The 72,089-nt window shown below is 38.4% G+C and overlaps 1 long non-coding RNA gene across 2 annotated transcripts; it reads left to right on the top strand.

Moving 5' to 3' along the window:
- The first annotated feature begins 11,318 nt into the window (after positions 1-11,318).
- LOC149122272 (uncharacterized) lies at positions 11,319-15,680 on the top strand. 2 transcript variants are annotated; one of them, XR_016220242.1, is made up of 4 exons: positions 11,319-11,470; positions 11,959-12,045; positions 12,822-12,881; positions 15,024-15,678. It is a non-coding gene; the product is annotated as an uncharacterized LOC149122272 (long non-coding RNA). The 2 variants fall into 2 exon arrangements; XR_016220241.1 differs by lacking the exon at positions 11,319-11,470 and having other exon boundaries at positions 11,826-12,045; positions 15,024-15,680.
- The last annotated feature ends 56,409 nt before the right edge of the window (positions 15,681-72,089 follow it).

Here is a 72,089-nt window from a genome sequence, read left to right on the forward strand (position 1 = left end):
AGAGGAGGAAAAACAGAGAGAGAGAGAGTGTTTCCATCTGCTGGTTCACTCCCTAAATGGTCGCATAGCCAAAGCTGAGCCAGTCTGACTCCAGGAGCCAGGAGCTTCTTCCAGGTCTCCCACATAGGTACAGGGGCCCAAGGACTTGGGCCATCCTCCGCTGCTTTCTCAGGCACATTAGTAGGGAGCTGAATCAGAAGTGGGGCAAACAGGTTTTGAACTGGTGCCCATATAAGATACTGGCATCGTAAGACAGAGGCTTAACCTGCTATGTCACAACACTGGCCCCATCAGTAGAATTCTTAAAGGACAATAATTTTAGCTTTTCTTTTCTTCAACTGGTAAACATTTTTAAAGGAATATACTAATTTTTAACATTCACATAAATACCCATATTAAGCTTTTTTGTTCTCCTTGAAACTGGATGTGGAAGCTGGAAATTCTACTGTTTTAGCACTCCAAAGAGGCTGTCGTTATGCTCATGAGAGTATAAGGCTAATGAGTCATTTTCTACATTTCTTTTTTAAAAAGATTTATTTTATTTATTTGAAAGACAGAGTTACAGAGAGAGGTAGAGACAGAGAGAAAAGTCTTCCATCCTTGTTCACTCCCCAGATGGCTGCAATGGCCGGAGCTGCGCCAATCCTAAGCCAGGAGCCAGGAACTTCTTCCAGGTCTCCCACGTGAGTGCAGGGTCCCAAGGATTTGGGCCATCTTCTACTGCTCTCCCAGGCCATAGCAGAGAGCTGGATTGGAAGAGGAGCAGCCAGGACTAGAACTAGTGCCCATATGGGATGCCGGCACTTCAGGCCAGGGCTTTAACCCACTGCACCACAGTGCTGGCCCCACATTTTCTACATTTCTTAAGTTAAAACCTCTTTTATTACATGGTGGATGGTAACATCTGATCTCTGACCTCTGACCTACGAGAAATGCATGTGCGTCACTTACAGCAGATGAAGATGAGAAGTCATGTCTGTTACACTTGGCCCTTTCTTCCAATTTATGGTCAATGCCAGACTTTCAGGAGAAGAACCCACAATGGAGAGTTTGAAAAAAGAAATTTTTGCTGGTTTTGCAAACTACAATACAAAATGCATTCTCAAATTAGAATAAGTTGGGTCAAAGTTCACTTACTTTTTTTTTTTTTTTTTTTTTTCTGACAGGCAGAGTGGACAGTGAGAGAGACAGAGAGAAAGGTCTTCCTTTGCCGTTGGTTCACCCTCCAATGGCTGCTGTGGCCTGCACAGCGTGCTGATCCGAAGCCAGGAGCCAGGTGATTCTCCTGGTCTCCCATACGGGTGCAGGGCCCAAGCCCTTGGGCCATCCTCCACTGCAATCCCGGGCCACAGCAGAGAGTGGCCTGGAAGAGGAGCAACCGCACTGCCCCGACCGGGACTAGAACCTGGTGTGCCGGCGCCACAGGTAGAGGATTAGCTTACTGAGCCACGGCGCTGGCCTCACTTACCTTTTTTTTTTTTTTTTTACAGGCAGAGTGGACAGTGAGAGAGAGAGACAGAGAGACAGAGAGAAAGGTCTTCCTTTTTCCATTGGTTCACCCTCCAACTGATTTGATGGCAGGAGCCAGGTACTTATCCTGGTCTTTCATGGGGTGCAGGGCCCAAGCACCTGGGCCATCCTCCACTGCACTCCCTGGCCACAGCAGAGAGCTGGCCTGGAAGAGGGGCAACAGGGACAGAATCCGGCGCCCCGACCAGGACTAGAACCTGGTGTGCCGGCGCTGCAAGGCGGAGGATTAGCCTATTGAGCCGCGGCGCCGGCCCTCTCACTTACCTTTTAAATAAACTTATTTTTGCTCACCATACTACCTTGATAGTTTTCAAAAATATTTTGTGTTTAGGCATTAAAATCTATAATAAGATAAAATCATTGCCGTAAGATTGATATGTGGATTTCATCTGGCTTCAAATGTGTGGGAAATTGTGCTATGCAAATCATTGAGATATAAAGTTTTGAAAATTAGCTTTTATCATAAGATTCAAATTATAGTAGTTTCCTCTCATTAAATATTTCTCCCTTATGTGATTAAAATCTATACTTCTATTTTTGGTGTCTCCAGATACATCACTACATATTTTCTTTTCTTCTTGCCTTTAATCTACCAATAGTTCTCACCAGTTCTTCATCAAATATAGATGCTAAATTATCCATCCTCTATCTATGTCACTAATTTAAGCTACAATCCCTTCATAGTCACATTTAGGATGACATCCTCCATTCAAATTCAATGGGTGTAATATTTTATGTAACAGAGATTGATTGCATTATTTTTCATCTTATCAGTGTTCCGGAATGACCAAATATTTTTGACATTAATTGTGAAATGTAAAAGGTTTGTACGCTTAAGCCACTCTATACAAATGTCATAAAGTTCTCTATTGATATTTAACTGCCTGCAAAGAGTCAAAATTTCCTAATGCCTGATAATAAGAATTATTTACACACTTTTTCCTAAACTATACCCTTAGGCCTCCTGTAGAACTGTACCTATGATTTTACTCCTAAAATTTCTAAGTATGCCTTTCATATTACTAAGCAGAGTGTAGTCACTAACAATTTACTGTCTTCCTCTTCACATGGATTTCTCCCTGTGTGCATACACTCTCAGCATCTCAATCCCCTCTCCATCACCTTCTTTTTAAGATTTATTTACTTATTTTGAAAGTCAGGGTTACACAGTGAAAGACACAGAGAGACAGAGAGAAACCTTCAATGTTAGTTTACTCCCTAGATGGCACAACAGCTGGGGCTGAGCCCAGGAGAAGTCATAAGCCAGGAGTCAGGTGCTTCCCAGGTCTCCTATGTGGTTGGTAGCACTCGGGCCATTCTCCACTGCTTTTCCCAGGGCATTAGAAGGGACTTGGATGGAAACTGGAGCAGTCAGGATACTGACAGGTGCCCATATAGGGTGCTGGCCTTGCAGTCAGCAGCTTTACCTCCTAGGCTACAGCTTGCCCTGTCCCCACACTGGGCTAATTTTAAGTCTAATAATCATATAGGATCAGAGACCACAGATAATGACCTCATTACAGCAGAATAGCATCTAGAAAGACCTTACTCCCAAATAAAACCACATCTGAGGTACTGGGCATTGGTACTTGGATAATGTCCTTTCTGGGAGATGTAATTGAATAAACAGCTTTTTGGTAGGATTCATTGAAGAGTTTGCTGGTTAATTTCATACACAAATGGATTGGTAAACATTGTCAGTGGTGCACAACAAACACTTATGAATGGACTGGAGATCAGCATTGCTTGCAGGGGCAGGTGTTTGGCAGAACAGTTAAGACGCCACTGGGATGCCTCGTTCCACATCAGAGTGCCCGGGTTTGTATATTGGCTCCAGTTCTGATTCCAGTTTCCTGTAATGCACATCAGGTGAAACAGCAGTGATGGCTCAAGGACTTGGGTCCCTGCACCCTCATGGGAGACCTGGATTGAATTCCAGGCTCTGGCTTCAGCGTGGCCCGCCTCTAGCTGTTGCAAGCACTTTAGAGTGAACCAGGCTGGCGCTGCAGCTCACTTGACTAATCCTCTGCCTTGGTTCTAGTCCAAGTCAGGGCACCGGATTCTGTCCCAGTTGCCCCTCTTCCAGGCCAGCTCTCTGCTGTGGCCAGGGAGTGCAGTGGAGGATGGCCCAAGTGCTTGGGCCCTGCACCCCATGGGAGACCAGGATAAGTACCTGGCTCCTGCCATCAAATCAGTGTGGTGAGCCGGCCGCGGCAGCCATTGGAGGGTGAACCAATGGAAAAAGGAAGACCTTTCTCTCTGTCTCTCTCTCTCACTGTCCACTCTGCCTGTCAAAAAAATAAATAAATAAAAAAGAGTGAACCAACAGATGGAAGATTTCTGTCTCTGCCTTTCTCTGTCTTGTTGCTTCTGGCTCAGTCTCTGTCTCCTCTCTGTCTTTTTACCTTCTGAATAAACAAAAATAAATTAGCAAATAATTTAAAACTCGTAGATTACAGATGCTAGTTTAGCATTAGCTTAACAATCTAAACTTATTATATAATCAAACATTTGTTGACATAATTCCAGGGGTTATTAATAAGGATACCACTAAAAATAAGTTTCAGAATTCACAATATCTGTATTTATTAATTTAGAACATTTACTATGCTAAGATGCATTATGGTATTCCACAGCAATTTTCTATGTAGCATTTCAGTTCTGTTTGTTTCTGGATCACTTTATTTTGCTTATTGTGTTTAATTTTTCATTGCAGAAGTTAACTTAAATTCTTTTTTTTTCTTTTTTTTTTTTTTTTTTTTTGACAGGCAGTGTGGGGAGCAACCGAGACTAGACTAAATTACTGGAACTGCTAGGACTAATTCTGTGCATCTGATCTCCCACCATATGGCACTGAGAGGGAATAAACAATTTCCACACAGCTGCCTCACCAATTCGACTAACAAGCTGCAGGAGTTGATCCTACCCCTGATTGGAGGAGAGCAGCATGCTCAGCGCGTGGGGAGAGAACGCCAGGAGAGTTGGGATTGGTGGAAGAGGACTATAAAGGAGGAGAGAGGCAACATGCAGCAGGAACATCTGAGGAACCCCTGAGAGCCGGCCTGTGGTGTGCCGCTCCTCCGCGGAAGTGGGGGAAGCAGTGGGGGTGCCGCCCCTACGTGGAGGCGGGGGGGAGGGGGGGAATGGCAGCAAACCCGGGAAGGGCTGGGCAAAGAGAACAGCGCAGGGTCCGGTGTCGTTCCTCTGTGAGTGGGGGAGCGACAGGCAGAGTTATACAGTGAGAGAGAGAGACAGAGAGAAAAGACTTCCTTCCATTGTTTCACCCCCACAACGCAGCAGAATATGAAACTGAGATGCTTGTACAAATGAGATGCACTAAATGTAATTACCAATATGAAATGGGTAAATTTGATCAAAATATATAACTTGCTGTGGTCCTAGATCAATTAGCAATATTTAGATAAATAGGTATGAAAAGTTTAAGTATCATCTCTCCTTTCCTAAGTGCATTTTAGTCACCCCAATCTAGTTTGGTAACAATTTTGCAAAGTATTCTACAAACTACTATGAAAACTACTGTTTATTATTATTATTATAAATTTTTAACCATTAGGTAGCATTAGCTCCTTTCTCTTTATATTAGTTTTCACAAAGTTTCACATGTATCTGTTGACCGTAACTGGCCAAATGAATGATGTAAATGCAATATATTTATTTGGTGGACAGCAGATCATGATCAAAAACAAAAACAGGGATAAATAAAAGACAGCAAAATCTAGTTTTTACTCCATGATAGATAGATAGATAGATAGATAGATAGATAGATAGATAGATTTGAAAGATAGAGTTACAGAGAGGCAGAGGCAAAGAGAGAGAGAGAAAGAGGCCTTCCATCTACTGGTTCACTCCCCAGATGGCTGCAACAGCTGGAGCTGAGATAACCTGAAGCCAAGAGCCAGAAGCTTCTTCAGGGTTTCACACAAAGAGCAAGGACCAAAAGACTTGGGCTATCTTCTACTGCTTTCCCATGCCACAGCACAGCAGAGAGCTCAATTAGAAATGGAGCAGCTGGGACTCAAATTGGCACCCATACAGGATGTCAGCATTGCAGGTGGTGGCTTTACCCATTATGCCACAGTGCTGGCTCTAGGTCTTATATATTTTTAAATGAATTTAATCTAGAGAACATATCAGAATCTATACTCCTAACAATGCTTCAAAATACATTTATGCTTATTTGGTAAGTTAGAATGTGAGAAATGTATTTTATAATCAAAATCACAATTAAATTTTAATAAAAATGTTTAGAGCCAGGTATCACTGAATTTATTATTGCATATCAAAAATTCTGCATTATTGATAAGTTGATCAACCAATCATGAGCAGATAAAACAACATAAAGGAGAGCACACAATTTATTTCTTACTAGTTATTCAAAATGAATATTTTTGTTGTAAATGTTTATATGTATTTATGAAAATAATTTCTTCCTTGGACAAAGTTTGGATAACAGGGAATATTACAAAATAGAAAGTCATTACAGGGGCCAGTGCTGTGACATAGCAGGTAAAGCTACCACCTGCAGTGCTGGCATCCCACATGGGCGCCTATTTGAGTCCCAGCTGTCCCACTTATAATCCAGCTCTCTGTCTGGGAAAGCTACTACCTGGGAAAGCAGTAGAAGATGAGCCAAGTCCTTGGGACCCTGCACCCGCGAGGGAGACCTGGAAGAAGCTTCTGCCTCCTGGCTTCGGATTGGCGCAGCTCCGGCCATTGCGGCCAACTGGGGAGTGAACCAGTGGAGGGAAGACCTCTATCCCTTTCTCTCTCTGCCTTTCCTTCTTTGTGTAACTCTGACTTTCAAAATAATAAATCTAGAAAAAAAGGGGGACAAGCTATTGGTAGATGAATGAGATGGATAAATCTCAAAAAAAAAAAAAAAATGGAAAGGGAAAAGAAGAATGTCATTACAGGGGCCAGCACTGTGCATAGTAAGTAAAGCTGCCTCTTTCAGTGCTTGCTTCTCATATGGGTGCTGGTACGAGTCCCAGCTGCTCCTCTTCCAATCCAGCTCTCTGCTATGGCCTGGGAAAGCAGTGGAAGATGGCTCAAGTGCTTGAGTCCCCGCACCTACATGGGAGATCGGAAAGAAGCTCCAGCAGTTGTAGCTCTTTGGGGAGTGAACCAGTGGATGGAAGACCTCTCTCTCTCTCTCTCTCTCTGCTTCTACCTCTCTGCCTTTAGAAGGAAGGAAGGAAGGAAGGAAGGAAGGAAGGAAGGAAGGAAGGAAGGAAGGAAGGAAGGAAGGAAGGAAGGAAGGAAGGAAGGAGAAAGAAAGAAAGAAAGAAAGAAAGAAAGAAAGAAAGAAAGAAAGAAAGAAAGAAAGAGCAGAAAAGAAGAACTGTAATGTAATTTGCCTTGTAATTGTTCCCTTTCCACATAATTTTCCCAAAAATGACATTGTAATAAACATGAGTGGAATTGTGCCGTATTGAAAGTTCATAATATACAATGTGCTTCTACTATCTGGATTTAAAATAATGTATGTTGAGATGTGATCATGTGAGTATAATAATAATTTCCCTTCAGTTTTTATCAAACCATCAGTAAAATTCGAATTATAGGAAACTACATGGCAAATAAGAAATGTAATGTGCTATGTAGGGAATCAGAAGGATCAGTTTCTGGGCAAGCACAGTCAACGACTTTGAGTATATCATAAATGTTTTTAAGATCAAAATATGTAAATCAAACTTATGTACGTTAAACTTGATGATCTAAAAGCACGATGTACATCTAAATTTTGTGTCAGACTAGCTTAGGAACTCAATCAGTGCTAGAAAAATGGCGCTTGTCAAAAATGGCATTGTGTTTTGTTAACACTTTTGTTGATAGTATTTAATAATTTCCTAACCATTTAATAGCAGTAAAATACAATAACATCCCCTATTTCCTGTAAAAGAGTGAAGGCAATCCCATTTTTACTCCTCTGTAGGGGAGGACTGTACTGGCTGGTTGATTTTAAAGGAATTTAAGTAACATCAGATGGTCTCATGAACAATTTATTGGTGGGAAATGGATATGCAAGAGAACAAATAAACTGAGAAAATGTGTCCTGTTCAGTGCATTCTCCTTCAGCCCTGAGAGAATAGAAATAGAATTCCATTCATTAAATTACAATGCCATGCCTCTAAAAGAGAAATTGAAAAAGTAAATTTTGTGATGTAAGAGCCAACGATTGTTTAGCTATCTTCCAAAGAAGATGAAATGAAATGTTTTCTCACACATTGTAAGTTAAAATAACTTTACATAATATAATTTTACTACTTTATAAACACTGACTTTCCAAATAAAATTATGATATACTCCTTTAAATACATGTTGTAAAATTTATTTAACAGTGATTTGGCACTTATAAATACATACACACATATGTATTTGTGGAAAGTGGATATTATAAAAAATAATGCATAAATTTCAAAATTTTTTGCACCAAATAAATATATTTTATCTCCTTTTCCATAGTTTTTTAAGGTATGCATACATTTATCTATCATCTCTTTATCCATGTATCTATCATATATCCATGGATAGTTCTATATCCACAGATAGCTATCACCTTCATGTAAAGTAAGTAAAATGATTTTATAAATTTCACTGTGACTTGAACAAGTGTCAAACATGCCTTTTTAGGGGCAGACACTACGGATTTTGCCTTATCAGAGTTCCCAGTTCGAGTCCAGGCTCTTACACTCTTCTGACCCAGTTTCTCGCTAATGCAGGGCATCAGATGATGTCCCAGGGTCATGGTTCCATGCACCCATTTGAGGGACTTAGATGTAATTCCTGGCTCCTGGTTTAGTCTTGGCCCAGCCCTGGTTGTTGGCATTTGAGAAACAAGCTAGTGGATAGAAGATCTCTCTCTCTCTCTCTCTCTCTCTCACTCCTTCAAATAAATAACTTTTTAAAATTCCAAATTAATCATATTTATTGGCATTGAAATATGACAATGGAGATAAGCACATAATACACTTTATGTGATGATTATTTATGATAAAGAAAAATGTCATAACATGAAAGTGAATTTTTTCAATCCATATATGTATTCATGGCTAGACATTACTTATTTTTAGAATGGGAAGGGATGTGTTAGTTGGGATTCAACTTGATAAACAGATAAAACAGGGGCTGGCATTGTGGTGCAGCAGGTTAAACCTCTACCTGTGTTACTGTCATCCCACGTGGGCATTGGTTTGAGTCCTGGCTACTCCACTTCCCATCCAGCTCTCTGTAAATGCACCTGGGTCAGCAACAGAGGATGGTCCAAGTACTTGGGCCCTGACATCCACATGGGATACCCGGAAGAAACTCTTTTTTTTTTTTAACTTTTATTTAACGAATATAAATTTCCAAAGTACAGCTTATGGATTACAATGGCTCCCCCCCCATAACTTCCCTCCCACCCACAACCCTCCCCTTTCCCTCTCCCTCCTCCCTTCCATTCATGTCAAGATTCATTTTCAATTCTCTTTATATACAGAAGATCAGTTTAGCATATATTAAGTAAAGATTTCAATAGTTTGCACCCACATAGAAACACAAAGTGAAATATACTGTTTGAGTACTAGTTATAGCATTAAATCTCAATGTACAGCACATTAAGGACAGAGATCCTACATGAGGAGTAAGTGCACAGTGACTCCTGTTAATGACTTAACAAATTGACACTCTTGTTTATGGCATCAGTAATCACCCTAGGCTCATGTCATGAGTTTCCAAGGCTATGGAAGCCTTTTGAGTTTACCAACTCTGATTATATTTAGACAAGGTCGTAGTCAAAGTGGAAGTTCTCTCCTTCCTTCAGAGAAAGGTACCTCCTTCTTTGATGACCTGTTCTTTTCACTGGGATCTCACTCGTGGAGATCTTTCATTTAGGTTTTTTTTTTTTTTTTTTTTTTTTTTTTTTGTCAAAGTGTTTTGGCTTTCCATGCCTGTAATACTCTAATGGGCTTGCAGCCAGATCTGCGTGCCTTAAGGGCTGATTCTGAGGCCAGAGTGCTGTTTAGGACATCTGCCATTCTATGGGTCTGCTGTGTATCTCACTTCCCATGTTGGATTGTTCTCTCCCTTTTTGATTCTATCAGCTAGTATTTGCAGACACTATTCTTGTTTATGTGATCCCTTTGGTTCTTAGTCCTATCATTATGATCATTTGTGAACAGAAATTAATCACCGGGACTAGTGAGATGGCATTGGTACATGCCACCTTGATGGGATTGAATTGGAATCCCCTGGTATGTTTCTAACTCTACCGTTTGAGGTAAGTCAGCTTGAGCATGTCCTGGATGGTACATCTCTTCCCTCTCTTATTCCCACTCTTATATTTAACAGGGATCACTTTTCAGTTAAGTTTCAACACTTGAAAATAACTGTGTATTAATTACGGTATTCAACCAAAAGTATTAAGTAGAACAAACAAAAAAATACTAAGAGGGATAATGCATTAAGTTGTTCATCAACAGTCAGGGCAAGGGCTGATCAAGTCACCGTTTCTCATAGTGTTCATTTCACTTTAACAGGTTTCCTTTTTGGTGCTCAGCTAGTTGTCACTGATCAGGGAGAACATATGATATTTGTCCCTTTGGGTGGCTTAATTTACTCAGCATGATGTTTTCCAAATTTCTCCATGTTGTTGCAAATGACCGGGTTTCATTGTTTCTTACTGCTGTATAGTATTCTATAGAGTACATGCCCCATAATTTCTTTATCCAGTCTACTGTTGATGGGCATTTGGGTTGGTTCCAGGTCTTAGCTATTGTGAATTGAGCTGCAATAAACATTAATGTGCAGACAGCTTGTTTGTTTGTCAATTTAATTTCCTTTGGGTAAATTCCAAGGAGTGGGATGGCTGGGTTGAATGGTAGGGTTATATTCAGGTTTCTGAGGAATCTCCAGACTGACTTCCATAGTGGCTTGACCAGTTTGCATTCCCACCAACAGTGGGCTAGTATCCCTTTTTACCCACATCCTCGCCAGCATCTATTGTTGGTAGATTTCTGAATGTGAGCCATTCTAACTGGGGTGAGGTGAAACCTCATTGTGGTTTTGATTTGCATTTCCCTGATTGCTAGTGATCTTTTCTTTGGTTTGATTGTATATTTTCCTGTGCTCTGTCTTCTAAGTCTGATATTCTCTCTTCTGCTTCACGCATTCTGTTTTTAAGGCTCTCTAATGTGTTTGTCATTTGATCTATTGAATTCTTCATTTCATTATGATTTCTCGTCACTATCACAGTTTCATGTTCTACTGGTTGTTTCATTTCATTTTGATTCCTCCTTAATATTTCATTTTCACGAGAGAGATTTTCTATCTTGTCCATTAAGGAATTCTGTAGTTCGAGAATTTGTTTTTGAGAACTTCTTAATGTTCTTATCAATTATTTGAGATCTGCTTCTTGCATTTCTTCTATTTCATCATCTTCATAATCTTGAATTGGGGTGTCTATTTCATTTGGGGGCATCATAATGTCTTCCTTGTTCTTGTTATCTTGCGTTTGTTTGGATTATTGGAGATATTCTTTGTTTTTTTCTCGTTATACTGTGACTCTAGATTAAGAGGACTGTCTGCTTTTGGTGGATCCTTAGAGGCTGTGATGGGTGTGGCCAGAGAGCTCTGGTTCTACAGGGTTAAGGGTGTGCCAAAGGTGATTCACCGTGATTGTTCTCTTGCTCGCTCTCTCTCTCTCTTTTTTTTTTTTTTTTTTTTTTTTGACTCAGTTGGGAAGTAATTCCACACAGCTGAGTGGAATTGAGAGTAGTTGATGTATGAAATCTGGCCCCTGTGGGTATTCATTTGCTTACCAGAGTCAGGTTTTTCTGCTTGGCTAATGAGGGGCACCTGCTTTACATATGCAAAATGGCGCACACCATTTTACTTACTTAAAATGGTGCCTGTCCTTTGTCTTGCTTGGCTTTGTAAGGTGAGTGGAGAGAGAGGCTAAATGTCCGTGCTGGTTCCCCTTATTTATTCGATTTTTTTCTCTCCTCCAGCCAGCCTGGTGAACTTTCCCCAATGGGGTTTCAGGCCTCAATCTCTGCAGGCTCAGAAGAAACTCTTGGCTCCTGGCTTCAACACGGCCCAGCTCTGGCCATTGTAGCCATTAGGAAGTAAATCAGTGGATAGAACTTTCTCTCTCTCTCTCTCTCTCTCTCTGTAACTCTGCATTTCAAATTAAAAAAAAAAAAGTAACAGATAAATATGTTAGAAGATTAACTGCAAAGAATTTATTAATTTATTACGTGATTGTGGGAGCTGGCTGGGCAAATATGGATTCCTCAGAGAAGGTTCTCAGGAAGGCAGCCTGGAGGCGGAGGGTTGATCAGGAAGCTATCATCCAGGGACAAACGTTCTTCAAGAAGCCTCAGCTCTTTCTATAGGCCTCGTAACTAATCACATCAAATTCACTAGGTTACCAGGAGTAAGAATCCCTACTTAAAGTCAACTGCGTGGGGACTTCCGTCACATCTACATAGTATCTTCCCCGCAACCTTGAAGGTAATGTTTGAAGAAATGAGAACTCTACCTAAGTTGACACATAAAGCTGACGGGCAATCAGGGTTTGTTGTCAGCCTTTAGAAATGCAGTTTTTGGGCCGGCGCCGCGGCTCACTAGGCTAATCCTCCGCCTAGCGGCGCCGGCACACCGGGTTCTAGTCCCGGTCGGGGCGCCGGATTCTGTCCCGGTTGCCCCTCTTCCAGGCCAGCTCTCTGCTGTGGCCAGGGAGTGCAGTGGAGGATGGCCCAGGTGCTTGGGCCCTGCACCCCATGGGAGACCAGGAAAAGCACCTGGCTCCTGGCTCCTGCCATCGGATCAGCGCGGTGCGCCGGCCGCAGCACGCCAGCCGCGGCGGCCATTGGAGGGTGAACCAACGGCAAAGGAAGACCTTTCTCTCTGTCTCTCTCTCTCACTGTCCACTCCGCCTGTCAAAAAAAAAAAAAAAAAAAAAAAGAAATGCAGTTTTTGATCCTCAGCTTTGCGTGTGATACATTTGAATATTGAGCATTGTTGATCACGGGATTAACAGATGAGAATTGAAGCTCTGTGTGCATGTGTGTGTACTTGTTTAAAGCTTGACATTAAATTTTTTAAATCACTCTATGATACAGGTTAAAATACACAAAGGGACTTATGTGACCGAAAAATAGATTCAAATCAGCTGAAAACTCAGTTAGATAATCCTTCAATTCTGTTAAAATTCAACAACTGCAATTCAGCAGTCTTCAGAATAATTTATTGTTTAATCATTGGACTCATTCATTTTTTGTTTATAGGAAGTGAACAAAAGAGCTTTTAAAAATGTGTGAACTTTCCTACTACTCCTCCACTTAGAGGTAAATATAAATATAAAATTTCTAAGTATACATTGATATATTTAATGTATGTGTTCACATATATACATATATATAATTAGACAAGTGTTGTATGTGTATATATATATATATTTAAAAAAAGCAAAATAAATTTGTATATATCATTTACTTGAAAACCTTCTCTGAACTTTTCTTGTAAAACACTTCCGTGAGAATGAAATATTTAAATTAAATCAATTAAAAGGCTGGATAATGGCTCAAGTACTAGAGTTCCTGCCACAGAACTGGGAGGCTCTTGGTGTCAGCCTGGCCCAGGTGTTGCCCATCTGGGTGTGAACCAGGAGATGGAAGATCTCTCTCCCTGCCTCTCCTCACCAGTCTTTCAAATAGATAAACCTTTTTTTTTTTTTTCTTAAATAAAAGGCTATGGTTTATCTGCCTTTTTGAGCTATCTTTAAAATTTCTTTCATAACAAAATAGAATAATACAATAACAATTTTTTTTCACTCCCTCAGTACATTAATACACTTTTATCTTCTGAATTGTATTCTACCTAACAGAAAAGATGTAGTCAAGGGGCTGGCCCTGTGGTGTAGCACATAAAGCTGCTGCCTGCAGTGCCGGCATCCCATATGGGAACTGGTTTGAGTCTTGGCTGCTCCAATTCCAATCCAGCTCTCTGCTATGGCCTGGGAAAGTAGAGTAGAAGATGGCCCAAGTACTTGGGCCCCTGTACCCATGTGGGAGACCCTGAGGAAGCTCCTGGCTCCTAGCTCCTGGCTTCAGATGGGCACAGCTCCAGCAGTGTGGCCAATTGGGGTCAGCAGATGAAAGACCTCTCTCTATATATATCTGCCTCTCCTTCTCTCTCTTTGTAACTCTGACATTCAAAAGTTTTTGATTTTCAGTAATTTGATTTTTTGTGTATTTGTGTAGTTTGTCTTTGTTTATTCTACTTGGGCTTTGTTTATAATCCTGAAATTGTGGTATTACTTTTTTATTAAATTCAGAAAATATTATGGTATTATTTTCCCAGATAATGTATTCAACCACTTTCTTCTCTGCATCACCATGTGATTGGGTTGTTACCCACCTATTGGAGACTTTTTTTCATTGTTAACATTGTTTTGCTCTTTTCTCTCTGATTTTTCAATATACTCTACACAGCCATGTCTTTGGTGCTCTCATTTTTCTTAGTTTCAAAATCTAATCGCATGTTAATTTCATTCTAACACTTTCCCTTTTATGTATTTCTCATTTCTAGAAAATTCTATGATTCTGTGAATTTTTTTTCTTTTTTTAATTTTTATTTTGATAGGTAGAGTTATAAACAGTGAGAGAGACAGAGAGAAAGGTCTTCCTTCTGTTGGTTCACTCCCCAAATGGCCGCTACAGCCGGTGCTGTGCCGATCCAAAGCCAGGAGCCACTTTCTTCTGGTCTCCCACGCAGGTGCAGGGGCCCAGGCACTTGGGCCATCCTCCCCTGCCCTCCCAGGCCACAGCAGAGAGCTGGACTGGAAGAACTGGAAGAGGAGAAGCCAGGATTAGAATCCAGTGCCCATATGGGATGCCGGTGCCCCAGGCGGAGGATTAACCAAGTGAGCCACGGCACCGGCCCCCAAATTTTTTCTTTTTATATTTTTCATTTCCCAATATATTTTAATTTTATCATGAAATATAGTGAGTCACTTTATTTTGTACCTTCATATAATTCTTTAACATAGGAATTTTGCCTTTTAATTGCACATTTGATCTCTGATTCTAACTTTCCAACTGTTATTGTATAGATTTCGAAGATATTTATAATTCTTTGTTTAGATGCTTGCTGTTGACTTATTTGCAAATCAGTTTTCCTCTCTGTTTAACTTCTTATACTTTCTTCCCTGTGACTCATGAGAATGTCTCAGGTTTATTCTCTAAATTATGATTATAGTATCCTGAGTGTCAGTATTATTCTTTTTATCCTTTCATTTAGCTTTGTTACTGAAACTTTTCCTGATTTTTAAAAAAAGTTTATCAGACCTTTTCTGTTGTGATTGTCTTAGTTTAGCAGACACTAAACTTTGCCAGTAGCAATTTCAAGTTTCAGCCCTTTTAGGCTTTACATGCTATTACTATAGGATCTGGATCCATTGAAACAGGTTTCATCTGTTTTCCTTGCAGCTAGGCATGAACATATGGTTCATTGTCAACCAATGATGTGACAGAAGACGTCTACTATTGCTTTTAAATGTGCAAAGAAAAATCACCCTATTTCAGGAGGATTTACACAATGTATTTTAATAGATATATCAAAGAACTTAATTAACTAGTTATAGTTGTTAAACTGGTCGCCAAAAACAAGCAAAACAACAACAATGGAAAAGTTAAGCATTCTCATGGAGATATCAACCTACAGTGAATAACTATCCTTTCTGTTTGAAATAATGAACATTTAAAACTTAGAAGAGCACTCTTGAAGTAATATTCTGAATTCCAGGTTTTCATTAGACAATGCTGCTTGGTTCATTCTGAACTGTTCAGTGCCTCCTTCCACTGCTATGGGTTAAATACAATGAAAACAAAAATAAAGGCTGAGAATGAGCAAAAATGAGTCTTTAATGCCCTGTCTGATAGAATATACTAGGGAGCCAGTCAACAAATTAGAAATATGGTGTGCAGTGTTGTGTCCCAGCATCACACAGCTGACTGAGAAGTATGAAGCTATGAGAAAATAGGTTAACTTGCATATTGTTACTAAAAATATTGAAAACGGAAATATGAGATTGTGAAATACAATATGTAAATGTGCACCTGTATGTACACATCTATGTATCTACTAAAAACTAAATTTGTAAGGAAAAAATATATACCCTTATACATTTATTTAAAGGGAAAATAAAACATTTTCTCCTAAAGCTTCAGAATGAGTCGATTGATCAATATGCAAATATTTATTGACTCAATTAAATTATATAGCAAATGTTTTTTAAAAATAATGAGGCCCTCACAGAACCTGAGCCCATTGTGGGAACCTGTTGCTGTGGATTCATTCTGAGAGGAGGAGTGCGGTGGGGGCAAGAGACACAGAGTCACCACACAGACACCAGGAAAGCAGGCCAGAGGTGAGCAGCCAGCAGACTTGTTTATTTCAGTTGGTACAGCAGCTTATATAGCCAAGGCAGCCAATCCGGTCAAGGGGTAATTTATGCCCTAACCAATCACTGCCTGTTGCCAGGCAGGCTCTGTTGCCAGGTGGTTTTCAAAGTCATTCCTGAGTAACTGACGCTTGTTTGCCAGCAGCCATCTTGCTATGACATTCTCATTCCACCACAGGGACCTGCAGGAATATCACACTGCTACAAGGCCTTAGAGAAAGATCCTAGCTTACATTTTGCCCTCTTCACCCCAGGCTCTTGGTGCACAAGAACTTGTTGGGAGCCTTTCACCTGGCGTCCTCCCAAGAGTCCAGCTGACCCAGCCCTGTAAACCAGTCTGGTAGCCCCACTCACCCTCACATTGCCCTGAAAAAAACCTAAGATGCATATCCTGAGTAGCTTGGCTTATAGAGGCCTTCAGAAAGTAGTCAGGTGACTCTGCCCATCTGCCTGCCAACCTAAAAGCAGCCAGGTGACACTGCTCTTCAATTTTGTCCCCAATAATCAATCGAGCCACCAGCTTCAGTGACCCAGCCTAAGACAGAAAATTGGTAGCCCAGCCTTACCACTCATGAGTGTGGGAAGTAGCCAAGCAGCCTTTCCTGAGTGGCTCAGCTCACCCCAGGCTGTCCAGTAGTCTATTCTCAAGTTTGACCCACTGAGACCCCACAAAGGAAGGGGAGGCTTAGCTCCACCTACCTTCCTGTGCCCCACGAAGTAGCTAGACACACCTTTCTGAGCAGTTCAGTGCCTGGAAACCCTGAGCAGTTCCCATGCAGTACTTGGACACTGACAGATGACTTAGCTGGGCACTATGGTGCAGCTCAGTCACTATGTGGCCCTTAGGCACAAACAAGATACAGGGAGACCCACAGTAGTCCACAGGGGTGGCTCCTTCCTCACGTGATTCATGGGAGCTGAGAGGCACCTCACATCTGCAGTAAGGTCTACCATTCCCAGAGCTACCAGAGAATGTCTTTTAATGAAATATCAGAAAACACCAAAAAGTTCATGCAAAATGCCTATAATTTAAAAAATGCATGGATTTAAAAAATTACACCAACATAAACTTGTGATTTAATTTAATTTTCCATGAACTTTTTAAAATTCCCTCATGCATGACAATACAGATAATTAAGCAAAATTAGAAAGACAATTCATGATCTTAATAACAAAGTCAACAGTGATAGAGAGATCATGCAAAAGAATTAATAAAACGTTTTGAAGCTAGTGTACTAGTAAATTAAGAATTCAACTTGGAGTTTCAACTGCAGAATTGGTCAGGCAGAAGAAAGAATTTCTGAGCTTGAATAAAGTTCTTTTCAAAACATCCATTCAGACCAAAAATAAAGAAATATTTAAAAGAATGAGGAAAAGTCCCTAAGACTTATGGGATACCATTGAGCAAAGATTTGCATTATAAATGCTCCAGAAGGAGAAGAGAAAGGGAACAATTAGAAAATCTATTCAATGAGATAACTGCTGAAAAGTTTCCAAATCCTCTCAAAGATAGAGTTCTAAAAACCAAAGGAACACTAATCAATTTGAGCAACAAACATCCTCTTTGATGCGTATTATAATCAAACTGTCAAACATACTAGACAAAAAGATGATTGTAAACACCCCCAAAAAAGTGTTAAGGCATTTGTATAGGCGTCTCCTTGAAATTAATGGCACTCTTAGCAAAATCCTTATAGGCCAGCAGAAAATGGAAGAACATAGTCAGAACCCAGAGAAAAATTGTCAGCCAAATATTCTGTACCCATTAAATCTATCCTTCATAAATGAAGGATAAATTAAGAGTTCCCATTAATATGAGAGACAAGGAACTCCCTTACGCTGTTCATGGAAATGTAGTACAGCCATTGTAGAAAATAGTACAAGATTTCTAAACTACTGTAGTTCATCCAGGAATCCCAGGAAGTTGAAGAGACATCTATACTCTTATGCTTATTGTAGCACTATCCACAAGAACCAAGATATGCAGTTAGCTTAAGTGTTCACTGTTGAATGAACAGATACAGAAAACGTAATACACACACACACAGTAGAACATTGTTCAGCCATAAGAAAAGAAAAACTCTGCTATTTGTAGCAACACAAACAGGAACTGTAACATATTGTTAAGAGAAATATGTCAGAAAGATAAATACTACGCTTTCTCATTTATAATTGGAGGCTGAAATTGATCTCAAGGAAGTAGAGAATACAATTGTGGTTACAGGAGCCTGGAAAGGGTGTGAGAGGGAGGGAGGGTTGCCCTAAGCACGGCTAATGACATAGAGGGGCAGTGGCATAGGAGGATAGATTAGAATGGTCTATAGAACAGTGGGATAGCTGCGGGTGACAACAATTAAGTGAATATTTTCAAATGGCTGTTGGGATTTTCAATGTTCCCAACACAAGGAAATGATCCATGTCTGAGGTGATAGATTATCAATTACTCTGATATAATTTTTACCAACTGTACACATACTGAAATGCCACATTGTACTCAGCAAATGCGTACAATTATTGTATATATATTATATACATAGACACATATAAAATAAAAAAAAATATAAACCACACAAGAAAAAAACAACTTTTAATAAGAAATGTGCAAACCCAAGTTTGGGGAAATGTTAAAACTTTAAAGCACTTATAAATACAAAATAAAAAAAAAACACTTGGATAAATGAAAAGACATTTGCTGTTCTTAGAATGATTCAAAAAGATATGAGTTCTCCCTAAGTTAATTTATAAATTCAATGTTATCTTAATAAAAGCTGTTATACAGAATCAGAAAGTTGACTCCAAAGTTCATGTGGCAGACAAACATGTGAGAATGTCCAGGGAATCACTGGAAGAGGAAGAGGGAAAAAAATTATAGAGACTAGGCCTGCCAGAGTTTAAAACATATTTAGCTTCTAAATTAAAACGATGTAGTATTGGCACATGAATAGATCAGAGGCCAGTGGGAATAAAACAGATAACCAAAATATTCTCAAGTATATCACATCAAGAAATATAGAAATAAAAAGGTGATTAAGAGATACCTTTAAATTTACTTTGAAATATTTGTCTTGGGCCGGCTTTGTGGCATAGTGAATAAAGCCATTGCCAGCGATGCTGCCATCTTACATGGGTGCCTGTAAAAGTCTCATCTACTCCACCTCCAATCTAGCTCCCTGCAAATGCTCCTGGGAAAGGAAGACGGCCCATGTGCTTGGGCCCCTGCACCAATATGGGAGACCCAGAAGAAGCTCCTGGATTCTGGCTTCAAATCAGCCTGGCTCCAGTCATTGCAGCTATTTGAGGAGTGAACGAGCGAATAGAAAATCTCTCTCTCTCTCTCTCTCTCTCTCTCTCTTACTCTGCCTTTCAAATAAATTTAAAAAAGTAAATAAAATATCTGTTCCTAGAGAAGTAGTTGAAAAGTAAAAGAATAGAATAAAAAATGCTATGCAGTTACTAACAAAGAATGCTAGAGTGATTTTTTAACTCAAGACTACATACATGCCAATTAAGCAAACATTATCAAATGTGAACAAGGAATTTTATAGAAACAATTATTTCAATTCATCAAGATGACATAATAATTTTAAATATTTGGTGAAAGTTGATAGTTTCAAAATGCATAAAGCAAATGTGACAGAGATAAAGGGGAAACATATATATGGAGTTACAATTGAGCTTCGCTACACTCCAAACTCAGTCATTATAAAAAGAGAAAAATCAGTCAGACAGAGCATTGTCAAATAACTTTAACATATTAATAGAACACTCATGAAAATTCAGAAAATAGATTGATTTCAAGGAGACATTATTGAGACAGATACTATTTTATGTCATTAAAATCACAGTAAATATAAAAGAACTGTGGGAATAAAACCTTTTATTCTCTGACCACCAAAGAAGTAAACTGAAAATCAGTATCAGGAATATACTTGAGGGAGTGCCAGTGCTGTGGCATAGTAGGCTAAGCATCTCATACGGGCACTGTTCCTGTCCCAGGTGCTCCATTTCCAATTCTGCTCTCTACTATGGCCTGGGACAGTAGTAGAAGATAGTCCAAGTGCTTGGACCCCTGCACTTGTGTGGGACACTGGAAAAAGGTCATGGCTCCTGGCTTCGTATTGGCCCAGCTCCAGCCACTACAGGCATTTGGGGAGTGAAACAGTGGATGGAAGACTTCCTTCCCTGTCTCTCCTTCTCTCTGTCTGTAACTGTGCCTCTCGAATATAAATAAATACTTTTTTTTTTTTTTTTTAAGAAAGATACCTGAAGGAGTAGGAGCTGTGGTTCAACGGGTTAAGCCACTGCTTGCAATGGGGATTCTACATATCCATGCCAGTTAAGAGTTCCAGCTGTTCCACTTCTGATCCAGCTCCCTGCTAAGGTGTCTGGGAGGGTAGCCCAGGATGACTCAAGTGCTTGGGCCCCTGCCATCCCTATGGGAGACCAGGATGGAGTTTCAAGCTGCTGACTTAGAGCTGGTTCACCCCTGGCTGTTGTGGCCATTTATAGAGCGAACCAGCTGATGGGAGATCTCCCTTTGTCTCTTCCTCTCTCTCTCTCACTCTGCCTTTCAAATAAGTAACTATGTTATTTTTAAATAATAAAAGAAGGATATCTGAAAATTATCTATGCATTTATAAATAAGCTAACCATTTTTATAGTCCATGAGTCAAAAGAAATCACAAGAGTAAATCTGAAAGAATTGAACTAAAAATGAAAATGTGTCTCAGATTTTGAAAAATGCCATTAAAGCCATACTTGGAGAAAAATTAGAACAAAAATGCTCATGTTGGGAAAAAAATATCTCCAATCAATGCTGTACTTTGAATGTAAAGAAGGATAAAGAAAAATATTCAACTCAAATGAGGGGGAAAAACAATAAAATACAAAGTAATTTATTTCAACATACAAGTATAATTTGTAAATTTATCTTGAGAACTGGTCATGAGAAGACCAAATTTATCAAATAGCAAACAGCAGTGAGAGGAAATCCAAAGTCTATAGACAACAGAATAAAAAGGCAATATGATGGACAATTATTTCTAATACATTTGGCATCTTAGAGGAAAAACATGAACTGCCAAATTTCATTAAAGAAGTAATAGACAATCTGAATAGGCTTGCATCTATTAACCATATTGTTGAAAGCTTTCCCATAAAAGAAAATCTGTCTCTGTGTCAAATTACCTTCAAAGTAGAAATAGATCAAGCATTTAAGAAAGAAGCCATGCCAATTCTATGAACTCTATGAACAACAGAATAAAAGAAAATAACAGTTTCCCAAAACATTACAAAGAGCTGTAACTATAGACCAATATGCTCCAGGAACTTACATCCAATTGTCCTTATCAAAATTTTACAAAATAGAGTTCAATAATGCATTAAGAAGCTAATACCCCCTTATAAAATGATGTTTTTCTTGGTAATGGAAAGTCAGTTTAACATTGGAAAACAATAGAATCAACATTTAAATGGATTAAATGAGAAATCCGTAGGATAATTTTTAATGTCATAAAAAAAACATTGAGCAAAATTCAGTTACCATTTGTGATTTTTTGTAATTCAGAAATCTTTAACTAGACAAAGGCATCTTTATGAAACCAACATAAGGCTTTGTAGTTTACAGGGAAAGACCACATGGCTTCCCGTAAGAGTGGAAACAATGCCAGAAACCTTGTCTCTCCACTTCTTTTTGCCTTGAAATAAAGGTACTAACTAGTGCAGTGGATGAAAAATGAAAAGCATACAAACTGTGTAGAAGAAATGGAAATTGTTGATAAGTAGAAAGTTCTAAAGAACCTTATAAAGTATGATTAAATAAATTAACACAATTTTGCAGATTTTGTGGTCAAGATGCAAACAGTAATTGCATTTCTATTTCTGGAAACAACTGCTTGAATATGGAAAGAGAAGATCATAGCAGGTGTCTTTTCTTAGTTCCTTCATAGTCTTAACAGTTTTCCTAATTGGCCAGTTTTTTGTTTTTCCTCTAAAATTTCACAGTAATAAAACATTTACTTTAAAAAAAAAAGTACCTTTTGAAAAGTTGTCTACAGGGTAAATTATAATTCTTGCTATCCCCCAGTAAAAAAAGAAAAAAAGAAAAGAAAAAAAAGGTTTTCTCTATACTAGCTTCAAAAACACAAAGTACATAGAGTTGAATTTAATTAAAAAAAATGACTTCTACACTAAGGACTAAGTACTATTGGAATTTAAGAGTTACAATAGAGTTACAGTGATTTAGAGTATCTTACTGTGTTAGGATAGACACATAAGTCATTAAACTATATTAAAGAATGCAGAAATACCCTTACATATATATGGTTAATTGATTTTTCAAAAACAATCAAAGTAATTCAATAGGTAGGGATGGCCATCAAAAAAATGCACTAGAAAAATTAGATATCCTTATACGAACAAGCACCCAATGTGGGCCTACACCCTTCTTATTGAAATGAAAAGCTAACTTGAACTCATATAGTAGCACAATAAGTGGATCTGAAAATAAATTATGAGAAATTCTTTCAGATTTTGAATTATTCATTGATTTCTGAAAGTAGTGACAATAAACCTACACCCTAAAGTGATAAATTTTGTTCCATTAAGACTAAAACTATATTTTCAATAAGAAAAAAAATATCTGCAGCATGTATCTGATAAAGGACATGCAGCCGGCATTAACTCACAGTCTGGAGGAAAGGTCAGAGTTGAAGTTCACTCACTCAGCAAGTCAAACTGAGGTTTCAACTTGGAAACAACTGGTCAGTTACCTCAGCTGGCTGCTCCACCAGTCTGAGATTGGTCACAGGTTTTAGGCTTTTCATACAAGTTAAGTACATGCATTGAATTGTGTCTGACCAATACAGACTTGTATGATTCTCAAACATCTCTTTGAACAGAGAATTACCTCATTGAAAATCGAAGATCACCTGGTCATAGCTAAGAGACTTGGTTATTGATTGAGGAGGTGCATTACATTATCGCACTCATTGCCATTCGGGATGTGATCTATATATAGGGAAAGGCAAACGATGGGCTCATTAATTACTCTTCCTGCAAGGTCCCTCAGAAGTCAAGGTCACTCCCGGTGGGACAGAATATTTGCCATTAGCTGATGTTTCCCTGTCCACGTTGAGGTTTCTTAAAAGGTCCTGACGACTGGGAGCCAGCTCCATGCCATCTACACAGCACAGACAGCATCCCAGCTGACACAGGCTTGGCCAGTCACCATTTATGTCCAAACCAGGGCGTATAAAACATAACAGTAAGAGCAAACGGTAAGACATGAGAAAAGTGTGAAGAAAGGTGTCATCAAATAAAACATAGGTACAGGGATGACAAATAAGCCCACTAAAGTCCTAGGGAAAGGTAGAGGTGGTAGAGACACAGCTGCCAGCATTTCCCATGGAATGTCACCAGCCTCCAAAGCACGAAAGCCATGCTATAGGAGAGGGATAAGTTGGGACTTCACTTACTTTAATAAAAAACTGAGACCTAACAATGGTGGAAGAGAAGATAAATGAAATTTCTAAAGCTCCATTTTTTATAATACATTGTATTCAGATAATCTCATTTCTATGCTTTAACCAATAAATTACAATAACTAAATTTAAAAGTGTACAGTTCTCTTTATATTTTTCTGGTTTCTGGTTTGCTCAGTCTGAAGAAAATATTGGGACAGGAGCTATCACATCTTAGATCAACATTGTAAGCTTTGGCTTCATTAATACCTTCGTTGCACACCGCGATGGATCTTCAAAGAATTCCTGTAGATGTATGATGATAAGTGTTCATTCTTGTTTTATAGTGTTATGCATTATTATTGAATGCTCTTTAGGAAACAGAATAAATATACATTTGTATTTTAAACCTGCCTTGTGCTTGGGAAACTTTCCCAAAAGAATAAAAAATTCAGTGGGCTCTCTTTCCAGTGCTTACTGTTCAGATGTGGTGCTCCTTTCTCTCTGTCTCTCTCTCTCACTGTCCACTCTGCCTGTCAAAAACAAAAACAAAAACAAAACAAAACAACAACAACAACAAAACAAAAAAGCTCTCTGCTGTGGCCCGGGAGTGCAGTGGAAGATGGCCCAAGTCCTAGGGCCCTGCACTCACATGGGAGACCAGGAGAAGCACCTGGCTCCTGCCTTTGGATCAGCACGGTGCACCAGCCGCAGCGCGCCGGCTGCGGCGGCCGTTGGAGGGTGAACCAACGGCAAAGGAAGACCTTTCTCTCTGTCTCTCTCTTTCTCACTGTCCACTCTGCCTGTCAAAAAACAAAAAACAACAACAACAACAAAACAAAACAGATGTGGTGCTATGTCGTTTCTCCTGAGTTTCATGATTAAAAATGCAGTTATGGAGATTCAACATATAAGCTCCATATTTCATAGTTCTTTCAATATTCAAGGTCTTCATAATATAAACTATGTAATGTAAAAAACTTTCTATTTTAAGGAACAATAATTTAGTTAAAACTGCACTATTTGTTAAATATTTTTGAAATAAAAATAGTTTATTTTCTGGTAAATTTTTACTGATATGCACTAATTATACATATTTATGGGATACAATGTGATAATTTGATAATTTGATAACTGGAATGATCAAATTAGGGTAATTCACATTCCCATCTTCTTAAAAATGTATCATCTCTTTGCATTGGGATTCTTCAGAAACCTCTCTTCTAGTTGTTTTTAAAACACAGCAAATTGATGGGAATTGTACTCACCGTACTGTGCAATAAAACCTTGGCACTTATTCCTTCTGTGTCACTTATGTCACTGTGTCTGTTCAGTACCAGTCTACAGCACCCCGCCCTTCATAATCTTTAGTGACCATTACTCTACATTAATGAAATCAAATTTTTTAGCTCCCACATAATAACAAGACCAATTGGCATTTGTCTTTCTGTGCCTACAGCTTACTTCACTTAACATAATTCCTGAAAGTTCCATCCTTTTTGCCTCAAATATGATAGGATTTCCTTGCATAAATGATTTCTACTATGTAGAATTTTCGTTATCTACTCATACATCGATCGACACATTAAAAGATTTCAGACTTTTAGGAATAGTGCTGCAATAAATGTGAGAACGCAGATGTTTCTCTGACAGATTTTTTTCATTTCCTTCGGGTATATCCAATAGTAGGATTGCTAGATCATATGGCAGTTCTATTTCCAGTTTTTTCCATAATGACTGTACTAATGTACATTCGCAACACAGGGTCCCCTTTCCTTACACCCTCAGCATTTTTTTTTCTTTTTATGATAGCGATTCTGACTGGAGTGAGATGGTATCTCCTTGTGAGTGAAATGGTATCTTATTGTGGTTTTTATTTGTGTTTCCTTGATTGCTAGTGATATTGAGCTTCTCTTCATGTATTTGCTGGTGTTTTGTAATTTTTAAATGAAATGTCTATTCACATTAATTTTGCTAGTTTTAAAAATCCAATTGCTGTTGTTATTGAGTTTTTTGAGATCCTTATATATGAATCCCTTATCAGATATATAGTTTACGAACTTTTTTTTTTTTATTCTGTAGGTTGTCATTTTGCTCTGTAATATATTCTTTGCTGTACACAGGCTTTTTAGTTTTAAATGATCCTGTTTATCAATCTGCTTTTGTTGTCTGCTTTGGTGGGGTCTTATTAAAAATTCATTGTTTGTACCAATGTCTTGAAGTGTTCTTAAAACTTCATGGTTTCTGGCCTTATATTAAAACCTTCTATCCCAGTTTGAGTTGATTTTTAATATGGTAAGAAATCAGATCCAGCGCTGTGGCATAGTAGGTTAAGCCTCCACCTGTGGTGCCGGCATCCCATATGGGCACCCATTCATGTTTGGGCTGTTCATTTTCTGAACCATCTCTCTGCTTATCGCCTTGGAAAACAATGGAAGTTGGCTAAAGTGCTTGGGTCCCTGTACCCACCTGGGAGACCCAGAAGAAGCTCCTGGCTACTCGCCCCTGGCTTCCAATTGGCCCAGCTCTGGCCACTGCGGCCAACAGGGGAGTGAACCAGTGGATGGAAGACCTCTCCCTGTCTCTCTCTCTCTCTCTTTTTCTCTCCCTCCCTTTCTCTGTCTGTAACTCTGCCTCTCAAATAAATAAATCTTTAAAAAACAGTGAGAAATAGAAGTCTAGTTTCATTCTTTAGCATATATGTAAATACCTATTTTCTCAGAACCATTTATTTTGAAGAAATTGTCCTTTCTTCAATGTACAGTTTTGACACCTTAGTTGAAAACCAGTTGGATAAAGATGTGTGGATTTATTTCTGAGTTTTCTTTTCTTTCCCATTGATGTTTGCATTAGTTTTATACGATAGTTATTTCATGATTTCTAAGGTGACTTGAAAAAATTAAGATATTTTTTTACTGTTTTTCTGGAAAAACAGACCACAAAGATGGACTGATGCTTACATATGTCTGTGAGGTTTTATGCATTGTACCAAATCTCTTCTATTTCTTACAAAGGATGACCTGTGTTTATTTGTGTAACTCTCAGTAATTTAATATGAATTACCAAAAATATGTAATATTTAAAAGGAGCGAATTGTATCAGTAAAGCACATTCATAAGCCCTAACAGACATATAACATTATTATCCTAATATTATAATAATTTCTAAAATTTTGAACGTAAAATGCTTTAATTGGTTCATAAATCTAGTGCACACATATGTATGTAACAATATTCTTTTTTAGGCATCCATTTTAAAAATGGTAAAAAGAGTATATAAAGATAAACATTTCCTTAAATGTTTTGTATAGTACAGTAGTTACAGAATACTTCTTTGCACTTTTTTAACACAGGAATAACAAGGTAATGAGAAGGTCTTTATTGGAGCCAGTTTCAATTAGGTGCCTTAACTGCTTAGAATCTGGTGTTAATGAGGTCACAGCCAAGGGTCTATTCCCCAAATAGACCAATTAGCATTTTTCTGCTTCCTGATCTCAGACTATGTATCTTATAAAGTGACCCACTTACAAAAGAGGAAGCCAAGTGATAAGACATTGACTGATCAGTGAAATCCAGAAAATCTCGGTGGGCCAACATCAGACAAGATCACTGTCCCACGGCAGCATATCTGTGTTCCAGCTAAGCAGTCTCTCTTGATCCCAAACTCAGACTCATTGATTTTCTACCTTTGTGCACTTTGTTTTGGATATTTGGTCTTCTCTTTGTTTCTTAGTTTTAGGAGCTAAAATTCTTATCTCTCAAATTCTATAATATTTTCCCCTCACACAAATAATCACCACTTTTTCTCCCATATTAGAAGAATCTTTTTATACCAGTCATGTGATATTGGTCTTACATTTTGTATATGTTTATGGCACATATTCACTGGGGAAATAAGTCCCTGAGTTATATGTACTGTGCTTCTAATTATCATTGCAGTTATGCCGGAGCTGTGGCTCACTAGGCTAATCCTCCGCCTTGCGGCGCTGGCACACCGGGTTCTAGTCCTGGTTAGGGCGCCGGATTCTGTCCTGGTTGCCCCTCTTCCAGGCCAGCTCTCTGCTGTGGCCAGGGAGTGCAGTGGAGGATGGCCCAAGTACTTGGGCCCTGCACCCCATGGAAGACCAGGATAAGTACCTGGCTCCTGCCATCGGATCAGCGCGGTGCGCCGGCCGCAGCGCGCCCGCCACGGCGGCCATTGGAGGGTGAACCAACGGCAAAGGAAGACCTTTCTCTCTGTCTCTCTCTCTCTCATTGTCCATTCTGCCTGTCAAAAAAATAAAATAAGGCCAGCGCCGTGGCTCAATAGGCTAATCCTCCACCTTGCGGCGCCGGCACACCGGGTTCTAGTCCCGGTCGGGGCGCCGGATTCTATCCCGGTTGCCCCTCTTCCAGGCCAGCTCTCTGCTATGGCCAGGGAGTGCAGTGGAGGATGGCCCAGGTGCTTAGGCCCTGCACCCCATGGGAGACCAGGAAAAGCACCTGGCTCCTGGCTCCTGCCATAGGATCAGCGCGGTGCGCCGGCTGCAGTGGCAGCCATTGGAGGGTGAACCAACGGCAAAGGAAGACCTTTCTCTCTCTATCTCGCTCTCTCACTGTCCACTCTGCCTGTCAAAATAAATAAATAAATAAATAAAATAAAATAAAATAAAAATAAAAAAATAAAAAAAAATTATCATTGTAGTTCAACATCCTCGAACACCATCTATTTTCATAAATATTTGGTGAAAGGATGAGTCAATGCAAAAAATAATGTGAGAGTGAAATAATGAGTTGCAGTAATTACAAGGATGCTAATCCAGAGCAGGTACTGCTCTTTATCTTTTTCTGACTAAAAAAAGTTTCTATTCTCATTTGCTTTTCTTTGTATCTCGAATATTTTAAATAACATTTAAGTTTTGATCATGGTTATTTTTTCGCCTTTATCCAAAATGTTTATTGCATATTGATTGGGAATGGTTCATCTTAGAAATAGTTTCTGACTTTGTTTTTCTCCAAAAGAACAATTAGAAAATTATTTGGAAAAATTAGGCTCAGAGAAGCAATAGGAAGGGTGAATCCAATTTTAGAAAACAGTTAAAGAGTTCACACAAGCAAATAATTGAAAGCCACAGATCATCTTTTATTTTGAACAGTCTAGCCGGAAAGCCAGCATATAGCAAGAATCACTACAGCTTGGGTTAACACAACCTAGAAGAAACTCTCCTCTGTGTGACCCACTCCAGAGTCAATGCCCTGAGTAGGAGGGTTCTGTTGAAGAGACCTTAGCAGGCAGGAGTTGGAAGATGAAAAAAAAAAAAAAAAATCACAGGTTTGTAGTTTCAATATGGTAACCACTAACAAAAAATATCTATTCAGCCCTTGAAATGAAGCTGGTCCTAACTGAAATGGATTGTTAGCATAAAATACAGTGAGTTTTGAAGAATTGGTAAAAATTAAAAGTGAAACATTGCAGTATTTTACATTGTTTTGTTATATTTTTTAAAGATTTATTTATATTTGAAAGTCAGAGTTACAGAGAGGCAGAGACAGAGAGAAATAGAGAGGTCTTCCATCAGCTGGTTCACTCCCCAAACGGCCACAGTGGCTGGAACTGAGCTGATCTGAAGCCAGGAGCCTGGAGCTTCCACTCAGTCTCCCATGCAGGTGCAGGGGCTCAAGACTTGGCCATCTTCCACTGCTTTCCCAGGCCATAGAAGAGGGCTGGAGCAGAAGTGGAACATCTGGGACATGAACCAGCGCACATATGGGATACCAGCAATGCACATGGTGACTTTTACCATCTATACCACAGCGCCAGTCCCCGTTTATACATTGCTTGCAGGTTGAAATTAGTTACATGAATGCATTATTTAAATAATGTCAACTGGGGACTTTCAAAAAATTCATTGTGGCTGCTAGAACACTTACAAATATGCTTATGGCTCATTTTAGATTTCTCATTTTTATCAACCAGCACTGCTGATCCAGATCTTTTTGTTGTTGTTATTGTTAAAAGACTTATTTATTTGAAAGGTGAGTCACAAAGAAGGCAAAACAAAGAGAGGGAGGAAGGGAGAAAGAGAGAGAGAGAGAGAAAGAGAGAGAGAGAGAGAGAGAGAGTCTTCCATCTGCAATTTTACTCCCCAGGTGGCCACAACAGCAAGCATTGGGCTAGGCAAAGTTGAGGTCACAAGCCAGGAGTTTCATCCATGTCTCCCACATTGGTGCAGGGGCCCAAACACTTGGATTCTCTTCCACTGCTTTTCTCAACATATTAGCAGGGATCTGAATTGAAATTGGAGCAGCTGGGACTTGAACCAATGCCCATATGGGATGCTGGCATCACAGGCAGCAGCTTAACCTGCTACACCACAGAGCCAGCCCTAACCTAGATCTTTTAAACATGCTTCCTGAGACGTGGAGTAATGCTGATAACTCCCCCATCACCTGCCTATGCCCACCCCTCCCCCAGTCCTATACTGATTGGTAGATGGGGCAGATTTGGGTCACTCCTAGTTTGTGAAATACCATGACACTGTAGGTCACTGGCCATCAAATAGAGAAGCTTTGATATCACAGAATCCATCATGGAAGAGGCACCACACTTCACACAGAGCTTTACATGCTGCCATTTCCATTTTTCAAGTGAAGCAATACATTGCAGTAACAGACACGTTGCTAAGAAGAAATATGAGGATGTTCACTATCCTTTTTGTTTTTCTCATCATATTTTGGGGCCTATTTTTAAAATTCTGGTGAATATGAAATATATACTATATCATATTTGTGTACCTAAAGTGTTAACTTCCTCAGGATATTTAATTTTCTCAAGATATGTATTTACAGTAAAATAAAACCTAAAATTGTTAGAGTTTCATGTGAAAAAGCCATCTATACTGTGAAAGCTCCATTTCTCAGATGAACATCAGATGAATTCAAGTCATTTCTTTAGTTTTTGTTTTGAGAGTAAGGGTAAGATCAGGTTGTGGAACTCAAATGCACACACATGCACAAGGGAAGGAATTATTTACATAAACTGTGTGAGACCCAAGGTTTAAGGGAAGGGCAGAATTTTGGAGGTCACCTGGAATTCTTACTCTCACCATCTGAATTCAAACAACTATTTCCTTTTTGTGGATTAAACAAAGGTGGGGGAAAATGAGTGGTTCTGATGTCTACTCTCAGCTCCATAACAAATTTGTAACGTGTTATGCTTATTTTTCTAAAAGGATTTTATTATACATTTTTTAAAATATTGATTGACTTATTTGAAAGGCAGAGTTTTAGAGAGAGAGGGAGAGACAGTGGAGGGAGGGAGAGGTGGAGGGAGGGGGATAAGTAGAGAGAGGGATGGAGGGAGAGAGAGAGAAAGAGAAAGAGAGAGAGAGAGACATCCTATCTCTGGTTCATTTCTGAAGTGACTGGCCAGTACTGACAAGACAGAAGCCAGGAGCCAGAAGCTTCATCTGAGCCTTTCACCTGGGTGGGCAGACACCCAAGCACTTGGGCCATCTTCTGCTGCTTTCCCAGGTACCCTTATGGGATGTCGGCATTTCAGGCAGCAGCTTAACCTGCTACACCACAATGCCAGCCCATAATATGGTGTTGAAGCGGGTCACTATGTATAATTTTTCTGTGCCATACCAATTAAACTCTTTACTAGACACTGCTGTGGAAGAATGTACTAGTTTAAAATACAACATTTGTATTCAACACTTCAAAATTTCTCCTTAGAAATAGGAAAATGCTAGATCTGTTTGAAAATCTCCAGGGATGATAATGAAGGGCTGAAGAAAATGTAAAATGCGGAAGTGAAAAGAAATTCCTTCTAAGATTAAATGAAGCTAATCAGAAGACATTTACATCTGAGTTTGGCCCTGATCAAATGTCAACGAAAGAATGTGATACTGTGTGCAGGCAAGGTAAGTGTTTTCAGCAAATGGAGATAAAACAAAGCCCATTAGGGAAATGAATCTGCATTATTTTAGTGCAATCCAATAGGAAAAAAGGAATTGTAACCATACGTTACTATTCAGAAAAGCAAAACAGCTCAATTGATCGGCTTGCAGACAAAGATGCTTCCTATCCAGAAGTCACTGCATGATGTGGAGCCATCTACATATTCTTGCCTAACTGTGGAGCTGCTAGCTTCAGCACTTGTGTGGGCTTCCATGGTTTCATGGACAAAGAAAAGAACCAAGTTTAGCCATGACTGAAGATTTGGTAATGCAGCAAAAATTATTTGGTTAACCCTGAAGAATTACTATTTCTCTCTCTTTATGTGTATAACCATAATTAATTAAAGAACTTGAAGCTTGTAAAGAAATTGCAATCACAAAATAAATTGCATAATAGTAACATTTTAGAAAGAGAGATAGAATAAAAACAGGACAACCATGTAAAGTTGAAATATCAAAACACACATGTACAGGTGATAAACACTTCAGTTACAAGTTCAAAACACGGTTCTTAGTGTCTGAAATCCAGAGGAAAATGGATTTTACTGCCTCAGATTGGATATGATAATGATGATGGGAATTTTCAGTAGAAAGAGAAACTTTCCCAAAGAAATGTAGTGAAGTTTTTGAGGCTATTATCAGTGCCCTTAAAAATCCTCATAGGCTTATGTTAAAACCAGGTGAAACTTAAGAGATGTTATTATGGTGATGGAACAGAAAATAATCTAGATTATTGTGGACACTACTTTTATGTCTTGAATGCACAAACTCAAGTCAACCAAAGAAAGCAAATTCTACAACCCTATCCAGAGAGGAATATGACTTGGCTGAGAAATTTTCATGTCTAAACAGGTGACATCAGCTAGGAGGCTCTCACAATTCAAAACAGATGTGAGTAAGTGGAAAACATTGACAGTGTATTAGACTTGGCAACAAAGCATGCTGTCGAAAGCCTGAGTAAAGGTAAAGCATTAGTGTTGAGCCACTTCCTCTCTCATGCGCCCTGAACCCTTCTTCTAGTCCACCCTGACCTCCCAGGTTTTAGGGAGAGTAACATAAACTGAAGTGCTGCTGAGATCAACTCATTACAATGACCTACTACAGAATCCAGGGAAGGGGAGGGACTGCTGACCTAGTATATGTGTGGAAGTTATCCCGTATCTGATCTCCTTGGGCAAGGAGGACTTAATGATAGACTTGGGGCAAATTTCCTAGTATGGGAAGTAAACTAATTAGTGGATGGGGTCTTCCAGGATGACTCAAGGTACTGTTGTGAATTATACTGCTCTATGGTTAATTGTGATTGATGTTGCCATGTGCTTGCAATATGAATTTTCATAATGCCCCTAGAGAATTCACCTGATTGGAAAGTGTCTCATGTACAGAAATGCAACTGGGATGAGTGCGTCACTTCCAGACTATCTCCCTGTCCCACTCCAATGGTCTGGCAGAAGCAATACAGAATCCTAGGAAGAGTAAGGGAAATATAGCCTTAAGGACTTAAGGCAGAAGGAATTATAAAGGATGAAATATATCAGTACAACAGACAAGTATGCCAGTAAAATTAAAAAAAAAAAAAAAACTCACAGGATCTGGATTCTGACAGTGGACTGTTACCAACCACATTTATTTGTTCCCATAGCTCTGACCGTTCCAGACAGACATTATGACTGAAACTGAATTTATTGCTCAAACGGATGGCACTGGGCATGCTGTCTCAGACATTGCTAGCAACTTCTTTTATATCCTTTTGGCACCTGAGCACCAAGACTCATCTGGATTCATGGGGCAAAGTCCTCCGATATATGTTTGCAGTCATTTTTGAGGAATACATAAACCCCTTTGCTTTTTCCAGCAGCAGTTAGATTACGGTTTAATGTGTGCACCCTACTCCCTGAGGTGCAAAGCTTTCATTGTATAGATGACATCCTATTGGCTTGGTAGGTCAGATTCAACACACTGAGTGCAGTGCTCTCATGTCTGTGACAATGGCTACAACTTTATTCAGGGGCCTGCTTGCCAAGAAAAGTTTTTTTGGACTTTGTGTGGAGATTCACAGCACTCAATCCTTTCAATAGTCAAGGAAAAAACTTGACTCTTTTCTCTTTGAACCTTGACTGTTATCTGTTATCTCTTTCAACCTTTGAATCTTGACTCTCATCTCTTTGGGTATTGGAGATCAAATGTGGCTCACTTGGTCCTGAAAGTTGATCCTTTCTATTAGATAGTTCACAGATCAGCATACTTTGGGGTCCAAAGTAGCAGACTGTGCTGGAAGACGTTTAGCAATCTGTGGAATGCTCTGTACTTTAAAACAAATAATCCCATGATCCTTTGAGCTACCCACATCTATAACTGATGATTTTGCAAAGGGAGGCACACCTTGATATTTGCAATTCATCATTTCCCTATAATGGAGATATGTCAACTTTGAAAAACAGTTATTAGTTTGCAGTTGGGCTGTTGACGACACTGAATATCTACATGATGGAAGCTTCTTCACTTATCAGTCATATTTTACCATTTGGAATTGAGTCAGTTTGACTACAGTGACTAAAGGGCAGGAAAGACCTAATAAGAACTGCCTTTCAAAAAGCCATGATGTATTTACAAATCAGGACCTCAGGAGAATCTGAGCTTTACCAGACACAGACGCCGATACCCTTCTGGGGAAACATCCTCACTTTGTCATCTGAATCAAAGCTTTGGCTTAAAGGCAACCATAGCTTATGGATTTAGGGAAACTTCATTGAGACATCACCTGTCCTCAGATTAAATTGAAAGAACCCTCAATTCCCTGGGGGAGCTTCTGGTAAGAATAAGAAAGTCTATTTATGTGTTATCAGTGGACAGTTATTCCTATAACTGGAATCATCCAATTTAAAAAGTTGGTGTAAAATTTGGTCTGGAATTTTGACAAAATGATCAATGGCACCACTTAATCCCTGAAAGGCATTTAGATGAGTTACAATTCACCTACTAGAGTAGTTATGATTGACAGATCTGTCCTAGATCTCCTTGCAATTCGAGATATACTCTCTGCAATCAGTAATAATCTCCCCCTGCCTTGATTAAGGCTTTGATCCAAGTAATATAAAACACACACTCTCTCTCTCTCTCTCTCTCTCTCTTTACAGAAACTTGAGAAGACAGTCATTTGGCTTACTAAAGTCTAAAGTTTGTGGAATCATTCACCTGGCTGAATCCAAATCCCCAGTGACATGGTTGATTCCAATACTGAAGGCTGGCTTCGAATGCTGCTGGGAGTTTTGTTTACAGCAGCTTTAATTAAGTTTTGAAGGAGCCAAATTTAATGGATTTGGTTCTAGCCTTCATCTAAGACACCATAAATAATATTAAGAAAACAACCCCCATTCTGGGTGAAGTAGCTGAAACATATACACCTAACCAGGACTTAGTAATTTAAAAAAGAACATGCAAGAATCATAAACACAAAAAAAATTGAACATAAGGAATTGCTAAGATTCAGATGGACATGTGAAAATGCAAGTAACACAACAGGAAATAAAAATGGGCAATAAATATATTAAAGATATTTAATTCACTAATATTTAGGAAAGTACAGAGTAAAGGCATAGTAGCTATTTTACGCTTGTCAATAATATATGACCATAAAATATCAATAAAATTCATTTTATTCTGTTGGATTACAAAATCAAACACTTCACTTTGGAAATAAAACATAATCTGCAAATAAATAAATAAATAAATAAAACATAATATGCAAACAAAACATTCTCAGTAATTACTCTCCTATTTTCACAACTTCAAGGAAACTAAGGTACCTATATATGATCCGACATGAATATATTTGCGACTTTGGTGCTGAATCAGGGAGAAGCATAGGATGCCCATATCCCATAGAGAGAGGCTGCATTTGAGTTCCAGTTTTCTTCCCCATTTCAGTTTTGTGTGATAATACACACTTTTGGAGGCAGTAAGTGATGGCTCAAATAGGTGGGTTCCTGCTGTCCACAACAGAGACCCAGATTGAGTTCCTGCATCCTAGCTTGAGACCCCAAATATTGCAAGCAAAGTAAGTACATTAGCAAATTCAAACTTGCTTTGCTTATGATATCCACAAATGTGGGACAGGAGACAGTAAAGTGAATATTAACAAAAAAGGAGAAATGGAATAATGTGTAGCAATGAAAATGACTGACTGAGAGACATAGACTTCAACAAGGATAAATCCCAGAATGGTGATAATTGAACTGAAAATGCAATGTCAAAAGAATATAATGTTGTGTCATTTAAATATAGTTTAAATGAAAAGTCGTATCTTATCATTTAAGGACAGATCTACACAGAATTGAATTTGGGATGCATTCAAATAAAAATCACCAAGTTGTAATTATAAATGCCTATCAAGCAGCAGGAAGATAAAATCAGTGAAATCTCAACTATTCTTCAACTGTAGTAATTTGTTTTTGGCAGGCAATGGGAAGGCATGAGTGTTTGTTGAGTCATTTTTATGTTTTTTTTTTTTTTTTTTTGATACAGAATAGCAAGAATCGGAGAATGTTTAAATGAGATGAAAATGGAAGTGATTAAACTAAGGGTTTTTCATTGAAGGGCTGTTAAGTGATTGAAATGAGAATGACCTTTCCAGTGTGTGATTTTTCTGCCATCTAATGATGCTACCATGGAACAGCTAAATCCACCTGGAGAATCCTAGTTACTCAACATTCCATATTTTGGGGAACAATAGTGTGGAAAGACTCAGCATAGGTCCTCTGCTCAGTTCTGCCACTTACTTTGTGCTCTGAATCATAGTTTCTGTTATAAAATGAACTCTTAGGGGCCATCACTGTGGCATAGCGGGTTGGGTCTCTGCCTGCGGGCAGCACCCATATGGGAGATGCTGCTCCACTTCCAATACAGCTCTCTGCTGGTGGCCTGGGAAAAAGGTGGAGGATTGCCCAAGTGCTTGGACCACCGGGCCCATTGTGCGAGACCTGGAAGAAGCCCCTGACTTTGGATCAGCACAGCTTTAGCCATTGTTGTCATTTGGGGAGTGAACCAACGGATGGAGGACCTCTCTCTCTGTCTCCCTCCCTCTGTCTATAAATCTGCTTCTCAAATAAAGTAAATAAATCTTAAAAAAATGGATTCTTAAAGGCATTGAATAAGCTACAAAATACAATTTTCTAATTAAATTGAAGTCATTTTTCACTTTTAGGAAGTTACACTTTCACAAAGTTCCTTTTCATGAGAAAAACATAGACATTTGGAGAGGGAATCACAGATCCAGAGTGTGGGTTCTTGGCATTTTGTCCCCTTCTCTGAAAATCACTCTGGTCCTCTTGTACAGAACACGAGTGTGGCAGAAGTCCTGGAATCAGCAAAGCTGGGTGTGGTCCCTGGATCACTAATAATTGGATGGTCTCATGCAAGCTACTCAATCCTCAAAGCATCTGATTGCTACTCAATCACTAGGTATCCCAATACTTACAGTTCAAGAGTTTTATGGAGATTAAGTGAAATTTCTTGAAGTAAGCATGATTGAAGAAGGCATGTTCGGTTCTCGGGAGCAGGGATAGGGATATATATTGGGACGCTCAAAATGTAAGCTTTTGATCTCTTTTGTACTCTAAAGTCCAGAAATTTGATTCTCTCACCTTTTTCCATCAGCACTAGGCTTAGAGCAAATATTGAAGAAGCCATTGCTTCATTGTTTTTATTAACAGAGAAATAGAAAAATGATACCAATGAATAAAATTGAGTAAGGTAAATCCAAGAGCATGGCTATTTGTATGTGGAAGAAAATGTTAAGCAAAATGAGGCTCTTAAGTTTATACCAAAAGATGACAATGACAAACAAGGGGAATAGTCTAGTCTGAGATTTAACATTAATGTTATAATATTGAGAGATATAACTGAGAGTGAGTCTATTAACCTCATGTGTTATTTTTGAAAGTGATAGTAGCTGATTCACTACTATTGTGAAGCTAGCATTGGAAAAAGGCTTGACATCCAAGACAGCTGAGATGTTAAGAGAGAATGCATACTCTGTATAAGCAGGTTATACATGTATATATGTGTGTATATATATGTATGTGTGTGTATATATATATATATAATGTATTACTTTAAGAAATTAAGAATAATGAGCTCTAAAACATGATAAAGAATACTGTGCAATTCTTTACATAAACCAGATAGTATTCATGGGGTTTTTAATACAGTCTTAGCATTTATGTTAGCTTTAATAACAAGAGAAAATCTGGACTATCTCCACCAGTTTCAGAAATCACAAATGACCTATCTTTAAAATTAGGGTAACTGCAAAACCCATTTATGAACTATTAGTTCAAATGAATGATAGATATTGGGGTTCAGGATAGCACTGACATAGTAACAACTCAGTATTATTTATTGATACTTTAAGCATGACTTGCAAATCATCATCTCCAATTTCTTAGGAGTCTGCAGAGTATGTATGCTATTTTATATCTGACCATTAGCTAACATTGTTCATTTTGAGGGAAAATGATACATTTCTTAAATGTATGCCAATAAAACTGATGCTAATATTGATTACTAATAATAGAAATGTTTAAGTGAATGATGGCTTGTGAATTGTTTATATAATTGGTGCTCTAAAGTTGTGCAGCTATCAATTTCTTCATATATTTGGTGGTCATTAAGCTACAGATGGTACAACACAGTCACTTTTGGGAGCAGAGAGTAGTAGTTACAGGGACACCTCTGCAGTCAGACTCTGTGAGTTCAAGCCCTTGTTCCCCTGTTTCCTCAACACATCCACTTTGTTGAAAAGTAAACTGGTAAACCCTCAGTTTCATTGCTTGTACTATGAAAATAAGTAAATAACTGCTGATTTTTTAGTGAGATTTAGAATAAGATAGGTACTAGTTGTATTTTTTTTCAGAACTGCTACAAAATATTTTAATAAAGTCCCTCTAGATTTCTGTGAAAGAGTGATGAAGTTCTCATTTTTTAAATTTTAGTATCCCTAAATCTAGCCTTTTGCTTCCACTTAAATGCACAATACCCTGAGGTAAGTGGCTAATTTTCCTTCTCATATCTTTATATCCCTTTTTGGGATATATTTATATATATATATATATATATATAAATATAAATACACACATATATAGATAAATATATATGTTTATATATAAAACAGATCTTTATATATACAAATATACATATATATACATATATATATATAAAAAACAGGTCTTTCAAAACTTAGTTTAAACAAGAATGGTAAGAAAATGTGATAGGACAACTATGGTGTTGAAGATGAATTTCATTGCTTTCATTTCAATTCTCTCTTAAAATTAAAATTAGATCAAAACTTAAGTTATTTTATGAGATCACAGAACTTCAAGGTTCTAAATATCATTCAGTAACTTGACTTTATGAAATCCAAATATGATTCTATATGACTTAAATCTGATAATGTTTCACCCAGCACAATGCTGGAAAATCTTAGCTTTGAATAAAGGGGCAATAGCTGAGTCTCATGTTGCTGAGGCCATGACTGGGCTCCAGCTAAAAACAGTTTCTAAGAGGGAAGATGATAATATCCACTATCATCTAACCTAGATGATTGAAAGACTGGGAAAGTCGCATAAGGACCAGCAGGGCTCTCTTAGGAAAACTATGGTGTGTGTTAATCCTCCTTCTGTGCCCTCAACAAACAATACCAACAACAGAGATGAGAAGTTTATGATATAATTGTATAAGAAGTTCAGACGAAGATTCTGCTTTCAGTTTTATCCATACAACTGTGATAACCTTTCAAAAAGAAAACTTTTCTATTTTCCTTACTACTATATTTACCTATTGGCAACCTGCTGAGTATCTAAATCAAGAACTTTCTCTCAAAAGCAAATCAAAATTGCTACATGTGAATTTTTAATTTTCCAGTTCCAAAGCTTAGAAGGAGCAATAAGCATGCAATCAATTTTAATTTAAATTGAAACCCACAGCTGTATTTACTGTAGATGGTCTTTCAGGGAACTGCGTCTAATAGAATTCTTCACTTCTCTAATCACATTGAAGGAATATTTTCAGCCAACCTGTTACACAAAGAATCTATAATGGAATAGGAAGAGATGATGTTATGCTTTATGATGTTTTTTATTGTCCTGTTACCTTTGGGTGCAAGAAGTGGTGAGTCATTCAGATTAGACATGTCAGAGTGTGTAATAGCTCCTAATAACAGTACAAGTAGCAACCTGAAATTGTGGCTTTGAATGGAGACACAAGAATCAGAGAAGGACCATTACATAGACTTCTGTGTGCAGTGCATTGCTTAATTCGTGATTGCATCCTCATAAATCATATGGTAAAGTGTCCCTTGGAGTTAGGATACTCACTCTCTCTATATCCAGGATTTAATAAAGTGTTCTAATGGGACACCAGAAAAAGATGGTATTCTTTTATACATTTAGATTTATTGTTGTCCTGGAGTCTTTGAGAAATAAACTTTTATACTTAGAGAACATAGGGAATTGATCTCTAAACATCTGAAGCTCTGAAACCTTTCTAATGGAATGAATAAGCAAACTGTTATTTAGACAAAAATATAGAGATGCCAGAAAGATGATAGTTAGTCAGATTGGTAGGTAGATTAATAGAGATAGAGAGAAAGAGAGAGGGATAGGCAAAAGGACCAGATAAACCAGCATACAGATAATGGTTTTAAGCGACCACCATCAGTGATCACTAGACCTGTGGTAGGATTGAGAGAGTGTTCTCAGAAAGCTAAGTATAAAATTGCAAAGTTATAATTCTATTCCTTCCTTGACTTGATGTGTAACTGGCCACAAATAACTGGCAAAATTGGTTGTTTTCTCTCTGAAGCTAACTGATCGTGTGTGTGTGTGTGTGTATATATATATATATATATATATATATATAATGACTTTCTAAAAATAAAATCATATTTATAAATTATTTCAAACATTCATTTGAACATTTGTACTATTTGTGCACAACCCATTTTTTCATTTCTGCTTTATAAAGGCAAAATTATCTGTAAACATTTAACTGTGTTGAAAAATTAACCTTTCTTTAATTAAAAAAAAAAAGGATATTAGGGAGCAGGTGTAGTGGTTAAGATTCTGTATTTCAGTGGTTGGGCTCAAGTGCCAGCTCTGTTCCCTATCCAGCTTCCTGCTACTGCACACCTAGGGAGGCAGCAGGTAATGGCTCCTGTCTTGGATCTGCCAACCACTTGGGAGACCAGGGTTGAGTTTAAGGCTCTGCCCTGGCTGTTGCAGGCATTTGGGGACTGAACTAGTGATGAGTATGCTTATCAAATTGATTATTTTGCCATTTGTACAGGTCTAAACACACTTCATCAATTAGTGAACTTCAAATATAGGTACTTTTTTGTACTTTAATTTTATCTCAATTAAATTATCAAAAATAATGAATACGTAAGAAAAGACTGAAAGCAATTAAAATATATCTAGAAAGAGTTGTAATAAATAGTTTGTATGCCTGACTTCTGAGATGTATATAGCTTCTTAAAAACCAAAAATCTGTATTAGTTAAACATTGTTTCAAGGTATTTCATTCCATTTTATTAACAACTGCAAGATATGAAAGATTATTTAAGTGTAAAATGATATATAAAATAATATTATGAATATATTATAACCATGTTTTTAAAAAGTCTATGTTCTATGCTAACATTTTAAAAATATCTGTTTATTTATTTATGCTCTCTAGTTGACAGGCAGAGACAGAGAGAGAGGGAGATTATCTCTGTTGTTTCACTTCCCAAATACTTGAACTGGCAGGCTGGGTCAGGCTGAAGCCAGCAGCCTGGAACTCAATCAAAATTTCCCTCATGAGTGGCAGGGACCCAGGTATCTGAGTGAACAGGTGTTTCCTTCCAAGATACGCATTAGCAAGAAAGTGGAATAGGAAGCAAATCAGCAATCTTATATGGAATGTGGGCATTCTAAGCAGTGTCTTAAGCACTAACACAAATTAATTCCTGTCCCTCCTATTAACATTTTAATGATTGGTTTACATCAGTTTGAATTTCTTACCTATAATGTACAGTTGTGTATTATTTAGTAAGTTGCCTTTACTTCCGTAACTTATTAGCTTCTGAAAATGTGCTCACCTTGAAACCTTACATTTTCTTACCCTTTTAGGTGAGAATTTGCTCTGTATGACTTTCCCTAACCAAACCTGAAAAATATTTATTCCTATGCTATCAGTCAATTTTTGATAACATGAAAAGCAAAAGTGACTTTGACTAGCAAGTCAAACCTCCTTCTGTGTCACTTCAAATCAGGTTTTGTGTTTCCTGTCATTACTGTGCATTTGCTTTCTTTTGAATGACTTTTGAAATAGCATTTTAGAATATTGAAAGTAGATTTCCTTCATCTCAATGTGTCTATGTCATAGTTAAAATTAGCAACTCATTAAATAAATAATCAACAATAAAATACAAAAAATTATTATAGAAGTGTGTATGTGCATATGTGATTTAAATTTGAAGATTTGGGTATTTTGGATTCACGCGTAATAATGACTTGTGCGATTCATGGTTGCCATCATGCCTAAAGGAACATTCAAATAATATCTTATATAAACTATGAGAAATATTGATTTAAAAGGATATGCCCCATTAATTTAAGACACCTCTTTGCTTAGAGGAGTACAGCATGCTGACAAAATTCAGAATTACTTAAAGACTTAGAAAAGCAGTTTCTTGGACCCCATCTGAAATCTAGTGATTCAAAATTTCCGTGTTTCGACCAGCTACCCTGCTGATTCTTTTTCATAATATTTGAGAAACATTCTACCAAGAGCACCTACATCAGCATTAGAACATTTTTAAAGGAAATGTAAGAAAATTGTACCACTTGTGACAAGAGTTAAAGACGTTAATCTCAACAGAGAATGCAAGAGCCAGATGCATAACCCTTCACAGACCTTCACAATTACTAAGAAGAAAATAAGAGTATTTTTAAAGTTAGTTGACACTAGCAGGGCCAATTAGTTTCTCATCCAGGATTTGAACTTAATTGTTTTTGCCTTTGACATTTTAATGGATTAGACTTGAATCAGAATCCCTATCCAGTAATTCACAGGGCTTAACCTAAAACTAGCTTCCATCTAACAGACATGTAGCTGAGCAATACAAAGTTTGTCTCAGGTAAAATACACAAAAAAGAAATTTCTCCCTTCTCAAGTTTCGACAATTCTTTCTCAACAAAGCATGGTAAAAATGCAGAACACGGAAGTGAAGCCATTGGAGCTCATATCAGAATAGATCAGTGTGTTGCAGAGACTGAGAAAATGCTACAAGCTCCCAGCTGGGAAAACTTGTAATTGCAACCAGCCAGAACATTGATATAGAGATAGCAAAATTACTAACAAGGGAAACAGAAAATTTAGGAGACAAATGGAGGAAGCGTTTTCCTATGTATGACAAGAACTCTAGTAAATATGACAAAGTGCTCGTCAAGAGCAGAATGTTGAACTGGCGTGAAGAAAATATAAAATTGATTACTACAATGACAAGGCACATAAAATGCCATAATAACAGCACAGGAACTCATTTCAGATAAAAGTGAAATAAAAACACTCTTCCAAATTAAGAGGGAAAATGTGAACAAAACTAAACTTCTTGCTTTGGGCAATTCTATAACCAGAAACTATCCTCAAAAGCAATCAAGACTAATGGTAGCATTATCATAACAGAAGAATACATATGGCTCAAGGGATTCCTTCAAAATATGCAACTATAGCCTCAGCTCCTGTAACATCAGAGAAGCAGCAATCTAGGAGCTAATACCCCATTACAGTAGAATTCAAACAAAGCTGTGCCATAAATTCATTGCTAAGCCAAGATGTATCTCTTCCTTGATTTGGGCATAACAAAAATACAAGGAGGCGCAAATACACTTCAGTTACCTATTCAGGATTGCAACTCTATACATGTCAATGTCAACTCAAAAATGTACCATTATAGATGCTTATTATTAATGAAATCTTGTTCCAAAATCAGAAAACCAAAAAGATGAGGAAGACTTTAAATCTCATTCACAATAGTTATCCCCCAAAAGTTGTTCAACTACCACTGAATAGCAACTACTATTTAACTGATTGCTAAATAACTAAATAAATGACTGGTATGTTGCCTCTCTGTGGAATACTTGTCTAACATAATCTTATCCCTTACCAGTGAGATTCTGTTGGACAAGACTTCCCATGTTACATGGTAACATGGTATAGAGATACACAAATCTTTTCCAAAGATGCTAATACAAGATGCATTGAACAATATTCAGTTTTCTCAGGTAAGATAGTTCCAGTCCGTGTAGACACAACTATGTTTCAACGTTCCCCAGAATCATAAGGCCAACAAATTTGGCAGCGTTCTGGGAATCAGGAATTGGAACCCTCAGGAGCTCTGTGGGAGAGGCCTCTGTGAGTCACAATGCTCCCTTCTTATTTATAGTTTCTCAGGCTAACACTTACCCATCTTATCATCTGTTCAGTGATTTTTAAAGCTTGTTTTGTTGTAGTGACACTAGTTTGTCTACCTGCTGTAAGTGTCATGAAGTGTTCCGCCACAAGAATAATTTGTTGATATTTAAAGAGAAAATTCCAGGTGCTGGCGCGTGGCTCACTTGGTTAATCCTCCCTCTGCGGTGCTAGCATGCCATATGGGCGCAGGGTTCTAGTCCCGGTTGCTCCTCTTCCAGTCCAGCTCCCTGCTGTGGCCCGGGAGGGCAGTGGAGGATGGCCCAAGTGCTTGGGTCCCTGCACCTGCATGGGAGACCAGGAGGAAGCACCTGGCTCCTGGCTTCAGATCGGCACAGCACCGGCCATAAGCGGCCATTTGGGGAGTGAACCAACGGAAGGAAGAACTTTCTCTTTGTCTCTCTCTCTCTCACTGTCTATAACTCTACCTGTCAAAAAAAAAAAAAAAATTTAAAAAGAGAAAATTTCAACTACTTATTTCTCTAGAGGAAGTTGTTTATTATGAGGATTAAAAATGTCTTAATATTACCGTCTGTGTATCATTTTCTAAAATTTAATTTTGTTTTATCATGTTCATGCGTTCACTGTTCAAATAAATTATTTTTAAAAACAATTATTTGAGAGAGAAACAGAAAGAGAGAAAGAGAGAGTGTGTTCTCATTTACTGGTCCATTCCCAAATATCTGCAATGTTCTGGGCGGAAGCTGGAAGCTGGCAACTCAGTGTAGGTCTCCCACATGTGTGTCAGGGACCCAACCATGTAAGTCACCACCACTGCCTCCCAGGATCCACATTAGCAGGAAGAGGAAGCTGGAATAAGAAGCTGGAGGCGGGAACTGAACTTCGGCAATCTGATGAGGGTTGCAAGCATCTTAACCAGCACCTTAACCATTAGGGCAAACAGCTACTCCTAAATAAATGATTATGAGGTCACACGCAAGCATTCAAAATTTCTTCACTGCATGAATCCATGTGATTTGTAAATTTCCGAGGTAGATAAACTTGAACTCTTAAACCTCAAACTCTTGATAAAGAGTTCTGTATCATTAAATGAATTTCCATTTCTTTCTGCTATTTAATTTTGATTATTTATCAGATCTCTAAAATGACAATATTTAGGTATTTGTGGAAGATAATGTTGGGTCTCAGAGAATGATACCCAAAATATATGGAACTCTTTGGTATGCTGAGCAATTTGATCAAAGGGAATTATGGATGCTAATGACATATTTTTTATCATTGTTCAGCGTCTTCCTGGTTTTTTTTTTTTTCTGTGTTGTCATCTAGCACTTTGCTTCTTCTACAGTTTGAATGTGTCCCTCAAACTTCTTGTATTAGACAGTTTACAGCGCAGTGCAGAGGGGGAAGTGGGACCTTGAAGAGGTGATTTAGCCATGTAAGGAATTTAAATATTTATCATGACACTGGGTTCATTATAGTAAAATCAGGTTTGACACAAAAGCAAGTCCCATCCCCTCATGAGCTGTTGCTTTTCCAACATCGCCATGCATTACAGTGGTCCTCACAAGTCCTCACAAGCTCTCAGTGTTGGACTTTCTAGCCTATTAGAAATAAGCATTTAATTTTTTCTGCATTTATCCAATCTCAGTTTTTCTGTTACAGCAGCAGAAGATACATTCAGACAACATCCCTATGCTCACATTTTCCCTAGCACACAGCAAGTTAGGCCATGAATGGAACACCAGGGATCTGCACTGTCCTGTTGGTTGCCACTTCACGCCTTCATAAGACCTCACTTCTTTTCTGCTTGGCACTCACATGGATGTGGTGTCAGTGCTCTGTAGTTTCATGTGTCTGAAGGTTTTCCTGGCAAAAGAATATCTTCCTCCTTCCCCTATATTGCTCAACTCCTATAAAAGGAAGATGCTCCAACATAGTAGTGTTAGCAGACCTTTGGAGTGATCTAGTCCTAACCATATAAAACATGCACAGTGTTCACTTTAGAAAGTCTGTGTTCCCCAGCCATAGACTAGAGCTGATAAAAGGATTTTTGAGAATTAGTAATGCTTCATTTTATGTAGAGAAAAGAAGCAGATCATTTTAAAGTGCTTGAAGAATGCTACCAAAATTTACTGTGGACTAAGTGTCATGGTACTTCAATACATTAAAAATGAACACTACTCACAGATATTATCTGATCACATTGTATTTGTTTTAACACTAATGTAAAAGCATAAATACACCATGAAAAACCTTTGAAACCATCCTGAATAACTGGCTGGTTCATGGAAGAAATTAAAATGATTGTGAAAAACTTCATACAATGATGAAAATAAGAATATGATGTATAAAAATTAATGAAGTAAGGTAAATGTATAACTTCAGCAGCAGAAGTCCATGACTAAGGCACTTCTGTGAACAAGTCAAATTTAAAAATAATGTAATCTCCTGCCTAAATTGAAGTAAATAGTCAGAGTTTAATATTTGCTATATCGGGAAACAATAGCTAAGTGTATTTACAATTTGCAGTAGACAAATGGTTTGTAAGAGAGTTCATCTGTCACTTACAGACACTAACAGAGTATATACTTTTAAACATTACCATCTGGGGTACAACATTCTCTCTTAAGGCCTAGATATATAAAAAAGGACAATATATTTGGGTCAAGTACACCTCATTGGGTTGAGAGTAGGTACCATGAGAGAAGACTTTAAGTAATAGTGCATCCATTAGTGAACAACACTCTGATCCACTGCCTTCGTGCTCTTGGGGTAAGTGGCCTGATCCAGGAACATCACTGAGGTCACCTATGAGAAACCAGAACAAAAATTACCCCTGAAGTATCTCTAAGAGGATGCCAGCAAGCCCCACCAGTAAGACAGAGAGTTTATCCTACAAAATGCACAGCTTATGCATTAAAAATTGTACTTAAAGGTTTTTTTGGCATGCTTACATAAAAAGATACATATCCACAAAAATAAGGAATTGGAAAGCATAGGTCCAAAAACACAAGGAAAATGTATTTTTCCCAACTATTTTTAAAAAAGTATAGAAATTTGATTGTATTGAAATCATACATTTGAGCCAGAAGACAGCATGCAGAACAGAAAATAATGCATACAGTTCAGTTAACACATGCTTATTCACATCCCTACTCCAAATTTAGGAATGTTGTCCATGAAATAATTGTGAGAATGAGCAAAGATATATCAGAACCATAATGTCGCATACAATAGAAAGAACGTACATTACAGTTTTAAAGCACACACACACAAACACACATGTTGTATGAAATCAGTGTACAAAGCAGGAAACTCAATCTTATTGTCCTGTCCAAGGACAGAAGAAACGCCCTGTTCTTCAGGGTGTCCTGTTGCAGCCAGCACCTTCTTTCAGATTCTTTCAAGATGCATGGGCACAGTGCTGGGTTCTTGAGGATAATAAAAAGTGGTTCATCTACGTTGAAATATTCTCCAGTCTGGGATGTTTCTGTCAGCCCATGGCCTCCAGTGAGCGGTAAAGAAGCCAATACATCCTGAGTGTTCATGCAAGGGCAGTACTTCCTGGTGCTCTCGCCGTTAAGAACCAGAGGTTTCAGGCCTACATAAGGTACATATGCATACACACTCAAAGGATAATTTCTAGAGATTTTTATAAGTGATGAAGAATTTGTACAACAAAATCACTCGTAGATATAAATTTTGCCTTACAAAGCATTCTATTGATTAAAATATGCAGTGAAAATCAAGACACATTATATCAACTCGCATACGTCTAAAGACAGAGCATTCTTGTTCATACTTTTGCAAGTTGCAGCAGTGAGCTCTGAGCACACTCACCTTCCAAACAGCGCCTCTCCATTATGTGAAGAATTTGTCGATGAGTCCCTAATTTTATTGTAGTCAGATTTTTGACTAGTGGTAATTTTTACTAGTATCATTTTACTTTTCACCTTATTCCCAGGAAGCATGATAAAGATTAAATGTTAAACTTTGTGATTCTATTCTTATAAAATAATACATTTTCTTTCATTAATGAAGGATGAGTATTTTGGCAAGAAGAAATTGTACCACTGACACTTCACACGTCACATGTACAGCTTTCACTCACCTGACCAGACAGGTTGTTTCTTAGGAAAAACTTCTGCAGTTCTTATCATTTACTACATTTTCTTTGGCCACTAATAAATACTTCTCTAAATTTTAAAAGTTTTCTAAAAGAAGTTTTCTTCATGGAATAAATGGAAGTTAAAGAGAACTTTTTGATAGAGCTCACAAAGCACTATTAATCCAGAATTATATCAGATACCAACTAGGTTAAGATACGTGGGTTTCATATTATGATTGATACAGCTTGACCTATAGCCATGAAGAGCTTAGAGCCTAAAAAATTGTGGAGAGGTGCAAATACGTCTAAAAGACAAAGCAGAGTAAACCAAGCATTTTGAGAGCTTTACATCATACACTGCGCCCTTTGTGAATTACTTTACCCAGGAGGATTAGGGATTACTAGAAGGAAAAAGGAGTACTAAGGCTTGCAATTTGAGCATGCTTTCACCAAGTGACAATAAAAGTATTTTACCCTTGGGCGGAGGAAAACCACTAAGTCAAAGTTTATAGAGCAAAAATTATTTCTATATGTTTAAAAAGAAAGGAATACAAGAATATCTGGCAGTGTTGAAAATGTAAACTGAGACATGGTATAAAGGAAATGATCACATTTAGTTGTGCAAAATTGTTTCTTTCTTTTATTTCTTTATTGAAGATTCATTTTTTTATTTGAAAGGCAAAGTTACAGAGCAGGACAGACAGATACAGAGATTTCTTTGCTTTCTTTTTCTTTTAAAGTATTTTTTTTCCATTTGAAAAGCAGGGTTATACACACACAGAGAGAGAGAGAGAGAGAGAGAGGTATTCTATATGCTGGCTCACTCCCCAGATGGCCTCAATAGCTAGGGCTGGGCCAGGTGTAAGCCGCGAACCAGGAGATTCTTCTGGGTCCCCCACATGGGTGGCAGAAACCCAAGCAATTGGGCCATCTTCATCTGCTTTCCCAGGTGCATTAGCAGGGAGGTGGATCAAAAGTGGAATAGCCAGGACACAAATCATACGGGATGGGGTCAGTGCTGTGGTGTCATAAGATAAACCTCCACCAGAGGCTCCAGCATCACATGTGGGTGATGGTTCCTGTCCTGGCTGCTCCTCTTCTGCTCCAGCTCTCTGCTTATGGCCTAGGAAGGCAGTGGAAAATGATCCAAGTGCTGGAGCCCCTGCACCCATATGACAGACTTGGAAGAATCTTCTGGCTCCCAGCTTTGGATCAGCTCAGCTCTTACTGTTGCAATCATTTGGGGAGCAGACCAGTGGATGGAAGACCTTTCTCTCTGTCTCTTCCTCTCCCTGTCTGTAACTCTGCCTCTCAATAAATAAAATATTAAAAAAAGAAAACCTATGGGAGGCCAGCATCCCAGGTGGCAGCTTAGCCTACTTTGCCACAGCGCCGGCCCCTCTTTCTCTTCTACTACTTGTGGTGATTTACATTTTGGGAAAAATTTCCAGGAATAAGGTTCACTGATATCTTTAAGGGCTACTTTGTCTTAATTACCTATTGAGTAATATATCCTAATTAAGAATATTAAAACAAGATTCTTAAATACAGTAATACCCAATGCTGTAGCTAATTTGAAAAAATTATTTCTTCCTTGCAAACTTTAGATTGTCTCCAGTGAACGTTTTCTTTGTATTTTTTTTTTTTTTTGTATGAACTTTGGGACTTGATGTCAAATGGTATTTCGTTTACAAATTCCTTTTCTGAAAAGAAACTTGATGAACCAAAACACTGGTTGTTGCAGCACTATCATTACTTGAGGTGTTTTGTATTATTTCTTAAATACATGGCCTGCTTCTAGGTTTTCCAAATCACAAAGACTGAGATTTGCAACTTAGTAACTCTGCAGTAATTCTTCTCATCCAACTGAAGTTTATTCTATTTTCTTTTAAAAGTATTGGAAATGCTTCAGGTCTCATTATCTCCTCAGCTGTCCTCCTAACCCCATAAAATCCTGAAAAGCAAAACGGCCTTCCATAGGCCTTGCTTGTAATTGATTCTCCAGGGTATCTTGGCGCTGCCCCATTAAAATGGTGTTGTTGCTATGATGATATTTCTCAGCAGGAGTGTTCTAAACAACTGATTAATATGCAAAGCAGTAAAAATGTAACTTTTGCTGGTAAATTGGCCAATGCCTAAATCTCCAGGTTGCTAAAAGAAAACAAAGCAAAATAAAATCCTTAAGCTCTTCCTCTGACAAAGTTAACTTAAATGCTTACAAGCCAGGTAGCTGAAATTCATTCATCATATGTGTGGTATAATCTATCAATGCACTTAACACTTTTTCATTCTTAGTGTCACTTTAATTTTTGTTGATAGTACAACATCATGCTTTAGAATTTGAGGCAAACTCCTGATTATCTTATTACTTCTTCTATAAAGTCAGGGTTGAAACATTTCTATAATACATCTTATTTCATGGTTTTATTCATAGAACCTTTTTATTATCTTCCTGGACATATTGCACAATATTATTTTCTTTTCAAATTTCTTCTTAAGGTCCTATTTACAGTGCAAAAAAAAGTAAAGAAAAATAGAGACCAGATGGTTTTGTTATTGTTCTGATTTGCAAAACACAATCCAAGAAAACTATTGAGACACACAGAATTAAAGAAGAAGCACAAACTATCAGCCTTCCCAACCCATATGCTCCACACACCCTGGTTTTGCCAGAGGTTTTGAGCGCCATGGCAAATCCTGGAACACTGCTTTCAGGAGGGAAGCCAGCAGATGCCCCATTGGCTGCAGCCCACAGACACGAGCCCTTTGGTGAATTCTTCACATATGCTTCCCGGCTTGCTCAGTGAACAAGCACCAAGCCACGAGAGATTTTATGCCCAGTGACTTCTCACCAGGCTGAGTCTTATTTGGCAAAGATTCCAGGGTCCTCCTGGTGAGAAAGCTGCTTCTGGCAGCAGCTCCCGTGTGATGGAGGGAGGCGTTTCCGCCCAGGGCTCTGTTCTCCGCAAACCAGGCCCGAGATCACATCTGTTCCTGGGGCGACAAGCCCAAGAGACCTGTGAGGGAAGAGTCACTGCAGAGAGCGCCACATGCTTTGGTTAAATGCCATCCCTTCCCCTGTGTCAGAATGAATGCTTCCTATTGCCAAACGACCCTGACAACTTTTTTTTTTCTAACATGAAACTTTACCTGAAATCTATCAAGCCACACTGTGTAAAAGAATATGGTGTCATTTAACTTAGCCACTTCATGCCATGCAGAAGGACTGTAGTTTATGGAAGCAGGCTTACAGTAACATGACTACAAATCAGCAACTGAATGCACTATCTACAAAATAAAAGACAATCTGGACAAAAAAAAAATTAAGAATAAAGTAAAAAGTGGCTACCTTGTTTGTGGGTTAAAAAAAGGTAGCAAAACATATTTGTTTCCATCATACTGTTGTATTGTAACAATAAAAATATTATTGAGTAAACCCTGAGACTCAGAACACACGCCATTATTTCTCGTTTTTTTTTTTTTTAAGTTTATTTTATTTATGTGAAAGGCAAAGTGAAAGAGAGAGAGAGGGGGGAAGACAGATAGAAAGAGATCTTCTATTCACTGTCTCACTCCCCAAATGGCCACAATGGCTAGGGTTGGGTCGGCCACAGGCAGGAGCCTGGAACTCCATCCAGACCTCCCATAGGGACAGCAGAGGCTCAAGTACTTAAGTCATCTTCCACTGCCTTCCCCTGTGCATTAACAGGGAGCTGCATCTTAAGCAGAGTAACTAGGAACCTATCCTTCCTTGCCATATGGAATGCCAGTGGTAATATAAGCAGCTTCTAAAGCCACTGTGGCACAACAAAAACCCCTAAGTGTTGTTAATTCTCACAAGTGCTGTATATTTCTCTGTGTATGTTGAACACACAATACAAATGTCCAGTATATTTGAATGAAATGATTTAGAATGTAACATCTAATAGTGCCTTTGGTGCAGATGCTAGCTGCTCTCAGGCTTCAGGCCCCCGCATTCTCCCAATCTCCCTCACTTAGCTCTAAGTTTTTTGCTTGCACATCAGTCTCTTCCTAAGTTAACTCATTAAACCCAGGGACTGTGCATCCCCCACCCCCAAAGTTCCAGATCACAAGACTCATGGGGTTATTTTTCTCCGTTATAGGCAGCATCTGGGTTTTCAGTTTTGAAGGTATTTCTTGGAACCCCAGGCCCTGAGAAAGAAAGAGCTGACACCTAACTGATTGAAGCCTATTTTGCTGTCATTAAAATTGCCAAAAAAGGGGGTAGTGCTGTGGCATAGTAGGTTAAGCCTCTGTCCACAAGTGCCGGCATCCCATATGGGCACCGCTTTGATTCCTGGTTGCTCCTTTTCCCATCAAGCTCTCTGTTATGGCCTGGGAAGCTAGAGGAAGATGGCCTAAGTGCTTGGGCACTTGTACACACGTGGGATACCCTGAAGAAGCTCTAGGATCCTGGCTTCAGATCAGCCCAACTCCAGCCTTTGTGGTCATTTGCGGAGTGAATCAGTGGATGGAAGACCTTTCTCTCTGCCTCTGACTCTGTCTGTAACTCTGCCTCTCAAATAAATAAATATTTGAAAAAATAAACTCCTGCAAGATCACTATGTCACTGGCCAACAAAAGAAGGACCACATGCACCACAAACCAACCAGAGATCTGATGAGAGCTCAACATGTACCTCTCACCCCAATTTCAGTCTGTAAGAACTTTCATCCTGAGCCCTCTGTGAGAATCTGGGAATTAGTGATAACTCTGAGCTATACAACACGGAGCACCTGGCTCTGCTCTTTGCAAATAAACGCCTAATTTCTTCCACCATTCCTAAGGAGTGACTGGCCTGCTGCATGTTGGGTGAGGGGCCCTAGGTTTTGGGGGTTCAGTGAAATAGACAAAATATGACAATGAACATTCCAATTTCTTTGCAAACCATTAAGATAAACAGAGACCACCAGCAGCTGGAAGCAAACAGTAATCATAATCAAGTCAAGGCAAATATTTCCAATTTTCCATCTGTAGCTGTTTGTAAGATGAGTCAATAGCCCTTCCATTTCACTCCATTAAAAACCACTTTGAATTTCCACAATACCAGGTACTGAAGCTCACCCCAGCACTGAGCCTTCGCCATGAATTAGTAACCACTTGAAACATACTCTTTTCAAAGGAGACAATCATTTATGTCATATCTTCATGTGCTTCGTTTAAATAGTTTTGTATGTGTGTGAAAGAGAGATAGAAACATTTCTAAGAGAAATGGCAGACAAAGAAGTGGCCGCGTGGAGCGTGTGTGTGCTGCCTGTGGCTATTTTACAAGGAAATCTACCAGCTCTCAATAATGTGAAAATCTTCTTGAGAGGCACCGCCGCACAGCAAGTCACTGAACCAGAGAAATTCAATTTGCCTACTGTAAAGTATGTTTTGTCTCTCTCAGAAAGCTCTAATTCAATCCAAAATTACTTTCTAGAAGCAGTCATTCTGGCCAAGGAAGGGTGTCCAAGGTCTGGAATGGGACAGAGTCCGCTGGGCTGCAGCTGTCAGAAACCATTCAGTGCTGCTTCTCGCTCCCGGGACGGAGTCCTGACCAGCCTGGAGGTCACTGATCTCACTGCGGCTTAGATCTGTGTATATTTGTGATTGAATAACCTTTCGGTAACCGTTATCTTTGATCTGCATTTACTCTAATAACACCAAGAGAGAAATGGGAAATGGAAGATGGTTGGGTTAGTAACACCTGGATGGAAAAGGAATATATTTCTGTTTGAATTCCATGAATCATAAATTGTTTTCAGGTATTTTTGAACATACCTAGAAAGTTTTGAACTATCATTCTAATATATATTAGTCTTTGTAAAAGCAATTAATCATTTAGATAACTTAATTGTTCATAATAAGTGCCTTAATGTTAACTTTTCCTTTAAATTAAAGCAGTTAAATTTATATTATCTAAAGTTGGCAGATTTTGTTAAACATCATTTCTTACCTATATTTTATCTAGAAATCATAGCGCTGAGAGCACTATCACACTATTATTAATTCAGTCACACTGTTTCTTTTTTTAAAGATTTAATTATTTATATGAGAGGTAGAGTTACAGACAGAGGCAGAGACATAGAGAGAGGTCTTTCACCTGCTGTTCCACTCCCAAAATGGCTGCAACCACCAGAGCTGGACTGATCCAAAGCCAGGATCCAGGACCCAGGAGCTTCTTCTAGGTCTCCCACATGGGTGTAGACACCCAAGCACTTGGGCCATCCTCCACTATTTACCCAGGCCATTAGAAGATAGCTGGATAGGAAGAGGAGCTGCCAGGACACGAACTGGTGCCCATAAGGAGGAAGAGCCTTAGCTAAGGTAGCCACAATGTCTGTCCCATAGCCACAGTGCCAGTCCAATCACACTGCTTTTTAAAGATTTATTTTATTTATTTGAAAGGTAGAGTGAGAGAGAGAGAGAGCAAGAGAGCAAGAGTAAGAGAGTGCTTCCATCCATTGGTTCACTCCCAAAATGACCATAATGGCTAGGGATGGACCAAGTCAAAGCCAGGAGTCTGGAATTCTATCAGGGTCTCATAATATAAAGACACGCCCACATGATTAATTTCTCCACTGTCAAAATCTCAAAGTAACCAATAATTTCGATCAACATGCCGTATTTTGTATTTCAGCTTGTAGATGAAAATTTATGATCTTACTTCCAAATATGAGATACATGAAACTATTAGGTATACCAAATTTTTTTAAACATAGTGGACATCTGGGCTGGGATTTGTGGCACAGGGGGTTAAGCTGCTGTTTTCTACTTCCACATCCCATGAAGAAGTCCAGTTTGAGTCCTGGCTTCCTACTCAGCTTCTTCCTAATGTATTCTGGGAAGCAGCAGATGAAGACTTTAATGCTTGAACCCCTGCCACCCATATGGAGGCCTGAACCAGCCCTGCCTATAGCATACACTTGGGGAGTGAACCAGCAGATGGAACATCCCTCTGTCTCTGTCTCTGTGACATTTTGCCTTTCAAGTACGTGAAAATAATTTTTAAAATATTTTTTTTAAATTTTTGACAGAGTGGACAGTGAGAGAGAGAGAGACAGAGAGAAAGGTCTTCCTTTTGCCATTGGTTCACCCTCCAATGGCGTGCTGCGGCTGGCGCATCGCACTGATCCGAAACCGGGAGCCAGGTACTTCTCCTGGTCTCCCACGGGGTGCAGGGCCCAAGAACTTGGGCCATCCTCCACTGCACTCCCGGGCCATAGCAGAGAGCTGGCCTGGAAGAGGGGCAACCGGGACAGAATCCAGCACCCCGACCGGGACTAGAACCTGGTGTGCCAGCGCCACAAGGCGGAGGATTATCCTATTGAGCTGTGGCGCCGGCTAAAATATTTTTTTAAAAATATGGCATGTTTTGTTTTATTCAGCTAATAACTGAGTTGAGACTGCCTATCTGAGAAAAGCAGCTTTTAAATTATATGCATTCTAAAAAAGAAAAGGAAGTATATGTGTTGACAAACTATTAGCTCTGTTGTATGTAAGTTGTTGAAAAAGCCTGATAAAGTTAATTCACTAGTGTTTTCTCATTTTTTTGCTTGAATTAATTACTACATGAAGTATTTTATACAATGGAAGACATGTGAAAATTAATAAAGCTATTTAGACTCTCTGGTATCCCGTAGGGCATTCTAAAATGAATATGTGTGAAGACACTAATATCTTTTAGTATTAAAAAATAAGAGTACTTTGGTTGCATAAGGGGTTCAGATTTATGAAGCAATAACATAAAGTATAACAACGTTTGTGACTTTTTGCAAAGGAACAAAATAATCAGTCAAATAGAGATGGGTTTACTTTGAAACTCAAACAAATTAAACTTTTTGGCCTCCCTCTCTCAGTAGCCCATTCTAAGACCCGTTTTCCTACATTTTAAAGAAATAAACAGTTTTCCATACCATCCCTTAATCTTATTTTTGTCATCATTTTTTCATAGCAGGTCGCCAAGCTGTATGGATTTGGTGCCTGCAAAACTTGGATCTGTCCTTGTATATAAAGATAAATCATTGTAGCTGAACATGAAGAAGGACCTGAGTGCCCACCTCTTCTGTCTCCATTTTGAAAGCTCTTGTTCTATAGAAGCCATTAAAACATTTTCTTGAAATTAAACAGAACCACATATATGCATGCAATCAAACAGGAAGAGATGGATCAGTTCATTTTAATCATGTGCCATCTCTTCGGTATACAACGTTGAGGTTATGGTTGCTGACAGGGATAGTGAAACAAAGCAGGTACAGTCTGGGCTCAGGCCCTGTTGGCCAACATGCCTTGAGATGCTATTCTCAGTGGGAATCCTGCCTCTGTGCTTCTTCTAGTTCCAGTGGAGCCAATCTGAGATGCTGTGGCATATCCTTCTTTTTTTTTTTTTAACTGTAGGAGATCAGAATATGCCAGCTCAAAATATGTCACTATTTTGCATAAAGGATCTTTTGAGTTGATGGCATTTGAGATTCCACAGATGCAGAAAGAAGTCTTTACAGAGCAGCTCTTATCTGACTAAAAGCAGAAACTTCTAAGAATCCAAGACTGCCACAAATACCTACTCCCAGGGAAGTTTTATGGCCGTGAAGAAGGTGGAAAGTGAGTGCTGAGAGGAACTTGCACAAACAAACCTGACTCCATTAATTTCCCTGATATAGGAGGCATCTTTTAACAGTTCCCAAAAAGAAAGATGTGCATTGTGAAAAAACTGCTGTGTGTGGATTTAAAAATTGTAGCAAAATAAGCTCCTTTGTATTCTATTTTTCATGATTTTTTGAAGTACCCTCATATGCTAAAATTTAGCCTGGATGACTAGGTAAGGCTGTCAAAGTTATATGTTTGACAATGCGTCATCTCCATTTGAAATTATTTTACTGCTATATTTATTCAAATTATTAAGAACTATATTGCAAACATTTTAAAGTCAAATTTTGCATATTTAATTCTAATTCATAATTTTAAATATTTTTTAGCCCTACAAAGATGGATAAGAATCTAACAAAATATACCTAAATATAGTGCATCTCTTTCTCACAGTATTGTAATCAACTCTTAAATGGAAAAGTACAGAAAGCTGTCTTTTAAAACTACTTTTTCTATAAGAATAAGAATATAGGTATAATTTACAATATGTGTATAACTTTAGGATTTAATAAAGTCATAGCTCAAAGTATATCAGCAAACAAGAGCCTTTGTTCAGTGTTCATTCACGTTGCTTACATTATGGTATTAATGCATTTTACTACTGTAGAGTGTATTGAATACAGCTCTTTTACATACATGACAGAGTGAGAGATGGAGAGAAAATAGGAAATCCAATGGCTCGATGGAAATCTAATTATTAAGAAGCTTTGCCACATTACATCTTTTCTTTCTTTCAAGAGAATGCATTAAATGATTACAGAAAACAAATGCTCTTCAGTCTCTGATGTAGAATGTAATTTATGGGTTTCTGATCCAACACTGACTTGGAAATCCATATTGTCTCTTATTTTTGAAAAACCGAAAGTTATCTTTCCCCCAGTTAATTAAATTCATGTTATTTTATTAAATTTTTGCTCATTCTTTTATATTCTTGTTCATTTTTGTAAAGATTTCTTTGTTTACAAAGAAATGATAAAGGCAGAATGATAAAGAAAGAGAGAGATATCTTCCATCCTTCTTTTCAGTCCCCTAATATCTGCTACAGATAGGTCAGTGACGAGCTGAAACCAGGAGCCAGGAAATTCATTTAGGTCTCCCAAGTGACTGACAGGAACTCACCTAGTTGAGCCATCATTCTGCTGCCTTGCAGGTGGGTTAGCAGAAAGTTGGATCACAAATGGAGGCAGGACTCAATTCCAGGCATTCTGATATGGAAAGTGGATATCCCAAGTGGCAGGTTAACCTGTTTCACCTCAATGCATGTCCTCGTCCTCATTTTCCTTTTTAATTTCTGTAGGTGAAACAAAGTCTGCTTATTGTTTTCTTTAAATAAAATTAGAAACTTAGATTCTAACTGTGAATCACTCACTAATTTTTATGACTCCTTCAAAAGAATCTGTACTAGATTTGGTAATAAAATTATCTGGCTATTCAAAACTATACTAGACTCCAATATGCTTCTTTTCTTTCTATTTTTAAGGATTATTTATATTTGAAAAAGTGACAGAGAGAGAGGAAGAGATGCAGAGAGAGAGAGAGCGAAATCTTCCCAAACAGTTGCAACTACCATTTTCTTTTTGAGTCATCATTCGTTCTAAGAGACAGAGTAAAATAATAAAAGTAATGTCATTATAGCTTTAATCTTTAATAAGCCTCACTTTGTTACCCTTTTCTACAATTGTATTTCAAAAAGTTTTAAAAATGGAATTGAAAAAAAATGATTTTAGTGCAAAATATTTTAAACCCATGTTTTTTTTTTTTTCATAAGATGCATTTCCTTGGACTTCTTGATGACTCTAAGTATTATTGCAATTTAAAAATCCTTTAAAAACCTCACCTTCCAAGTCAACTTATAAATACAATATTTATGATTTGAAGCTTTTATTAAAATATAATATTGTCAGCTTATGTTGGGTTGAAGAGGTTTGCTGAAATCCCAACCTTTCTGACATTCATCTCAAAGAGCAGATGATGACTAAATTTTTTATTTGGCCTAAAAACAAAAATCCAGCAGTATTTTTAGACCTTTAAATCTCTCTAGCTGTTTTGAAAGTGTAGCAAATATAAGATCATTACCCAGTACCTCAAAGAAGGTTAAGTATTGTACTTCTACATCAGGGTAATCTTCAAATTTATTTATTTTAAACTTTATTGGTTATCTATTTTTATCATACTTGAAAGGCAGACAGACACACACAGAGGAACAGACAGAGAGACATCTTCCATCTGCTGATTTACTCCCTAAATTCTTGCTATAAGGATGGCACTGTGGCTCGGCAGCTTTGAGTCCTGGCTGCTCAATCTTCCTATCCAGCTCCCTGCTGATTTACCTGGGAAAGCAGCGAAAGATAGCCCAAGTTCTTGGGTGCATGCCACCCATGTGGGAGACCAGATGGAGTTCCAGGCTCCTAACTTCAGTCTGGCCCAGCCCCAGTTACTGGGGCCATTTGGTGCGTAAACTTGTGAATAGATCTCTCACTTTCTCAATCTCTCCGTCTCTCTCTGTAGCTCTGAATTTCACATAAATAACAAACTTTTAAAAATATGTACATAGCATTAAATCTACCATTAGAAAAAAAGATGCCTGGGACAGCTAGGAGCTTAGAACTCAGTCTAGGTTTACCAAATGATTGGCAAGGACCAAGTACTTGAGTCATCACCTGCTGCTCTTCAAGGTATGCTTTAACAGGAGGCTGGACTGGAAACAGAGTAGCTGGGACTTGAACTTGTCACTCCAACATAGGATGTGGGCATCCCAAGTGACACCCTAACTACAATGCCAAATGCTCATTCTAACTGAATATTTTTTTCAAAAATTGTCATCACTGTATATTTAAAGTCATATGCAATGTAAAGTCCTCAAAGAATGGATATTTTAAAAATATTCTTTTCACTGTAGTTATAACTGTTTGCTGCTATATATTTCACATCCAGAAAGCACACCCTAAATTTAGAGCTCTCCAAATAAGCGATGTGATTTGAGTGTTTCTTTGTAATGTAATTTGTATTACCTGGTTGGCCCCTCCAATTATTAACTGTGTAAAAAGATCAGCAGGGATGGGGATGGCGCTGTGGCTCACTTGGTTAATCCTCCGCCTGTGGTGCCAGCATCCTATATGGGTGCTGTGTTCTAGTCCCGGTTGCTCCTCTTCCAGTCCAGCTCTCTGTTGTGGCCTGGGAGGGCAGTTGAGGATGGCCCAAGTGCTTGGGTCCCTGCACCTGCATGGGAGACCAGGAGGAAGCACCTGGCTCCTGGCTTCAGATGGGTGTAGCTCCAGCCGTAGTGGCCATTTGGGGGGTGAACCAATGGAAGAAAGACGTTTCTCTCTGTCTCTTTCTCTCACTGTCTAACTCTGTCACATAAATTAAAAAAAAAAAAAAAAGCATTTTTAAAAAAAGATCAGCAGGGAAAAAAAAGGAAGGAAAATCCATTAGTACTCTGTCTATAAAAATTATGGCTATTGTGATGTCAGTCCAGGATGGACTATAAAGATTTCTAGTTTACCAATCAGGTCAGCATAATATGTTTAACTTTATCATTATAAGCAAAGGTAATGCTATATTTTAGTAAGCGTAACACAAATACTTTTTTACTTTGAAAGTACTTTTTCAGTAGAAAAGGAGGCTCTTACAAGATACTTAGCAAAAACTCACTCACGTGAGATTCTGAGGTTGGTTGTTAGTTCTATAGATTAGTGTTCATGATGTCACCCCCCTAGTGGTTTTGTCCATATTACACCATGATTTGAACAAGAATTGTTCCTCTCTGACTAAATCCTTACCTTGACTCAGCCTCTGAGTGAGGTTGATTCTGCTTTTGCCCCCATACAAGGGTCAAAAGGTTTCACACCTCAAAGGATACTCCCTGTCTGGGAACAGGGCTGGGTGCTGCCTTGTCTTCTACAGCCTGAATGCAGAAGTTACTATTTATCTTAATACAGGTATATTCTAGTCGAAGTTCAAGGAAAAAAGCATCCTCCACAGAGCAAGACCTCTAGCCCTTCTGAAAGATAGAGACACGTGACCAAAGAGCCCATTCTCTCTCCTTCAGTGGTCCTCTAGATATATTCTTGTTTAAGTCTCGGATTCTGGGTTTACACGCAATAAGCCCATCCAGACATTTTATCTTTTTTGCTGTTTGTTTTGTGAGGTTCTTCATATACCTTTCCAACCTAAAGATGACGTTTCATTCAAATATGTTCTGCTTACCTATTTATGTTGTTACTTGTTTTGATTCTCTCATCACAAAAATACTCCAGTGAATATTGAATTTTTAGATTAACTCTGTCTTTATACATATCTTCTACTTTCTGAAACTTTCAATCTACTTTATCCCTGACAAGGTAGTTTTTACTGAATTTCTTTATACTATTTTGTAATTTAGTGATCTTCTTAGTTGATCCCGATTTTAAAAAAAGAATCAGACACTATTTTTTCATGGATACAGGATCTTTTCTTAAAATATCTTTAGGATATTAATTAAAGTTTTTAAATTATAATTATTTCATCTAATAGCTTTTGTTCCTTATTGTCTGTCTCTCTTTCATCAAGTCTGTATTGGAAGGACTAGAAACTGTTTGTATTGTTTACAAAATATATTGAACTTTATTTTTCAAAAGCAGTTTTAGGGGCCAGTAGTGGGGCATAGCGGGTAAAGCTGCTGCCTGCAGTGCTGTCATCCCTTATGGGCACTGGTTCGAGTCCTGGCTACTCCACTTCCAATCCAGCTCTCTGCTGTGGCCTGGGAAAGCAGCAGAAGATGGCCCAAGTTCTTAGGACCCTGCACCTGCGTGAGTGACACATTAATTCCAATACATACACCTAAGTTCTAGAATACTTATTTGAAGCTCTGTGGGGGCAGTAAATATTAGCTGGTGGGATTAATGTATAGCAACTGGTTAACAGCTGAGATCTTCATTGGAACACAAGGATTTTGTTTTCTATGTATGTCTTTCCTATAGAACAGTTCAGTTTCTGCAGGAGCCTCTTTCCTTCAGGCACAAGCAGTTGGGTTTTGTGACTCACCTGTAAGGCAAGCCTGAGGATTCTCACCTCGTGTTAGGCAGACGCATGGAGCACATAAAAGGCAGTGGAGTCCAGCGACAGCCCAGTAAGGGGGAATTCGCTGGAACCTGGGCTCTGTTGGTTTTGCCACATTTTTCCTGAAGTAACTAATGAGTGTAACCTTATGTAGTAACTGAAATAATTGTTCCCATAGATACCAAGGTCTAATCCTGAAAACCATCAACTTTAAATAGTAAGAGGTTCATTGCAAGTGTAATTAAATGAAGAAAAAATTTAAAACCTTTATTTACAAAAATTAACATACATATAAATTGTTCATATTCATAGGTTACTATGTGATGTTTTATTTCATATGTACATTGTGTAATGTCCAATCAGGGTTAATATCTTTATCTTTTCTTTTTTTTTTTTTTTTTTTTTTTTTTTTTTTTTTTTTTTGACAGGCAGAGTGGACAGTGAGAGAGAGAGACAGAGAGAAAGGTCTTCCTTTGCCGTTGGTTCACCCTCCAATGCCCGCCGCGGCCGGCGCGCTGTGGCCGGCGCACCGCGCTGATCCGATGGCAGGAGCCAGAAGCTAGGTGCTTTTCCTGGTCTCCCATGGGGTGCAGGGCCCAAGCACCTGGGCCATCCTCCACTGCACTCCCTGGCCACAGCAGAGGGCTGGCCTGGAAGAGGGGCAACCGGGACAGAATCCGGCGCCCCGACCGGGACTAGAACCCGGTGTGCCGGCGCCGCTAGGCGGAGGATTAGCCTAGTGAGCCGCGGCGCCGGCCAATATCTTTATCTTTTCAATCATTTAACATTTCTCCATAGTAAGAACATCCCAAAAACTCTATTTATAGCTTTTGAAAGTAGGGGAATATACAGCAAATTAACATTGTCTTCTTTATCTCTATCGCACGATAGAAACCAGGAACTTCATAATCCTTTTTGATTATTACCTAGTACCTGTCAATAAACTTTTACCCTTCCTCTCTCTACCACACAATAATCACCATTATACATTTACCTTCTATGAGATGACTTCCTTCTTTTTTGAGACTCTAGATATGAGTGAGATCTTGTGATGCTGTTCCTGGCTTCTGTCACTTAATAGAATGACTTCCAGCTCTATCTCTGTCGTTGACAAGATTTCATCTTTTCAGCAGCTGAGTAGTAACCTATTGTTTATATCAGCAATGGATGGACACTTAAGGTTATTTCCATTTCTTGGTTGTTATGAATAGTGATGTAATAAACATGGGAGTATAGATGTCTCTTTGACAGATGGATTTCATTTCGTCTGGGTATGTGCCTGAAAGTTGCTGAATAATTTGTATTTTTATTTTTAGCTTTTTTAGGAACCTTCATACTATTTTCCACAATTGCTGCACTAATTAACATTCCTCTCAATCATATTCCCTCTCCATATCCTCACTAATATTTGTTATCTTTTGTCTTTTTTTATAACAATCTTAAGGGGTGACCTGATATCTTATTGGTCTTTTGATTTGCATTTCCCTGATTAGTGAAGTTGAGTAGTTTTTCATGTACCTGTTGATCATTTAGGTGTATCTCCTACTTTTAAATTGGATCATTTGTTTTGTTGCTATTGAGTTATTTGAGTTCTATATATTTTTTGAATGTTAACCACTTGCCAAATATATAGTTTGCAAATATTTTCTCCTATTCTGAGAATTATCTTTTTACTCTTTTTGATTGCTTAGTTTTCTTAGTTTCTTTGTTTGTTTGTTTGTTTCTTTCTTTCTTAGGCAGAGTTAGACAGTGAGAGAGAGAGAGAGACAGAGAGAGAATTATAGACAGTGAGAGAGAGCCAGAGAGAAAGGTCTTCTTCCATTGGTTCATTTCCCTAATGGCTGCCATGGCCAGCGCTGCGCCGATCCCAAGCCAGGAGCCGGGTGCCTCCTCCTGGTCTCCCATGCGGGTCTAGGGACCCAAGCACTTAGGCCATCCTCCTTTGCCTTCTGGAGCCACAACAGAGAGCTGGACTGGAAGAGTAGCAACCGGGACTAGTACCTGGCACCTCAACAGGGACTAGAACCTGAGGTGCTGGCACCTCAGGCAAATGATTAGCCAAGTGAGCCACAGTGCTGGCCAACTGCTTAGTTTTCTATGCAGAAGTTCTTTACTTAGCTGATGTACAGTTTCTCTCTCTCTCTCTCTCTCTCTCTCTCTCTCTTTTTAATTTCCTATGCTTGTGGAATCTGATCCAGAAAATCCTTGTCAATTCCAATGTCCTGGTCCTTAGGTGTTTTCCCCATATTTTCTTTCTTTTCTTTTTTTTTTTTTTTTTTTTTTTTTTTGACAGGCAGAGTGGACAGTGAGAGAGAGAGACAGAGAGGAAGGTCTTCCTTTGCCACTGGTTCACCCTCCAATGGCTGCCGTGGCCAGCACACTGCGCTGATCCGATGGCAGGAGCCAGGTGCTTCTCCTGGTCTCCCATGCAGGTGCAGGGCCCAAGCACTTGGACCATCCTCCACTGCACTCCCTGGCCACAGCAGAGAGCTGGCCTGGAAGAGGGGCAACCGGGATAGAATCCGGCGCCCCGACCGGGACTAGAACCCAGTGTGCCGGCGCCGCAAGGCGGAGGATTAGCCTGTTGAGCCATGGCGCCGGCTCCATATTTTCTTTTAATAGCCTCAAATTTCAGGTCTCTTGGTTGGGTCTTTAATCAATTTTTGAGCTAATGTTTTTAAATAGTGAGAGATAGATGTCTTGTTTCAAGCCTCGGAATGTGTCTGTTCAATTTTCCCAGCACTATTTATTAAAAAGACTATCTTTACTATCTTTTCCAATACAGGTTCTTAGCACCTTTGTCAAAGGCAGTTGGCTGTAATGCATGGGTTTATTTCTACTCCATTCCTCCGATTTATAGACAAGTCTTTATGTCAATACCATGCTGTTGCAGTTACTACAGCTCTGTAATATATTAAAAAAAAAAAAAGTCAGGTACTGTGATTCTTTCTGCTTTGTTCTTTTTGCTCAAGAATTCTTTGGCTATCAGGCTGTTTTGTGGTTCCATACAACTATTAGAAATATTAGTGCTTTTGTCATTGTTGCTGTTTTGTGTTTTGTGTATGTGTGTGTTTGTACTTTTTTAGTTCTGAGAAAAAATGACATTGAGATAGGTACCCCATTGAATCTGTACATTGCTTTGTATAGTATATACATATTGATGATATTTATTTTTCCAATCCATGTCTATGGTATTTTTTTTCCATTTCCTTGGGTTCCATTCAGTTTTTTTCATCAATGACTTATTGTTTTCATTGTAGTGATCTTTCACTTCTTTGGTTAAATTTATTACCAGTTATTTTATTTTTCTTGTAGTTATTGGAAATGGGACTGCTTTCTTCTTTTTCTGATTTACTATTGAGTTGCAATGCAATTACAAATATCAGTTTTTTATAAAATGATTTTGTATCCTGGAATTTTTCTGAATTTATTAGTTCTAACAGGTTTTGGGGGAGTTATTGGAGTTTTCAATATATATAATCAAGTTATCTGCAAACATTGAAAGGAATTGCCCTTTTCAATGTTGATGCTCTTTCTTTCTTTCTTTTGACTATATTTCTTTATCTAGGACCTCCAGTACCACGTTGAATAAAAGTGGTAGAAGTGGGCATCCTTGTCTTATTCTAAATCTTACGGAGAAAGCGTTAGATTTTCTACACTCAATCTATTAGCTGCTGTCTTGTTATATATGACATTCTATGTTGAAGGGGGACCCTTCCATACCTAGTTTCATCAGAGGTTTTTTTTTTTTTTTTTTTTTTAAATTTATTTATTTATTTTTTTTTTTTGACAGGCAGAGTGGACAGTGAGAGAGAGAGACAGAGAGAAAGGTCTTCCTTTGCCGTTGGTTCACCCTCCAATGGCCGCCGCTGCAGCCGGCGCACCGCGCTGATCCGATGGCAGGAGCCAGGATCCAGGTGCTTTTCCTGGTCTCCCATGGGGTGCAGGGCCCAAGCACCTGGGCCATCCTCCACTGCACTCCCTGGCCATAGCAGAGAGCTGGCCTGGAAGAGGGGCAACCGGGACAGAATCCGGCGCCCCGACCGGGACTAGAACCCGGTGTGCCGGCGCCGCAAGGTGGAGGATTAGCCTATTGAGCCACGGCGCCGGCTCTCATCAGAGGTTTTTTTATAATGAATGTTGATGTTATCAAATGCCTTTTCAGAATATATTGACATAATTATGTGATTTTAACTTTCATTTTGTTGATATGGTGTATCATATTTATTTGTTTACATATGTGGAACCATTTATTCAGCCATGGATGAACACCATTTTTTTAATGTAATGATAGTTTGATTTGCTAGTATTTTTTTGATAATTTTTGTATTTCAGGAATGTTTTATTTATGAAGTATACTGGCCTGTAGCTTTCTTTTTATTTTCCATTTTAAAAGCTTTTTTTCCCAACTTTTATTTAATAAACATAAATTTCCTAAGTACAACTTTTGAATTATAGTGGCTTTTCCCACCATAACCTCCCTCCCACTTGCAACCATCCCATCAACCACTCCCTCTCCCATCCCATTCTTCATCAAGATTCATTTTCAGTTATATTTATATACAGAATATCAACTTAGTATATATTAAGTAATGATTTCAACACACTGCACCCACATGGACACATAAAGTATACAGTACTGTTTGAGTAGTAGTTTTACCATTAATTTGCATAGTACAACACATTAAGGACAGAGGTCTTACACGGGGAGCAGGTGTACAGTGACTCCCGTTGTTGATTTAACAATTGACACTCTTATTTATGACATCAGTAATCACCCGAGGCTCTTGTCATGAGCTGCCAATGCTATGGAAGCCTCTTGAGTTCACAAGTTCCGATCTTATTTAGACAAGGCCATAGTCAAAATGGAAGTTCTCTTCTCCCTTCAGAGAAAGGTACATCCTTATTTGATGGCCCGTTCTTTTGTTCTTTCCACTGGGATCTCACTCACAGAGATCTTTCATTTAGGTTTTTTATTTTTTTTATTTTATTTATTTATTTATTTATTTTTTTTTTGCCACAGTGTCTTGTCTTTCCATTCCTGGTAAACTCTCACACTTGATCTTAGCCAAAAGGCCAAAAAGTGATTCTGGTAAACTCTCATGGGCCTTTTAGCCGAATGCCTTAAGGGCTAATTCTGAGGCCAGAGTGCTGTTTAGGGCATCTGCCATTCTATAAGTCTGCTGTGTATCCCCCTTCCCATGTTGGATCGTTTCTCTCCTTCTCAATTTTATCAATTATTATTTGCAGACACTGGTCTTATTTATGTAATACCTTTGACACTTAATCCTATCTTTTTGATCAATTATGAACTTAAACCGATCACTTTAACAAGTAAGATGGCATTGGTACATGCCACCTTGATGGGATTGAATTGGAATCCCCTGGCACATTTCTACCTCGACCATTGGGGTTAAGTCTGAATGAGCATGTGCAGAACTATACATCTCCTCCCTCTCTTATTCCCACTCTTACATTTAACAGGGTGGCCTGTAGCTTTTTTTCCTTTTTTTTTTTTTTTTTTCTTTCTTGTTTTGCCCTTCTCTGGTTTTGCCATCAAGATAATGCTGGCTTCAAAGAATAAATTTGGAGGCATCTTTTTCTATTCTTTGAAACAATTTAAGAAGGACTGATGTGAATTCTTCATTAAATATTTGGTCGAGTTCAGCAGAGAATCCATATGGTCGTTGGCTTTTATATGATGGAAGATTTTCATTGCTGGTTAAATTTCATTACTCAGTATTGTTCTGTTGAGGTATTCTATTTCCTCGTGATTCAGTCTCAGTAATTTGTATGTGTGTTTGGTTATCAATTTGTTGCCATTCAGTTGTACTTAGTAAGATCTAGCAATCCTTTGATTACCTTTGGTGTCAGTGGCATTGTCACCATTTTCACCTTTTACTCTATGTATTTGAAATTTGGTTTTGGTTAGCACACCAAAGGTTTTATCAATTTTGTGTATCTTTCCAAAGAACCAACTCTTTATTTATTTAATTTTTTCATACTTAAAACTTTTTTTGGCATTTATTTGTGCTCTGAATTTTATTATTTCCTTCCCTCCTTCAATTTTGGATTTGATTTGTTCTTACTATCCTAGTTACTTGAAGGCAATGACAAGTTGTTCAAATGGGACATTTTTCTGTTTTCTTTTTTTTTTTAAACTTTTATTTAATGCATATAAATTTCCAAAGTACGACTTATGGATTACAATGGCTTCCCCCCCATACCGTCCTCCCACCCACAACCCTCCCCTTTCCCACTCCCTCTCCCCTTCCATTCACATCAAGATTCATTTTCGATTATCTTAATATACAGAAGATCAGCTTAGTATACATTAAGTATGGATTTTCTGTTTTCTTGATGCAGGCATTGATTATCATAAATTTCCCTCAATACGCTTTTGCTGTATCTTAAATTGTTTTTGTATTTGGTGTTTCTTTTCATTCAAAAATATTTTAATATCTCTTTTCATTTCTTCCTGGTCCTCTGGTTATTCTTGAGTACATTATATAATCTTTATGCATTTGTGTAGTTTACAATGTTTCTCTTGTTGATTGATAATTTGGTTGCATATGGTCAGAAAATCATTCAATATGATTTCTATTCTTTTAAAGTTATTTATACTTGTTTTGACCTGCCATTTGATTTATCCTGGGAAATTTTCCATGTGCTATTGAATTTTTGAGGTTACGTTTGACCTTTTTCAATATTTCTCATCACTTAACATTTTAGTGTAGCAATTATGATTTTTAAAGTCTTCACAGCAAACATTTAAATGATTCTGAACTTGTTGCTATAGTTATTCATCATAGTGTTCTATCTTCTGATACTTTCTTCTTGTTAGCATTTCGTTCAGTTTCAGGAACTAACTTCACTGTCCAGTGGTGATAATTTCGCTCAACTTTTGTTTCTCTGGGACTATCTTCATCTTCTCCTTAAATCTGAAAGATAGCTTTGTTATGTACAGTATTATTGACTCAGAATTTTTCCCTCTAGTGCTATGATAGTCTCATCCTAAACCCTACTGATCTATAAACTTTCTGCTGAGAATTCTGCAGTCAAGCAAATTTCAGCCTCTTTACATGTTACCTGCTTCATCTCTTTTGTAGCTCCTAGTATTTGCTTCTTATTTTTAATCTTGGAAAGTTTGATTATAATACGTCTCAGAGCTTTACATAGCTTGATCATAATATGCACATAGATTGGAGTTGAATCTGACTAGTGACCCTGGATTTTCTGATACCAGGGTGCTTCGGTCTTTCTCTAGGTTTGGGAAGCTTCCTGTCATCATCTATTGAATATGTTTTCTACTCTTTTTAACATTTTCAAGTCCCTCTTGAGCCACAATAACTGAAATGTTTCCTTTCTTCATGCTACCCTATATTTTCTGTAGGCGTTCTTCACTCCACTTGGTTCCTTTTTTCCCATCCTTTAACTGTGTATTATTTTCAAGTAGCCTATTTTTAAGCACACATTCTTTCTTCTGTTGGATCTGTTTTGCTATTGATGCCTTCTATTACATTTTAAATTTCACCTATTGTATTTTTCAGTTGAAGGATTTCCATCTCTCTGTAGAACGTCTCTGTTAGTATATTGAAATATTTTTTCGTGTTCTCTTGAATATCATTTAGTTTCCTTAAAACAGCTATTTTGACATGTTCATCTGAGCTTTTGAGTACTTTAATTTCTATAGAGCTTGTTTATGGCACCTTCTTTTGTTCATTAAGTGAGGCCATGTGTCCCTGAAACTCCCTGATTCTTCGTGAAATGCATATTGGAGAATTAATTTTGGGATTTGGTTTCATATGTATCTTTGCTTTTATAAATGCCGGGTAGTATATCCTGCTACTGGAGTGGGCTGCACAGTGGGCAGGAGCACATGGGCTCAGCATGACTGTAATTTTCCACAGTGGTCTTAGCACTGGGATTCAGTTCATTCTCTGTCTTTCGAAAGGGAGGCCTCCTTCAAACAGGGAGATAAGTAACACAGGCAAGTATTTTCTTGCTTTTTTCAGTGTAGCTTTCCTAATGATCATGGCACGATGAGGTACTGTGGTCTCACCCTTGACTTCCACAGCTCTTTGGTAGGTGACATGGTGGGAGCCTAGCTGCTCATGTGGATGAAGAGATGGCTGCTGGAACTTCTTACACAGCCTCCATCTTCCTTCCACCACCTAAGTTAAGGCTCTTGAAATACAGACACTATCCTGGATTAAACAAGAGCACCCTACATGCAGTCATAGGCACTCATTATAAGAGGGCAGTAAAGAAATATTATTTAGGAAAGAAAAGGAGGTTACCAGCAGAGAGGTAGAAATTGGGATGATATGGCTACCAGTCAAGGAACGCCAGCAGTCACTGGAAGTTGGAAGAGGCAAGAAATCGCTAAAGCATTTGGAGCAAAACTGATCCTGCCAACACTTTGATTTCTCCCTGTCAACACTGATTCGGATTTATGCCTCCACAAGAGTAATACAATAAATTCATGCTTTTTTTAACCTGTCAATTCAGTGATAATTTGCTGCAGCAACCATGCTTGAATGGAGTTCTATTGCCTTAGATTTCTGCACCGTAGTTTACATTGGAAATGTCCTGATATTTGAATTTTTTTAATTTTATTTTAATTTTTAATTAGTTTTTAACAGATTCAATGTGATTTATAATGCAAGTCTAAGAACATAATGATATTTCATTTCTCCATCCCTCCATTCCTCCTTCCCTTGTCCTCTTCCTCCCTTCCTTTCTATCTTTTTTTAGTTTTTGAGATAACATATTTTACATTTATATTACAGTAAAATGGCTTAATACTTCATAATATAGAAGTTTAATAAATAAAAAAGCAGAACGATCCTAGTTTAATGGAAATATGGACAATTGCTATAAACAATAATTGAATGGAAAAATGGCCACATAACCCACATACATTAAATTTTAAAGTAACCACGGATCATTCAAAATATAGTAGTATAACATTCTTTTTTTTTTTTTTTTTTTTTTTTTTGACAGGCAGAGTGGACAGTGAGAGAGAGAGACAGAGAGGAAGGTCTTCCTTTGCCGTTGGTTCACCCTCCAATGGCTGCCATGGCTGGCGCACCGCGCTGATCCGATGGCAGGAGCCAGGTGCTTCTCCTGGTCTCCCATGCAGGTGCAGGGCCCAAGCACTTGGGCCATCCTCCACTGCACTCCCTGGCCACAGCAGAGAGCTGGCCTGGAAGAGGAGCAACCGGGACAGAATCCGGCGCCCTGACCGGGACTAGAACCCGGTATGCCGGCGCCGCAAGGCGGAGGATTAGCCTAGTGAGCCGCGGCGCTGGCCTAGTAGTATAACATTCTTAAAAAATTGGTTTCACAAAGGAAACAAAGTTTTACAAAATGATATTTATAGCAATACTGATATACACAGACATATATTTATTTCTTTCACTTTTTTTGTTTTTTAAATTTCAGCTCCCACTAAAAAGGAAAACGTGGTATTTGTCTTTTTGGGTCTGGTTTACTTCACTCAGCATCAGGTCTTCCAATTTCATCCATTTGGCTGCAAATTATGGTAGAATTTCTTTTTTAAAGCTGAATACTATTCCACTGTATATATACCACATTTTCTTTATTCTTTCATTTGATGATGGACACCTTGGTTGATCTCAAATTCTGGATATTGTGAGCAGTACTTCTATAAACATGGTGGTGCATGTACCATTTTGATACATTGTGTTCAGGTCCTGTGGGTATATTCCCAGTAGTGGAATTGCTGGATCATATAGAAAGTCTATTTCTAGGTTTTTTTTTTTTATTATTTTAAGAAATCACACTGTTTCCTCAGTGGCTGCACCAAGTTACATTCCTACCAACAGTGTCTAAGTGTTTCCTTTTCTCCACATCCTCACCAGCATTGGTTACTCTCTCCGTTTTGCATTTTAGCCACTCTGACAGAGGTGAGGTGATATTTTATTGTGGTTTTGATTTGCATTTCCCTGATGGCTAGTGTTGTTGAACATTTTTCAAATATTGGTTGATCATTGTGTTTCTTGATTTGAGAACTATCTACTGAAGTCTTTTGATCATTTACTTAACTGAATTGATTGATTTTTTGAGTTTTTTAAGTTGTTGATATTCAGGATATTGATTCTTAGATAATTGGTTCACAAGCTTTTTTTCCCCCCAATCTGTTGGATGTCTCTTCACTCTATGTCTTATTTCCTATGGCTGTGTAAAATCTTATGAGCTTTATATAGTCCCATTTGTTTAGTTTTTCTTGCTTTGGGGGTCTTGTCCAAGAAGTCATACCCTACATCATTGTCTTGGAGTGTTTCCCCTGTGTTTATCCCAAAAATTTCAGAATCTCTGGTCTTAAATTTAGGCCTTCAATCCATCTTGAGTTGATTTTTGTATATAGTGAGAGATATGGACCTAATTTCTACTTATATA

The sequence above is a fragment of the Oryctolagus cuniculus genome, chromosome 14 (genome assembly GCF_051225735.1).
Source record: "Oryctolagus cuniculus isolate XC-2025 breed Fujian yellow rabbit chromosome 14, ASM5122573v1, whole genome shotgun sequence".
Taxonomy (NCBI): Eukaryota; Metazoa; Chordata; class Mammalia; order Lagomorpha; family Leporidae; genus Oryctolagus; species Oryctolagus cuniculus.